Source organism: Tenrec ecaudatus, chromosome 4, assembly GCF_050624435.1.
Source record: "Tenrec ecaudatus isolate mTenEca1 chromosome 4, mTenEca1.hap1, whole genome shotgun sequence".
Lineage (NCBI taxonomy): Eukaryota > Metazoa > Chordata > Mammalia > Afrosoricida > Tenrecidae > Tenrec > Tenrec ecaudatus.
In genome coordinates, this window is record NC_134533.1 from 13,558,716 (window position 1) to 13,630,804 (window position 72,089).

At 41.8% G+C, this 72,089-nt stretch overlaps 2 protein-coding genes across 2 annotated transcripts in view; one reads left to right on the forward strand and one right to left on the reverse strand.

Moving 5' to 3' along the window:
* Window positions 1–5,401: 5,401 nt before the first annotated feature.
* On the reverse strand, window positions 5,402–14,165 carry MS4A7 (membrane spanning 4-domains A7). Its single transcript, XM_075548042.1, is given in 7 exon segments — window positions 5,402–5,476; window positions 6,266–6,367; window positions 7,452–7,658; window positions 9,204–9,260; window positions 10,755–10,889; window positions 14,023–14,045; window positions 14,048–14,165. Coding segments are annotated over 7 exon segments (717 nt in total).
* Window positions 14,166–61,093: 46,928 nt separating this feature from the next.
* The window catches only part of LOC142445612 (membrane-spanning 4-domains subfamily A member 4A-like), a 20,240-nt gene continuing 9,244 nt past the window's right edge, over window positions 61,094–72,089 (forward strand). The window contains exons 1-4 of the mRNA XM_075547567.1: window positions 61,094–61,167; window positions 61,740–61,914; window positions 67,880–68,008; window positions 71,030–71,086. Coding sequence (XP_075403682.1) covers window positions 61,094–61,167; window positions 61,740–61,914; window positions 67,880–68,008; window positions 71,030–71,086 — 435 coding nt within the window. The remainder of the gene's footprint in view (window positions 61,168–61,739; window positions 61,915–67,879; window positions 68,009–71,029; window positions 71,087–72,089) is intronic.

Consider the following 72,089-nt stretch of genomic DNA (forward strand, 5'->3'; position numbering starts at 1 on the left):
CCAGATGTCTAAACCACGAAGCAACGTATTTGTATTGCTAACAGAACTTTTATTGCTTTTGTTCATAAACATCTAGAGAAATGCTATTAATGGTGATATGTTTCTGATCCCTAAGGTTTTCATACACACAAATGAGTCAGATACACGTATGCAGGGTCCCCTGGGTACTGAGATTAGTGTGCGCTCTACTGCCAACCTAAGGGTTGGTCATTTGAATCCACCCAGTCGCATTGCAGAAGAAAACGCCTAGCAATCTTCTTTCATTAACGTTACAGCCAAGATTATCCTATGGAGCAGTTCTACATTGGGTTGGTGTGAGTCCAAATACACTGCACGGAGAAGATGAAGGGAAAGCAAAAAGCGAAAAAAAACCAAAGAAAAAACCCCACCAATAACGCCCTCTCTGAAAAGCATCGTGGACGTGCCCCGCCCCCCTCCCACAAGGCACTAGGCATCGGAAGAGACTTACTCCCAGGACTTGCGGCTCTCCCCTCAAGAACTCCAGCAGCGACCTATGAGGTCTGTAAGGAAATCCAGTTAGTACCGTTTCCTTTGGTTGTGTTGTAACGGCATCAGACCCTCTTTCGACCTGAGTTGATGTTGCCATGGTTCAATGGCAAAACCCTCTTAAGAGAATGTGTAGGTGATCATTTCAGCCCCCGTCATGGTGTGCTGCTCCATCTCTGCCACATGGAGTCCTTAATAATGCAATCCAGTGATGGCTCTGCCCAGGGCTAAGGGCACAGAACCATAGGCATTAAGTCATAAAGTCTTAGAATTCTTGGGCATACTCCGACTCCATCCTCCTGGTGAAGGGTCCCAGTGATCCAGCAGGGCTATCCTTTCCTTGTGTTGCTTTTAAGTGGTAGACACATAAAGAAATCTCAGTCCTCATATTCACTGGATAAAGATGAAGTCAAATGTATAGAATATTCACTATGTTCCAGGCTCCGTGGGAGGTGTGCTTATTTGTTTGTTTGTTGGTTGGTTTGTTTAAACAGGTACTCACTGGTACCTCTGCAGCACTTTCATGGTGCTGAAAGGTTTAGATGCTTAAGATCACATAAGAAAGGACAGAGCTGGGAGTCTTTCCCCTAAATCTGAGTTGTTTCTATACAACCATGCTTCCAGCATCCTTCAAAATTTTCCCACTTTCAGGTGCTGGATTGTCACCCATATTGCTTAACCATATTCCTTAGCAACACAAAGTTATTAAGAAGGTATACATCAGATCTACTTGGTCAGTTTAATAGAGGTCATTTTAACTTTCAGGACCACCAAACTAATTTTATTAAAGATTGTCATAATTTAAACTATACAAATAGACATTTAAATAACAGTACAGACCACACAGAATGCATTTTTGCTATTCTACTTGCCACATTTATTCCTTTACGTCCCTATATTTGTTAAGGATCCCTGGGTGGTACAGTCAGTTAAGCACGAACTGTGACGTCAGCAGCTTGAATCCGTTGGCCAGCCGAGGGAGAAAGATGAAAGGTGAGATTATTTGATCCATAGAGACCTACAGTCTCTGCACAGAAAAGGGAGAGAGAGCGCAGACCTCTCTGGCGCACCGATCCTCCAGGGCGACGTACCTGCGTGGGGCAGCCCATCGACAGAGGGGACTGCAACCCCGGCCCGGCTGGAGTCATGACGTCACCCTCCGCAGATAACAGTGATACAGAGGACAGTTCTGAAGACACCGTTGGGGAAAGCGCCAGGCCTGTCCAGTTCACGTGGGAACAAATTAAGAAGGAGATAGAATGAGAGTAGACTTCATGCAGACGCACTACAGTAGCCTGAGCAGCTAGTTCGCAGAGAAGACTGCAGAGCTGGCCCCACCTCGAGACGTGACCTCGAGATGACAGTGCTATAGAGGTGAGCACTGGAGATACAGCGTGGAATTACGGCCGGTCTGGGCGCCCCACATGGGGCACACGAAGAGGGCAGCGCAACAGATCAGCACTGGGAACAAAGTCTCAGAGGAATGAACTCAGGGGCATGAACTGTTGGCAGCAGCAGGTATCAGAAGTTCAAACAAGCAATCAAACTGACTTGAAGGAACACAGGCCAGGTGGAGACTGAAAGCCCACTTGTAAAATAACGGGACAGTCCCTCGCAGAAGGGCCATGAGGAAGGGATGGTGGAATGAGGGTGTAGCAGAGCATTGATGACACACACAACTCTCCTCTCTAGTTCTTTAAAATGCCCTCCTCCCACTTTGATGGCCTCAGTTTTACCTCACTGATTTGGCTAAGCCTGTGTATGTACATTGGTTCAATCAAGATCTTTCAATGCATGAAAGTCAAGATAAATAAACCCCTCAGCAACAGTAAGCGGAGTTATGACTCAGAATATGGGAAGAGAGGGGAGCAATGGGGGGAGGGGGCTGATAGCAAGGATGACTATATAACCTCACTTGAAGGGAACAAACATCAGAATTCGAGGTGATTGGATACATGGGATGGTGGAAGTTATGACAAAAAACAATAATAATTAGTAATATATTGAGGATGCAGGGGGGTGGTAGGGTGGGGGAGAGAGGGGACAAAGAGGAGCTGATATCAAGGAGTTCAAGAAGAAAAGAAAATGTATTGAAATGATGGAAGCAATTATACAATTACCGTACTATATACTCAAGTATAAGCTGACCCGAATATCATTTGAGCCACCTAATTTTACCACAAAAACTGCATTAAAATGTGTTGAAAAACTCAGTTTATACACTAGTACATACAGTATGCTGATCTAATGGAACTATGGATTATAATAATATCTGGAAGAGCTCCTAATAAAACCATATATATATAGACCTACAGTCTATGGAGGAGTTTTTGCCTGTCTCCTAGGGTTGCCTCAGTCAGAATTAACTGAAGGTAATTAGTTTGCTTGCCTTAAAAAAAAAAAATCAAACAATCAATTAATTAATTTTAAATCCCTATATGTGTTATGATTTGGACTACCAAAACTCAAATGTTAGCTCACAAATTCGGAAAGAAATGCAAATATTAGCTTGTTTCCCAATGTATGCCACCACCAATAGCAATAACTCTCAAGTTCAACATTAGTGGTTTATATTGGGTCCTATAATTTTCTGTTGTGGAAAATTGTGGTGTGCATTGTGAGATATTTAGCAGTGTTCCTGGCTTCTTCCAGCAGCCTTCTCCCAGTTGGTACAACTAACTACAAACTGTTTACAACACAAAAAATTGAAAACTCACTGCCGTCTAGTCAATTCTGACTCTAATCCTACAGGACCGAGTAGAACTGTTCTTGTGGGTTTCAGAGGCTATACATTTTTATGCGAGAAGAAGGCCTCATCTTTCTCCCATAGACATGCTGGTGGATTTGAACTGCTTTCAGCAGTACAGCTTGTAACCCACTAAATCAATGGGGCTAATTGCCAATTACTCTTGGGTGTGTGGGCAGGTAGGTGGTAAAATCACTGCAGATTGAGCATAGAAAGAACCTATTGCCTTTTCCCAGATAAAAACCTTTTTCATGGATTGAATTGTGCCCTTTTTAAACCACATATCAAAATGTTGGTCCCAGTACCTGAAGATGTAATCCTGTTGGGAAATGGAACATTCTTTGGTTCTGAAAATGAGGTTATAACAGATTAGGGGGTTTCTAAATCGAATAATTTTCGGATTTATTTAAAGAGCACACACAGGGGAGCGCACTATATGAAGACAGAAACACCCGGCAGATCTATAAGCCCAGGAAGGTCGAGGGTGGCTGGAAATTCCCAGAAGGTGAATTAGACAAAGAAGGACCTTCCCCCAGAGCCACACCCACACAGTTGTAGCCCCTGGAACGGAGAGGAAATACATTTCTTTAAACCCTTGCGGCTTTATTATGGCAGCGCTCGGTATTTAAGACAGCCTCTTTGTTTTTTCACATCCAGGCTTCAAAGAGCGTGTGCATTTCTCGTACAACAGGTTTCTGACACTGTTCCCTTGTGCACTCACTGCCGTGGAGTGGATTCTGATCCGTGGTGAAGGCGTACAGCTCTGCCATAGGGTTTCTGAGGCTGTAAGTCTGATGGAAACCAACTGTCTCATGTTTCTCCTGAGAAGCGGCAGCTGGGCTCAAACCACTAACCTTCCAGTTAGCAGCCTAACACTTTGAGCCACTAGGGATTATTTACCATCTTTCAACCATCCTGCTAATGCATATTCTCTTGCAACCCCAAAGAAAAAAAAACCTTTAAAGAGCATGAGAGTGAAAATAAGAGTCTGCCTAACCCCTATGACTTAGTCCTTTGACACTAGCAACAAAGAGTAGCCCAAGAGTGCTTACTTTCTCTGTCACTTTCTACTTTCAGCACAGTGTAGCCCAGAACAGTTTCTGGCTGCAGGACCAGAGAATGGTTGAATGTGGCTGTCCTAGTCAAAGTCTCTAAATCCCACCAAGTGTTCTTTCCCAGTATGGGTCTGGTAAAAGAGATGCGGGGAAGATACTGATAGGATTCACCTGTGAGTAATTGTGAATAGGAGTCCCTGGCATGCTCTCCTACAGCATATAAAATGAGTCCTCTGAGAAGCAAGAGGGGGGATCTCATTACCAGCAAGGGCCAGGAATGGAGCTCGTTCTCTGAACCCAAGATCCCTATGTGGTGAACCTCTTGGATCCTGGTGAACCTCTTGGATCCAGATGACAGCTATACCATCAGAGGAGCAGCAGTAGAACCAGGAGCCAGAGCACGGAACAGAATGATGGATTTCCCAACCCACAGAGCAAGTGAATATGAGTAGTTTTGTGCAGCAGACTGGCTTTCGGAGTGGGGTGCCTCTGGGCACTTAATTGGGGAAGTTGGACTTGCTGTCCCACAGAAGTGGAGCAGAGCCTTTGAGCCGAGGCTTACTGGAATGGGATGCCTCTGGACACTTAGTCAAGGGAGGTGAGTTTGCTGACTCTTGGAGCTTGAGCTAAATGCCTTCTGGGTGGGGCTTACAGCTTAGTAGTATGCTCCTTTAATTATTTCTTAGCAGACTTGAACTTTTGTACCATGTCCTGGTAAACTACTCTCAGCATCTCTCACTGGCATTCCAGCTTGTTAACTTCCTTACTGAACCCTTTAATCAATTTTGTCTGTGAGCGTCTGTGTAGCCATCACAATGTATTTTAGAACCCAGGGAGCATGTAGGGAAATGAACGAGAGAACAGCAGTGAAGCCAAGTCAACGGCCATTTCACAAGACTGACTAATAAATGTTTATTGTCTTGGGCTTTTGGGAAATTGCAAGAGAAATACGATGATTTACTGTGAACAAATCAAGATACGATTTGTTTGTCTTCGTCTCTAACATGGCTGAGATTTTGCACAAGTCTTGTCTCACTTTGCTGGAGTACTGGTGTTATCTTTTTATTTTTTTCTCTTCTGGGTCAAGAGTTACTCATGTCCATGACCTTGAGGCACACTTTTTGATATATCATATATGTTCCTGTGACCGAGGCAGGAAAAAAATACTCTGAAAAAGAGAAAATGTGTTAGTGGTTCTTTAATTCTGAAACTGGGGTACTTTTTGTTGTTGCTCTATATTTATACCTTTTCCTTAGATTTTGCAAAATAATAGGTGTTTCCCCCAACTGTGCCATCACATATAATTACACCACTATTCATTCAAACAGCTGCCATGCCCCAGCCTGCTCATATTGTTCCTTTTCCTAATGAAATCAGAGTTGAGCTACAATTTGTCAGCTCCCTTTAATGTTCGGAATGATCTGATTTGGCAGTGTTTGTGGCGGCGCTTAGAAAGAGAAGGGCTTTAAGGTGATCCATCAAGAGCTTGGAGGAGAGCACAGGAAACCAGAAACAAAACAGAGAGGTCCTTGTGAAATCTCATCAAATCAGCCAGGGCACTTGGCTATAGGGACAGTCTAGGGAGGAAGGTGTGGTGTTCATGACAAGAGGGAGGGAATGCAGGTTCTCCAAGTCAGCCCATTGGTGTGGATCAGGAACTTTCCATGTGGCTTTTGGCAAGCTCTGGCTTTCTCAGAAGGGCTTGTCCCAGGAGATTTCTAAAGCCAACTGGCTTCACAGTCAGTACTTCTCTAACTGGTCTGCTTCCCTCTAGATACTAGAGGTTCATCAAGAACCAGCCAATTTATTCAACTCATTTTCCACTATGAAGACCACTTCTGCATGGTCAGGACCCATTATGGACTCCTTTTCCTGCCATCTCATGGGTCTACTAAGTTCATCCTAGCGCAGACCTTGGGAACGCAGCAGGTACCACCTGACGTGTCCACATACTCACCCCCGGGTGGCTGGTGTGGATCTGTTTCCACCAAAGGGCAGATGCATACCCAGCAATTAGGAGCTCCAGCACAGTGAAGATCAGCATGACCACCAGCGCGCCCTGCAAACGGCACTGTGAGTGGTTGGGGTCTGCTACAAGCAGCCCCTGTGCCTGACCGAGAGGGGCCGAGGACAGAAGCCCTACCAACGCAGAGAATAAGCCTCTGAGAAGAAGCCTTCTATTCTCTGTTCTCTGTAGTGACTCTGAGTAGCAGAGCTTCAAAGGAAGGAGAGATGCCGCCTTTGTCTCTGTGTCTCTCTTTGGAGGAGTCACAGAGGGGGAAAAGTCTTTCTCCTAAAAGTCGTAGGTTTGTGACTTTAACACCACGAGTCAGTTTAACACGAGAAGATCAACTAAGCCAGGATTTTCACCCTTGATGAATCGTGATCATCAGAGTTGGGTAAAACTTGGCAAGACAAATGTTGCTCAGAGATGTTGGCCTGTCCGCTAGGACTTGACTCTATTGGTGAGCCCACACCTGCCTCTTCCTCCTCTCATTCCCTGCAGTCCTACTGGGCCAAAGATCCATAATTATGCATTTGGGCTTAAGGTGCAAGTTCTAGGCCGTGTTTACTACGGCGTACATAGGCATGCCTGTAGTGGAATTAAGCATTAAATAGCTTATCCTAGCCCCCACTTCAGACCCCTGCTCTATTATCAACAGTGAGAAGATGGACATCTCTAAGGGGTTGCTGTTGTTGTTGTTAGGTGTCATCAAGTCGGTCTGACCGACAGTGACCCGGGGCACAGCAGAATGAAACTGCCCTGTTCTGTGCCCTTCTGACCATTGCCCCCATGCAAACAAAGAGGGACATGTCTGATTAGGTTGAGGAGAAAGTGCCTGCTCAATAAGGGGGACTGTAGGGACTAAACCCGCTGAGGTTGGAATATCTGCTGTTCTAAAATGACTCCAGAAGAGGTAGCTCGCCTACGGCTTCCCCTCTTTCTCTTTGCCCTCTACACAATACATTCCACGGGCCATGCAACCGGATGAGAGATCTCTCTGCATCGTATGTCTTTGCAATGTGTGTCTGTCTCCAGCACTCTGGCCAACAGAACTAGAAACAGCTGAAAAAGCAAAGGTTATGCAAAAGAGGCATGCTGGGATGTCACCTGACAGCATATTGATCCCAAAAGTACTTGCAATTACACTGGCACTCGCCAGGAGACAGTCCTTGGTTTCGTATATTGAGTAGTAGTAGGCTGAGTAAGGCAGTGACAATAGATAGGTCTTTTCTGAGTCACACGGCTGAGACACAGCCCCCAGGGCCACCAGGCTGTTGGCGAGGAGGATGAGGCCTGCTCCGGCAGCCACAGAGCTCAGTGCACTTGCGGTCAGACTGCTCATGGCCTGGGAGAGAAATTCTGCATCGGTTACTCAGCCCCAAAGCAGCCCTGCCGCCATCACCTCTCTTCCCATTGAGCTCAATGGTGCTTCCTGAGTCTGTTTCCCCATCTAACTCCTTGAGGTCGCAGATTGTATTTCAATCCTACTCACATTTTATTATGTCACCTGATGCAATTAGTAAATGCTGGTAGTGGGTTACACATGGGGCTGTTAACCACAAGGTCAGATGTTCAAAACCACCAGCTGCTTGCTCTCAGGGAGGAAGATGAGGCTTTTTAAGAGAGCGGCAGTCTCAGAAAGCCCACAGGGGCAGTTCTGTCCTTTGCTACAGAGTCACTATGAGGCAGAATGAACTAGACGGCAGTGAGTGTGGTTGATGCTGCTGCTGCTGTTGGCTGGCTGGTTGAATGAGAGAATGCACGAATCACTTCTTCTTTGGAGAGAGGAATTATCTCTCCTCTCTTCCTGGGCTGGGAACCCCAGGTAAGTATAAACCTTTCATTTCCTTAGATGGTGGCGTCAGAGGTTTAGACTCTCCAGCTCTCTCACCTTCTCTCTCAGAAATAAGGATTTATCGGACATAGCTGCCTCCCCCACAAAAAGCAGAGGTGGGGAAGAGAGGAAGCAAGTAAGGCCTTTGTACCTTTGATTTTGCCTGTACCACATGGCCACACAGGTGATTCAAGCAAAAGCCACATCCTGACCCAGGAGGATCCCAGGGTCACGGATGAAGACACCAAGAGGTGAATGAGGTTGGTGTGTCATCCTAACGGATGAAGACACCAAGAGGTGAATGAGGTTGGTGTGTCATCCGAATGCTTGAAGAAGTAGCCAGAACCTAGGAGCTGGGGTACTCAGTGAACAGTCTCTGCTGTATCGTGAGACAGGGTCAGAGCTCTGGACTTGGAAGAATAAAGTCTGGACTTCCAAACCGAGCACTGACCCTGGAATTATTCATACATTCTCCTATTCAACCACCAGCACACTGTGTTGGAATATGTTCCTTCCTGCTCTGAGCTTCGATTTTCCCATTTATAAAACATGTAAGATAAACATTCTCCCCATTTTCAAAGTGGCTTTCCAAGTCCCTGGAATACACAGAAAGGGAAAGCTATGCTGAAATGACTTAACAACTACATGGACTCCGCATGTAGCACACATGTCAACATGTGATCACCACTGCCCATGAGACCACTCTGAGCAAAGAAAGGCCTCTCCTTATCTCAGTGGGGCTGCGCTTCTTTTGGGAACTCAGCTTCTGGCATGGAATATCTGAAAATTCCTAATGCTTTAACAACTGAAGCAACCCCCTTCCCAAATTGGAATATCATACAGGAGTATGACTTTTGGGGGAAAGGGGGTTGGTCTAGAAGACAAGGAATCGGTACTCCATGACGATTCTGCTTGGGCCACTCAGATCTCAGTGTCCCTCGCCTGCTCTGAGCTTCACTTCTCAAAACTGGAAAACAGAGATCTTTTAACTATAAAATTTAACTCTTAATTTCCTTCAGTTCCAACCAGCCGAGATGGGATGGTTTCGATACTTACAAGGGGCTTAGTTGATTTCTTCCCAGAAATAATTGAGAGGGCTCCAGTGATGGCAAACTGTTCAGACAAGAAAAAAAACCAGTCAGTTCCATTTGCTTGTTGAAATGTGGCTACCACAGTACTGCGAGTTAGTCAGTCAGTAAAAGCCTCCAGGGAAATGACACTTCAAGAATGGTGTGTGGTCTGTACTAACAGGTGGGTGCAATTTCTGCCCTCAGGGTGCTTACATGGAATTTGAAGAACAGGCAGATGCAGAGGATTGATGTTAGTGGACATCTAAGGGCTGAGGAGACGTAGAGAGGTGTTATGTTGGAGGGAAGACAGTTGCTAAATTAAGGATTGACCGAGAGGAGGATAGGGTCCCAAACTTACTTGACCTACTACCTTCTTTCAGAAAAAAAAAGAAAGAAATTCACTCTTCACCTCCTTGGGGATTACAAACTTTTGTGATAATAAAGTGTAAGCATTTACTTTTGCAGCCCCACCTTGATTATTCCAGTAGCCCCCAGCCAGGAATCTCACTCACATTGGGAAACATTGAACAGACTAATGACTTGAGGGGGTAGAAAGGTGAGAGTGGCCGCCAGAAGTGCTTGGGGACAGGGTTTTGATATGGCAGAGGCTCAGACCACATGGCTTCAAGCCATTGATGTAGGTGGGGTGAGCCATTCTAGAAGATAAGAAGCTAAGGGGTCTTTTATCAAGGAGTCCAAGAAGTCAGTATTTTATTCCAGCGCTTGTTAAGCTTCTGAAACACCAGTTAGCCTTGCTCCTTGAGGCTGGATAGTCCCACGGAGAATGCTGTGTTATCAGCAGGTCAACATGATTCTAGTTTTCACAGGAGAGTATGGGTTATCCAGTCACTGGCCGGAGAAGAAAAGGGTTCATTCTATTTGGAGGCAGGAGCAGATCCTCTGTGTGTGACCTAACAGAGGTAGTGCCTTCATATCGTTTATATGCTCCAAATAGGTTCCCTTTCCCCCTTTGTGAAAGTTACTACCTGGGAAAGAAGCATCCCTTTGTGGGAAAGGTGAGATGGTGAGCCATTGGGGGGTGGGGGTGGGGGATGTCCAAGGGCTCTGTGAGCCATTGGGTGGAAGACAATTAAAAGAGTTTTCTAAGTGGTCAGGAATTTCTATGAACACAGCCAGCATGCCTCTGCTTTCTTGTGACCCCCATCACCGCCAATCTTTTTCTCTGTAAATCAGTGCCACTTCACAGCGGCCCTCCTTCCACTGTTTAAAAAAGGAGCTTCTCACGTGCTACCTACTAGTCGGCCTATTTTTGATTAAGACAGACACCAGTGGCATCATCCAAGCCCCCAACGCCTGGCAAAACATCAAGGCGTCAGTCCTGCAATGCCATTCCCTGAAAAGTTGTTTCCAAGGCACTTTTCTAGAGACATGATAGTGAGAACAAGAGTAGAGGGAACCCCTAAGGCTTCGGGTGTGTCTGTGTCCCAAACCTCTTGGGGACTAAGTTACTCAATGACAAAGTACCAAGTTAGCAGTTATAAAGTGCACCCACTCCTAGAAATCCCCCTCTACTCACACACAGAGATCCAACAAATGCATATCCAGATAAAAACCTGGCAGAAACTTCTAGGTTCAAGTGGGAAGAGTAGGGAGCAGAAACCAAGATTGCTCCTAAACTGGAGATCATCAGGCAAGACAGAATCTGGATGGTCTGCAAGACATGAGTAGGTGGGGAAAGAGATTGTAAGAATTGGCCCAGTTCACCTTCCCCGCCCCCCCCCTTCAAGAGGACTTAACTTCTCCACTCAGGTTTATTTCAGTATGACATGGACAGGACATGCTGTATGCATGTAATGGTAGGAAAGCACCAGGAGCTTCTCCTTTTCAGGTCCCCTCCTCTGGAGATGGCTGTTGCTTTCTACACTCATCAACAATTAACAGACTCAGAAACTCACACGGGCAGTTCTACCCTATCCTATAGGTCAGTGTGAGCCGGCATTAATCCAATGGCAGTGAGTTGCATTTTGGGAGTTGGGTTCGCAATACATGGAGCCCCGGTGGCTTTGTCAAGTAAAGTGTTGGATTGTTAGCCACATGATTGGAAGTTCAAGCCTACCAGCTGCTCCTGGAAGAAAGATGAGGCTTCCTGCTCATATGGATTTACAGACTCAGAAACCCTATCTGTGGACACCAAGAGGCAGCATTGACTCAATGGTAACAGGTTTGGGTTGGGTTTTCATAGTGAACTACTTGAATCATTGTGTAATAGCATTCATTCTTGCTCATAGGGCGCTCCAACACTACCTCCCACAGCTTCCGACATCTGTTACAACAGCTTGAACCTCCCACCTCCATCCTTGGGCTCCTGGGAGCATTTGAACTGTTATTCTACATCCCAATGCCAATATTTTCCCTACTGTTCAATGAACCATTTAGACACCTGGACATAGAACCTATTCTGCTCAGCCCAAATGCCAGGCCCTGACAAATCGATGGTCAATCTTAAAATAAAACCTTCAAATAAACCTTAAATTAAAAGCACTCAACGATGAAGCATCCAGTTAACACATATAAAGCCCTTCCCCAGGTATTATGCATGTGTTTATTATCATAAACCATGAAGCAAGCAAATAAACTATTTCTATCTCAAATTATAGCTGATGAAACAGAATCAGGAGAGAGGTCGATTAAAAGTAGAACTCTAGTTCTTGAACGCTTCCTCCCCTCCAATTATCATGATCCCAATCTACCTTGAAGACCTGGTTAGACCAGAGGATGCACAGAGATGCAGTAGGGATCTGGAAACACAGGGAATCTAGAATGGATGAACCCCTCAGGACCAGCGATGAGAGTGGCGACACCGGGAGGGAAGGGGGTGTAGAAAGGGGGAACCAATCTCGGGGATCTACATATAACCTCATTTCTGGGGGATGGGCAACAGGAAAGTGGGTGAGGGGAGATGCCGGGCAGTGTAAGATAGGATAGAATAATAATTTATAAGTTATTAAGGGTTTGTGAGAGAGGGGGGAGCAGGGAGGAAAGGGGAGGGAAAAAAGGAAAATGAGCTGATTCCAGGAACCCAAGTGGAAGGCGAATTTTGAGAATGATGAGGGCAACAAATGTATAAGGGTGCTTTACTCAATTGATGTATATATGGATTGTGATAAGAGTTGTATGAGGCCCAATAACATGCTTTATTAAAAAAAGTAGAACTCTTGCTTCCTAATCCCACGTTTTTCCATTTATTTTTCAGTCGTCAAGTCCATTTTATGAAAAGGAGACAGTTGCTGCTGTTTGTGCTATTTTACTGACAGGACCCAGGCCATGGTACTGAAAAGATCATCAAAGTAAATATTGAAAAGGCTCAGCCTTTGGCAGGACCTTTAGTGGATGGAGTGGCAGTGAGTGAACATCTTCAAGGAGAACAGGGAAAGGGTCTGGAGAAGAGAAAAGAGGGAGCGAATGCCCTAGGAGCCCATGGGATTCTATGCAGGTGGTTTTAGGGGTAAGGAAGAAAGAGCGATCTGGAAGTATCTATGAGAAACAGAGAGGCTACCCCACTTCACCTCCATGACCAAGGTTGAGGGTTGCCGTGGAAACAGTACTTCTGATGCCGCAACAGAGGAAGGGGACTTTGAGGAGGAAAAATAAATAAATATATAAATATATAAATACAAGATTCAAGACAGATATCATGCTGTTATCTGGACCTGAATTCCACATGACATATATGGCAAATTCCAAAATTGGAATGGGTAGAATTTGATTCTTAAAAGAGGGTGTTCAGAAGTGTGTGGGGGTGAAAGTCTTGGGGGTGAAAGTCTTGGGGGTGAAAGGAGGGTTTGATAATCAAGCCACTTGCAGTGACTCGTGTAAACAGGAAGTGAAGATATGATGAGTCTCATTTTCTCATCGCAAAAGGTTAAAAATAAAGGTTTGAGATTCAGTTTAATCCGAATGGGTAAAATCCTATGATTCGTCTCAACAACTACACTACGAAAGACAAGTTAGGAGAGATTTACTTGAATAGCATTCAAGTGAAAATGGCATGATGATTTCCCCCCCTTACTTTTATTGGGGGACTCTTAAATCTCTTGTCACAATCCATACATTCATCCATCCATCAAGCACATTTGCACATATGCTGCCATCATCATTTTCAAAGCATTATCTTCCCACTGGAGCCCCTGATATCAGCTCCCCATTTCTTCCCCCTCCCTCCCCTCCCTGCCCTTCCTCATGAACCCTTGATAAGTTATGGATTACTATTTTCATATCTTACATCATCCTCCATTGTCCCTCACCCTCTTTTCAGTTATTCATCCCCTTGGGAGGGGGTTATAAATTGGTCCATGTGATCTGTTCCTCATTTCTCCCCCTACACTCCCCTAATCCTCCTGGAATCTCTATTCTCCTTGTTGGTCCTGAGGGGTTTATCTATCCTGGATTCCCTGTGTTGTGGGCTCTTATCTGTACCAGTGTGCATGCTCTGGTCTAATCCGATTTGTAAGGCAGAATTGAGGTCATGATAGTGGAGTAAGGAAGCCCCCAATAACTAGAGGAAAGTTGTGTGTTTCATCGGTGCTATACTGCACCCTGATTGGCTCATCTCTTCCCTGTGACCCCTCTGTGAGGGGATCCCCAATTGTCTAATTAGTTTAGCAAAAGGCTTGAGGATGAGATTGTCTCTTTATAAAGCCCCGTTTTATGTTTATGTTCCAAAGAGCCTTGAGTCATCCAAGGTTAAACCAAAAGAAACCATCCTTCCAGAGCCATTGTAAATCTGCAGATACACATTTTCAGTGGGATCCCTCAGTGTTATCCTTAGGGTTACATTAATTTACCCCCAGAACTGTGGCTTCCTTTGAAGGTCATCCTTTGGGTCATCCTGGTGCTAGGCATGTCCAGAGTTTTCCCTTGGTGGAGCAATGAGGTCCTTTGCAACGAAGGTTTTCAAGGTCTTTTTGGTTTGGGGCGGTGAAAACATGATGCTGGAAAAGACAATGAACTCAGTTAATGCTCAGGGTTTGACGGAAAGGCATCAGCCTCCTAGGGATTTTGCAGTGACTTAAGGAGGTGTTTCTCACGTGGGTGAAGGGATAGTGTAAGATTTAAAAATAACAACAACATATAATTTATCAAAGGTTCATGAGGGTGGGAAGGAGGGGAGGGAGGGGGAAAAGAGAAGCTGTTAACAAGGGCTCAAGTAGAACGATAATGTTTAGAAAATGACAATAGCAACATATGTACACATTTGCTTGATTTAATTGATTTATGGATTATTATAATATTTATAAGAGCCCCAATAAAATGACTTTTTTTTTAAAAAAAGAGAAGTTGCTTTTCCATTATGCAAGGGATGACTTCTCTTTTTGGAATAAAAGAGAACATAGGAAACAGTAGGAATCTTGGAATGCTGGCATGCTTGCAAAGTCTGCCAATTGGAGATAATTTGTCACTGGAGGAAAAGTGGAATAATTTAGAGGACTCCTGCAATTGAGAAGCAAATATTTCACACAGAACTTGGTTTGTAGCCCCAACTGTAAATCTATCTATTGGTCTATCTGTGTATCTATCTATGTGTCTACCTATCTATGCATATAACTATGTGTGTATGTATGTATGTATGTATGTATCTATCTATCTATCTATCTGGAGCAGCCCCTACTTTCAGCTTCCCTTCCTGACCCCCAGCATCTCCTCTTCAACTGTGGCTTGCACACACCATCACCCTGGATTGTACATATATTCTCTACCTGTACTGCCAAGTCTTCTACCCTAATATTAATTTTCTTTCCATTAACTTGTTAGGGGATTCTACTCCAGCTCCCTTTCCCAAATAGGACCTTTCTTACCCAGAATGACTCATTTATTATTATTATTATTAGATGATATGGAGTTGGTTTTGGCCCATAGCATCCCTATATACAACAGGAGGAAACACTGGCTGGTATTAGCTTAATGATTATCAATATGAACATTTTTATGGAACTCCTGCTGAATTCCAGGCCCTCAACCATAGCAGTTTTGATTCCTATAACAACTCTGCAAGTGAACACTTATTAAGCCTATTTTACACATCAGAAACTCTGGACTAATAAGTTCAAGTGACTTTCGTTTTTAAATAGTTAGACACAGTGCTCTGCTTGGGACATAGGAAGTGTTTAATAAATAGTAGTGAATTAATTATTATTAGCTTGTGTTTGCATACTGGGAAGTACCTGAACTGGGTCAACTTGGCTCAGAAGCTTGTATTTATTCTTTTTCTATAACACATGCTTCTTCTCAACTTCCCCCTTTTCTGTCCTGACATTGGAAAGTCCGATGGTGATGCAGAGTCAGCAGTCTGCTGTCAAGCTGCTCAGCAGGGGATCTGGGCCTCTCGGGGGTCAGCAGCAGGGCTCAGTCCCTTGGATGCTCCCCAGATCTGTTCTTCCCCCTGAGGGTCCCAGTTTGGATAATGGTTTGAGATCATCCAATGGTGCTAGGGTTCTGCTCCCTGAAGCTTCATCTCAACTTTTGGGTTGGTTCCAGGCTCTCTAAGGAGTCCTGGTGACACAGTTGTTCAATACTTGACTGGAAACCAAAAGGCTGGCAGGTTGAACCCAGCAGTGTTTACCGGAGAAAGATGAGGCAGTCGGTGTTGTGAAGAGGACCCTCCCTGCTTTCCTACTCCACTGAGGCCTTTATCTATTTCACTTTGTTCTTCTTGTTAGTTTTTGTTTGTTTGTTTGTTAATGTTTTCTTTGTGTCTATGAAATCCAGGCTAGGTATATCTATAGCAGTGGTTCTCAACCTTCATAATGCCACGACCCCCCAACCATAAAATTATTTTTGTTGCTACTTCATCACTGTAATTTTATTACTGTTATGCATTGAGTGACCCCTGGGAAAGGGTCGTTCAACCACCAAAGGGGTTACGACCCACAGGTTGAGAGCCATTGTTCTAGATATATATATGTATATATATACATATATTAGATATATTACTAGATACTTTTTCTGAGTAGACTCAAATTTCCAACTTGATAAGCTCTCAAAGCATATCAGTGATATCTGAATGTCATTGCTGATATTTACTAGCTAACCACGGTACATTGTTTCTCCTGGTTCCCCCTCAGTTTCATAACCTATAAAGAAGGGTAAGTGTATGATCCTGACGGACTCCTGAGGATTTGAATGCTTTATGGTGTGCCTTTCTGGATTTTTCCGGGAACTTTCCAATACTCGTGGACTATTTGTCATGTCTGCCTACATCTTTAAAGGGTCCTGGTAATGCAGTTGGGTAAGCTTTGGACTTTGAGCCACGGGGTTAGTGGCCCACAAACCCAAATGTTCCTTGGGAGAAAGATGAGGCTGTCTGCTCCCGTACAGGTTTACGGTCGCAGGAACCCTGTACCGTGTCACCATGTGTCAGTCAACTCGATGGCAGTGGGGTTGGCCTTGGTCTTACCTTGATTGATTCTTTAGTCAAATTTACGCTGTGCTCTCAGCCTCAAGTACCTTCTCTGAAGCATTTTTAAAAGGAAAGTTCCCTTTTCAAAAGAGCTAATTTTCATTTCTTGGAATGTTGAGTTCTGGGTGTGAGTCGGGGTGAGGTGTCATGAGCCAGGAAGGAATAGTGCTGGCACTGGCTTTCTGCAGTGGAGCTGAGTTGAGATTGCCTTGGATGGCTCCAGTTCCCTTCTGCTGAGTATCTCAGCACAGCCTCAAAGTCAGGGAGATGGGTCAAGTATGAGGCTTGAAGAGATTCTAGGTTTCAAACCCAAACAGTTCCAGATAACCGTTAAGATGTACTGAGCACTTGGAATTAATGAACTCTATTATTAAAAACTTTGCCTGGGTTCCCATTTAATCTACAGGATGATGGTGAGAGATCGATGCTGTTGTTCTTTGAATTAGGAAGTGAGAAAATGGAGGCTTTGAGAGGTTAATAGATTGTTATCTAGCAAGGAGTAGAGGTAATATTTCAACACAGTCTAATACCATAACTTGTCTATACCTCCTACAAAACTTTGGGTGTTCATCTGGCTACGATTGATCCTGAGCGCCTGCATGGCTCCTCTCCTCTAGTGAAGCACAAGGGCTACCACTGACGGCTTGGACACATCCCTAGGAGCATGTGCATGGAAGGTCTTTAGCCTCATCTTTTGATAATTTCAGGAGCCCTGGTGGCAGAGCGAAGCTCTCTGGGGTAGTGGGTTATGAGTTAGGCTGGTGACCAGAAAGCCAGCTGTTTGAAACCACTAGCTGCTCTGAGAGAGAAAGACGAGGCTTTCCACTTCGTGACGATTCAGTCTCATCAAGCCACAGAAACACTTCTGCTCTGTGCTATTGGGTTGCTTTGAGTCAGTCTTGACAGGGTAGTAGCCAGGCGGTGGCACAGTGGGTAAGCATTGGGCAGCGGACTGCAACGCCATCAAATCCAAACTCACCAGCCACTCCGTGGGGGAAGATGATTCTCCTGCTTGCCTAAGGATGCATGGGCGTAGAAACCCCATGGAGCAGTTTTACTCTGCCCTATGGCGGCGCTATGAGTCAGGCTCGACTTGGTGGTAGTAGGTTTGGTTTGGGGGTTTTGTGGTAACTTAGCTTCTGCCTTGTTCTATATGCTGTTTTGTGGCTAATGAATTTTGTATTGTGAATTAGGTCTTTGTGGTAGTGGCTCTTGACCCTTTAATAGCCCAACCCATCCGATTGAGCCTCTTCCTCTTCCCAGTCTTACTAACCAGGGTCTTTAGCTCAGGATACCTTCCTGCATTTTTCAGTTCTCATAACCAAGGACTGCAGCCCGTGCTTGTCCCAGACCTGAGGGCAGGAACCACAAGCCTGACGACAACTCACTCGAATGCCACCTGCATGTGTTTTCTTTGTTATTTTAATTCTTTGTTTTTAAAAAGTGTATCAAGTAGCAAATTCAATATAGAAAAGTGGATACAGTTTGAGAAGAAATTGAGAAGGAAAAAATGACCTTAAATCTCACATATCGTGCAATAACTACAGTTTCATACCCCCCCAAACCCCAAATTCCACTGCCCTCCAGTTATATCTGACTCAATATGACTCTACAAGACAAGGTAGAATGGCCCTTGTGGGTTTCTTAGACTGTGAATTTTCATAGGAATAGAAAGCCTTACTTTTCTTCGATGGTTTCATACATATCCTTTAAATTCTTCTCTTTCTTTCTTCCGACCCTTTCTTTGAATATAGTCATTCCCACTGTCACCTCATCGATTCCAACACATAGCAATGCTCAAAGGCAGCATCGAAGGGCAGGCAGTAGAAGCAGATCTGCGGTTCCCCGGCTGCCTAGTCAAAAGCAGACAATGTCCCCAAAAGACATGAACCAAAGCAAGGTACCTACCTGGTCGTGTAGCCCAGTCCTGTGTGTTACGGCTGATGGCCCAGCTCCCTCTGAGAAGCTCTCAGCCGGAACCTCCTACTGGCTGTTCTTGCCAGCACATGCTCACTGCTTTGTTCCACAACCTCTCAGACTTCCCGTCCCTTCTCAGTGAAGTATTTCTGATTACACAGGATATGCATTTTGCTCTACTTATGACAGTTGAAATAGCAAATGTACCACAGCTTCCCCTTTCTAAATTTTGAGCTCTGGAAAAATGACATGAGATTGAAGGAACGTAAGAGAAAGAATTAGAGGCAGATGAGCAAGTTACACAATCTTCAGGGAGAATCATGTCCCACCAATTCCTATGTGATCTAGGTAAGTTCTCTAGTCTCAGTTCTCCATATTAAATGTGGGGCAGGGAATAATTCTATGAAAAGTGTTAGAACAGGCAAAAAAGTGTTGGAGGGATTTAAGAGAAGTGATATAATGATGCTGTACAAAGTACACAGTCAAGAAACAGTAATAATATTGTGGTAATAACATTAATTATATAATAATATATAACATGCCATCTTTTTTAATTTGGAAGAATTGATTTCCTCATTTCCCAACTCTTGGCAAATTGCAAACCACATGTGAATATTCACTTGTTGCTTCTTTAGGGGTCTCGTCAGTTTGTCTCTAAGCAAGCCTGGTGGCATAGTGGGTCACCTGTTGAGCTGTTAACTACAAGGTCAGCAGTTCCAACCCACCAGACACTCTTCAGGAGAAAGGCCAGGCATGCATAAAGATGTGCAGCCTTAGAAATCCTAGGGAGCAGTTCTACTGTGTCCTATTGAGTCCCTTTGAGTTGGACGCTCTTGATAGCAGAGTTTTCATTCTGTCTCTGAGTTTCTTTCTTGTTAATGGGAGAAGACACCAGTGGACTGGAATCAGAAAAACAGCCTCTTACCCTGGACAGGATGGATTACTGGAGGGATGTTATTACTATGTTTACATTATTCACTGACTTCTTTGGAGATCAGCCTTTTTTTAAAATGGCGGGGACCAGCAAAATGCTGGGGATTATAGCCTGGAACAGCAGCTGGGTGACATCATGTCCTTCAAATGACTTAGGTTTCCTGAAGGAGAAGTGAACCCAAATTGTGGGGTTTTAGCAATTCAGAAGCACATAGTTCAACCTGTTTATCCTCCAATGAGGTTGATATTATTGGAGAAACCTGCCCAAGATCACAGTGAGTAGAAGTAGAGACAGACTCCCCAGTCTCCCCCACTGCCCACCCTGCCCCATCAAGTCTTGAGGCTACACGGTGGTAGCCATCTGCCATTCTGTTAGCATCTTAATCTCCACTGCATCATGTTGTTGTTGTTAGGCGCTATTGAGTTGGTTCCATCCCATAGTGACCCTATGTCCAACAGAATGAAGCACTGCCCAGTCCTGTGTCATACTGACAGGTGTTTTTATGTTTGAGCCCATTGATGCATCCACTATGTCAATCCATCATGTCAAAGTTCTTCCTCTTTTCTGTTGCGCCAATAATTTACCGAGCATGATGACCTTCTCCTGGGACTGATATCTCCTTATAAGATGTCCAACATTTGTGAGATGAAGTCTTCTTTCCTTCCCTCTGAGGAGCATTCTTGGCTGTACTTCTTCCAAGACAGATTTGTCTGTTCTTTTGGCAGTCCATGGTACTTTCAGTATTCTTCACCAGCACCGTAATTCAAATGCATTGATTCTTCTTTGGTCTTCCTTATTCAGTATCCAACTTTCACGTGCACACGAGTCAATTGAAAATACCTTAATACTTAACATATAAATATATGTGCATAAATCAATTTTCCTATCATTATATAAAAATATATTTACATATGTAAATGCCTGTATTTAGACCTCTATAATTGTCCTTTGCCTCCTAGTTCTTTCTTGTCCAACTATCATGTTCAGCCTTCATTCGGGTTTTGGTAATTCTTCTCAGCTACATTGCCCTTGATCAAAGCCCACCAGGCATCCTATGCCCTCTTCACCATTGATTTTAGATCACTTGCTGGTCCCTTGTCCCTGGGTTTGTCGGAACTCCTCTTCGTTTCCCCCACCTCCCCCTCTCCTGTGTCCCCCCAGAACCATCCGTCCCGTTGTTCATTTCTCCAGATTGTTTTTCTGACTATTGTATCTAGATAGACATGCAAAACCATTAATGAACACACAAACAAAACATATTTATATGTTAAGTATTAAATTACCAGATAGACATTGGGCCTCTATTCAAGTATGCCCTCAGTGCAAGAACACTTTGTTCTAATAACCCAGCATTCTGTGATGCTCACCTTGCCTGACACGATTGCTGAAGACAAAATGGGTGCCTAAGCAAATGTGATGAACAAAGCTGATAGGGCCCAACCATCAAAATATGTAGTGTCTGGAGTCTTCAAGGTTTAAGATAAATAAGTGGCCCTCTAGCAGAGAAGCAACAAAGCCCACATGGAAGAAGCACACCAGCCTGTATGATCATGAGGTGTCGACAGGATCAAGTATCAGACATCAAAGACCCAGAACAAAAAATAATATCAATGTGAATGATGGGGAAGATGGAGGGGAGACCCAATGCCCATCTATAGACAGTTGGACATCCTCTTACAGAAGGGTCACAAGGAAAGATGAGCCAGTTAGGGTGCAGTCTAGCACTAATGAAGCATACAATTTTCCTCCAGTTCTTTAATGCTCCCTCCCCCCACCACCCCACTATCATGACCCCAATTCTACCTTACAAATCCAGCTACACCAGAGCATATACACTGGTACAGATAAAAAACTGGAAACACAGGAATCCAGGACAGATAAATCCTGCAGAACCAATAATGAGAACAGCAATACCAGGAGGGGAAGGGGAAGGTGGGAGGAGAAAGAGAATTGATCACAACGATCGACATATAATCCCCTCCCAGGGAATATATAACAGAAAAGTGGTGAAGGGAGACCGCAGTCAGTGTAAAACATGAAAAAAAAATTACCAAGGGTTCATGAGAGAGGGAGGGGACAACATGGGGAGCTGATACCAAGGGCTCGAGTAGAAAGAAAATGTTTTGAAAAGGATGATGGCTACATGTACAAACGTGCTTGACATAATGGATGTATGTGTGGATTGTGATAAGGGCTGTAAGAGCCCCAAATAAAATGTTTTTTTTAATTCCATGGCTTTGGTTAGGCTCACCCTTAGTCCTCAAAATAACACTGTTGCTTTACAACACTTTAAAGCAGCCTTGTGCAGCAGACTTACCCAATGCAATAAGTCGTTGATCTCTTGATTGCTACTTTCATGTGTATTTATTGTGGATCCAAGTAAGACCAAATTCTTGATCACTTCAGCTTTTTATTCATTTACCTTGGTGTCACCCCTTGGTTCAGTTGTGAGGATTTGAATCTTCTTTACATTGAGTTGTCATCCATATCGTAGGCTGCAATCCTTGATATGCATCAGCAAGTGCTTCAAGTTCAGCAAGGAAAGTTGTGTCATTTGCATATGCAGGCTGTTAATAAGCTTATTTCTAATCCTGATGCTGCATTCTTCTTCATATAATCCAGTTTCTCTGATAATGTGCTCAGCATACAGATTGAACAAGTATGGTGAGAGGATACAACCTGACACACGCCTTTCCTGATTTTAAAGCATGCAGTATTTCCTTGTTCTGTTCATACAACTTCCTCCTGACCCATGTACAGGTTCTGAATAAGCACAATTAGGTGTACTGGAATGCTTATTCATCTGAAGACGGTCCATAGTTTGTTATGGTCAACATAGTCCAATGCCTTATCACAATCACTAAGACACAACTAAATATCTTTCTGGTACTCTCTGCTTTCAGCCACAATCCATCTGCCATCAGCAATGGCATATCCCTGCTCCACATTCTCTTCTGAACCCAGCCCAAACCTCTGGCAGCCCCCTGTCGATGTACAACTGCTATTGGATGATCTTCAGCAAAATTTTATTTACACTTGTATTAGTTAAATAATTAAACATTTTAAAATTAAATATTTTAAAATTAAATAATAAAATGTGAATAATAAAATTAACTAGAGAGCTCTGGTGGCATGAGTGCTTACTCACGGGGCTGCCAACTGCAAGATCAGTAGTTCAAAACCACCAGCTGCCCTGCGGAAGGAAGACGGGGCTTTCCACTCCCGTAAACTCACAGGGGGGATAATACCTTGTTCTAATAGGGTCGATATGAGTCAGTATTGACTCCATGGCAGCGAGGTGCAGTCATGTTAATGCGTCATGGCTATGTTAGAAACCCCAGTGCTCCAGACCTTTCTCTGGTCTCTCACCTGTCTGGGCCAATGGTCAAAGTAGATTCTTGGTCATGGGCTCCTCCCAAACTTCCTCTGAGTCTGCACAGGATTGTGGTAAACGAGTTAAGTATCCATCCAATCTTGTCATGTATATGGAATAGTAACAAATGATTTCCCAAGTTGCTTTGAGGAGTAAGCCAGATGTCCTCTACATCTGTGTTCAACACAGAACATGACACATATTAATGTTCAGAAAATCTGTGTTCCATACCCAGCATCTTCTTCTCCCTTTGTTTGAAAAGTGTATTTTATCTCTAGACGGATCCTGGGTCTCCAGACGTAATCTCTCTACATTTCCTGTACAGTGGCATAATGGCTTGTGCATTGGCCTGCTAACTGAAAGGCAGCAGTCTGAAACCCCCTGCCACTGTAGCGGAGAAAGATGAAACTTGCTACTCCTGTGAAGATTTACAGTCTTGGAAAACCATAGGCCCACTTCCACTCTGCCCCACCTGGATTTTGAGTCAGAATCAACTTGATGGTAGTGGGGTCAGTGCATTGCATAATGTCTGTAACAAGAGGTTGGTTGTCTGCACCCATCCAATAGTGTGGAAGAAAGGCTTGGTAAATTGCTTTCCTATCTATTTCAAGCAAGAAAAACCCTATGGATCAGTTGTACTCTGTCACATCTGGGCCAGCTCCACCATGCCCCAAAGGTCACTATGAGTTAGGTTCAACTCTGTGGCAATGGGTTTGTTTATTTATTGAACTAGTTTTGATTTATTATGTCGACTAGAGTTTTCTCAATCCTTTACACAGTGTCCCAGTACTCCAGACTTCCAAGTGACTGGTGGTGGTGCAGTCTAGGGATCTCTCACAGAAACAGATGGATCCTCCTGTTGATGACTCACAGGGAAAGATCAGCTAAGCCTGCGGTCTCTGTAAAGCTTTGTAACTCGTTAAAACAGCCGACTTTATTCTAGACACTTTGCTGCCATCTGCTGGATCATGAAAAAAATACCCAAACTCATGATGGTTACACAATTGGTCTTTTCACGAAGGACAAAGGCAGTGCAATGGAGAGAGAACAGTCTTTTCAGTAAATGAGGCTGGACAACAACGGGACATGCATATTCCAAATCATGAATATAGACATGGAGCTTACATGTTTCCCCCAAATTAACTCAGAATGGATCAGCGTCCTAACTATAAGAAGAGAATGCATGCAACTTCTAGAATAATTTAACAGCAAATTCAAACCCTCTGCCATTGAATCGATCTGGACTCATGGTGACACTGGGGGGCAGAGTAGAACTGCTCCTTAGGATTTCCAAGGCTGAAAATATTTCCAAGAACATACAGCCTCATCTTTCTCCAGCTGGTGGGTTTGAACTGGCAACTACATGGTTAGTAGACCAATACCTAGTCCATGGGATCGCCAGGGCTCCTTTCTGGGAGATAAGATTGGGGACAATCAAGGCTGACTTTCATTCAGTGATGACATTTTAGATATAGCACCAAAAGCACAGTTCATAAAAGGTAAAATTGAAACGTTGGACTTCCTATATATATTTTTAAACTTCTGCTGTGTGAGAATGAAAAGAAAAGCCACAAACTCGAATAGACTATTTGCAAAACACATAACGGACATACAAGTGTGGTGCAGCTGAATCACTCCCTGCGGCTCTTTCTGCTCATAGGACTTTGTAACTCCCATGAGAATGACTCGGTAGGAGTATGCAAATAAGGTCTAGGGGTCTCTAACCTGGGGAATTGGTCAGTTTTCCCATTCTTCTGGGCATAACGCAAGCCACCCCAGAAGCCCAAATGGGACATCTTAGGATGCTGAAGAAAGACCAGCCATGGGCAGGGCATATCCATTTGCATCTTGAGATCCCTGTGTGCAGAGATGGTGGCAGCAGAGCCGACAGCAGAGACCTCAGAGCCAAGAGTTGTGGGCAGGAGGATGGCATTCAGAATGGGATGCCCTTTGAGCATTTGTGAATGCTAAGGAACTTGGTGACACTGGCCCCCAGCAGGGCAGAGGCCTAAAGGTTGAGTAGCTGAGGGACTGAGGTGTACTCCATTCATACGGCCCGTCCAGTCATAACCCCTTATGTGATTCTTGTAATTCTGGATTCCCTACACCTGTGGCGATAGTCCCATTTGGGGGATGTTATCTGCTAACCAACAGGAATAGGATGAGACGAGGTTCTGACCTTTGTGGGACCACACTCTTTGTTTAATGGTCATCTTGGCTACTGTTACTTATAATGAATGTGAGGAATTATATGCTACAGCTGAGAGCAGAAAGAACACTCTCTGGAGTGGCCTGCGAAAAAGCCTGGCTGAGAAAGATCATTAAGAGGCCAGTGCAGGTCTGCATAAATTTGGTACCCTTCAGGGGTGGAAAGTAGTTATTGTATTCGGGTGGAATTTGATGGGACCTTGTAATTACCCCCAAATGGCATTTCCCTGCATGAGCTGGGTATGATGGTAGGGGAAGATTCACCTGTGCTGTGAGTGCCTACGAACAGAATTCCCTGCTTTGCCATCCTATTGCTTACATAATGATCCCACTGAAAAGCAGGGGGTGTGATCTCACCACCGGGAAGCATCAAGAGTGGGATGTGTGCTCTGGCCCAGCACCTGGCCGACCCTGCTTGACCGTTAGACTTTTGAACTGAAAAGCACCCACCATCATGTGAGACATTTCCTGAAACGCCTTGTGAGCTCTGTGGGACACTGAAGCATGTAGCAGAATCCAGAGGATGTGGGAATATACTCGAGAGAGAAGGGGGAGGGGTTGAAATGGAACAGACTATAATCTTGCAAGTGTTAGACTTTTGCAGCCTCCAGTTTAGTGGGACTAGTATGGGATTAACTCTTACAACAGAAATTATTATCACGCTGAGGATCTGAGTGAGGCATGCCTAACAGAACTCCACTTTCTGATCTTGAAATGTAATCTGTCAACTTCCCTAATAAACTTTCATAATTGTAAAATATGGTCTAGGACTTCTGTGTGGCCATTGCAATGTATTGCTAAACCAGTAGAAAGCAAAGTGCGTGGGAAGGATGGTTGGTATAATAATTGAGAGATTGGACTTGCATGGTGCAATCAAATTTCACCCAAATATAATAATCTATTTCCCACACTTGGACTCTACTTTATTCATGCATGAATGGCTTGAGCTGTCTGGCAAGATGTTTCCAGTAGGCATTGGCCTCCCACTAATCTTAATCAGCCAGGCTTTTCTCCAGGCTATTCCAGAAACAGTGGTCTTTCTCATCTCAGGTGTAGCTTATAATTCCTTACATTCGTTAGCAGAATAGGGTAAACAAAGTTGGAGGACAGAGGCCTGTGTCATCAGTGCTTCATAAGAATCACCCTTGGGATCAGCTATCAGGCATTAAAGAACAAAGTCATATCATTGTGTGCTCATCTCCCCGATACAATCAGTAAAGACAAGTGAGTGCATAAACAAATTTGGTGAAGAAAGCTGTTGAGGCCCGGCTATCAGAAGAGTCCAGGGTCTTAAAGGCTTGAAGATAAACAAGCAGCCATCTAGCTCAGAAGCAACAAAGCCCACATGGAAGAAGCATACCAGCCTGTGTGATTACAAGGTGTCGACGGGATCAGGTATCAGGCATCATCAGAATAAAAATATCATATCATAGTGAATGAGGGGGGGTGGGGTGCGGAGTGGAGACCCAAAGCCCATCTGTAGGCACTGGACATCCCCTTACAGAAGGATCTAGGGGAGGAGACGAGCCAGTCAGGGTGCTATGTAGCAATGATGAAACATACAACTTTTCTCTAGTTCCTAAAGGCTTCTTCCCCACTCCCCACTATCATGATCCCAATTCTACCTTACAAATCTGGCTAGACCAGAGGATGTACACTGGTACATATAGGAACTGGAAACACAGGGAATTCCAGACCACTGATCCATTCAGTACCAGTGGTGAGAGTGGTGATACCCGGAGGGTGGAGGGAGTGGGGTGGAAAGGGGGAACCAATTACATATAACCTCCTCCCTAGGGGATGGACAACAGAAAAGTGGGTGAAGGAAGACATCGGACAGTGTAAGATATGACAAAATAATAATTTATAAATTATCAAGTGTTCTTGAGGGAGGGAGGAGCGGGGAGGGAGCCGGAAAAATGAGGAGCTGATGCCCAGGGCTTAAGTGGAGAGCAAATGTTTTGAGAATGGTGAAGGCAATGAATGTACAAATGTGCTTTACACAATTGATGTATGTATGGGTTGTGATAAGAGTTGTATGAGTCCCCAGTAAAGTTATATATATATATATATATAAAAGAATCACCCTTGGCAATGGATATTTGTATGGATTGGGATAAGTGATGTAAGAGCCCCCAATAAAATGATTTAAAAAAAAGAACCAACATTGGGCTAGTGATTAGCCTCCTTTCTTTTGCGTACTCAGAGGCCAGACATAGCCCTCATGCCATTCTTGCACCAAGATATATAAAGAACACTTAAAACCAAGAGTAAGACATATATGTATATACACATGTCACATATATTACAAATAAACATTTGAAAAATTACATCATATATCATCATGAAATTATAAGTCAAAACAACAATGAAATAGCAATACATATATTAACCTCAGACCAAACTCATTTCTGTCAGTTCTCATTTTGTCGTTCTGTAGATCCCTTGTCGGACAGAGTCGACCCGCTCCGTAGCATCCCAAGGTCATCATCCTTAGGAAAGAAAACTGCCGCCCCTTTCTCCCACGGAGTGGCTGGTGGCTTTGCACCACTGACCTTTCGGTTAGCGGTCAGATGCTTAACCATGGCACCGCCAAGGATGCTTTCTACTTATATTAAGACGGCTGACACCCAGAACCAACAACACTAATGCTGAGAAGGATGCGGAGCAACAAGTACAAGTAAGTGCCGAGGTCAACCACTTTGGAAAGCAGTGGGCAGTTTCTTACCCAGTTTCACATGCAAGACATTAAGAGCAGAAACAATGGACAGGAGTTCGGTTACCGACCTGAAGGATGACCAAGGACCATAGTTTTTATCTGACCAGCAAACTGACTCACCTTCATTTCTTTCTGCTACTCTATCCAGGTCCATAAGAGCAGTTGTTGAGTGGAGGCTGGGCACTACCTAGTTCTTCTGATCTCAGGGTCACGGATACTGATGTTTACATGCTGCATTTCTCCATTGGACTAATTGTTCCCATGTGTCTTCAATTTTCATCACTCCTCTTTCCTCTGGACAGGGAGAGACCGACAGGTACACCTTTATGGGTGGTCATGAGCTTTTAAGACCCTATTTGTTACTCACCAAAGGAGGATGTAATACATTGTCTCTGTGGCCTATGTTATGCTAATTTATTTTGGTGTCCCCGGAGATTATGGTTTTGTGTTCCCAGATCACATAACTAATTCCTTTAAGGTTTGTTCTTTTTTTTCCCCCCCTGATTACAATTAGCATGGATCATGCTCACTTGTTTCACTTTCCATTTGTTCATTTCTACTCCTTTATCCTTTCAATGTGTTATTTATTTCTGAAATCTTAGCATTAATGATCCGTATTTCTATTTGCTATTTCTAAAGGTTTTTAATTTAGTTTTTTTCCTTTAAGTTTTTATTTAGTCAGTTTGTTCTTACAGTGTTTTCCTAAATTCTTCAGAATATTTCCGGTGTTCTTCTTGCTTTCTAAGCAACTTTCAATGATCTTTCTCTCAATCCAATGAAAGTACCTAAATATGATTCTTTTGAATTCATTTTCAGGTAGTTCCACGACAAGGTCTCCCTGAAGCAGTTCTTATGGCTTTGTGTTTTGGCCATTTGTTCAAGCTACTGAATCTCGTTTCTTCATGTGAACTGTAATCACCTGTTGTCTCTGAGACATCATGATGTTGTATATCTATTTGATTGATGATTGTTTATTGATGTGTTCTAGGGCGATGGCCACTTGCGTCTGTTTACTGTGTAGTATGGTTGAAGGCAGGTTCGACTGGTGCTGGCAGGTGCCCATTGATGACAGGTGACAAAGGAGCAGGTGGTTGCTATTACCCAGGAGATGGGACTGGAGGAGGTACAGGCATGCCAGGGCGATGTGGGGATGGTTATTCTCTCTAATTGTGTAGAAAAAGGGGGGAGGGGAGTGGATAAAGATAAAAACAAACCACCTGAAAAAGAATAAATAGAAAAATAAGCGTGGGTCCGGCATATCTCAGTCCTCAGAGTGACAGCTTTGCTCTTTTACACTTTAAATTACAATTTGAGCCTTTTCTCTATTTTTTCGTGATGTTATCTATTGGTCCAGTTGTGAGGATTTTGGTTTTCTTTACACTGAAATGTAGTCCATATTGAAACTTGTAGCCTTTGACCTTCACCAGTTAGTATTTCTGGTCCTTCTGACTTCAAGAGTACTTTTGATCAAGATTCCATCATTTGCAATGGGAAAAGATGATTGTATTAGACCACAAACCAAAACTGACTACCAGTTTACACATGATACATTTAAGCTAAAATCATTCAGAAAGGCTAAACGTAAACTCATCTAAAGCAAGATGATGGTAGCACAGAGGTCATAACCTTCACAACGGTCTTTATTCATTGAAAGCCACACCTACTATTTTTCGCTAACGCTGATCAACGACGAGGTAGATTTTCCTCCTTCAAAGACTTCTCCTTGTACTTAAGATTCAAGGTTGGTTCCAAACACACAAGCTTATTTCCACCCTTTCCCCACCTTGTAGGTCCTTCCATTTCTCATACCCTGTACTTGCCAACTATGAGAATTCTTTCAGTTCCTTAAATGACCACAATCTTTCTTTTTGAGGTAAAGTAAATACAACTGTTTCCTTAACACTAAAAAAAGGGCATTTTTCTTCCTTTCAAATGCCTGACTCTGACCTTTTTTCAGTGTATTCAGGAAAGCCTGCCCTTTCCCCAAGAAGATGTGTATGTTTGTATGTTTTATATAGCTATATGTTATTGTTTGTTGTTGTTAGGGGCTGTCAAAGTTGTTCCCACGCATAGTGATCCTAAGCACAACAGAATGAACCATCATCTGGCCTGTGCCTTCCTCATAATTGTTGTTACGCTTGCGCCCCTTCATGAGGTCACTGGATCCATCCATCTCATTGAGAGTTTTTCTCGTATTTGCTGACGGTCTACTTTACCAGGCAGGACATTCTTTTCTAGGACTGGGCCCTCCTGATAGATAATGTGTCCAAAGTATTAGAGGCAAAATCTCCCTTTCCATACTTAAAAGGAACATTCTGACCAATTATCATGTAAGACGCGCGTGTGTGTGTGTGTGTGTGTGTACCAGTTAACTTCTATTGAGTTGGTTCTGACTTATAGAATTATACGGTTCCATAAATCTTTATGGGAGTAGAAGTTCTCATCTTTATCCTTGCAGTTGGCAGTTCAACGTTTACCTGACAATGCCACAAGTGCTCATGTATGTATAAGATCCATGACAATCTGCATCCATGAAGATCACAGACTTAGAAACCCCATGGGGTGGTCCTACTCTGTTCAATTAGATTGAGAGGAGTCAGGATAGACGGGATGACATTGTTACCGTTTTTAGTTTATATTTTCTACCCCAGCCGGCAGAATGGTTTGTAATCAGCTGGTAGCCTAAATATTGGTGCTTCAAACCCAACCAGTAGCACCATGTTAGAAAAAAAAATGTTTCTTTAAAGATTACAGCCACTGAAGTATATAATAGAACCAGAAGAATGAAGAAATGTCTTGAAAGAAGTACAGCCAGCATACTCCTTAAAAGTGAGTATTGTGTACCTTCCCGACATGAAGACAATATGGGTGTATAAACTGATATGAAGAAAGCTGATGATGCCCGGCTATTCCAAGATATAGTGTCTGGGGGTCTTAAAGGCTTGAAGTTAAACAAGCAGCCATATAGCTGGGAAGCAACAAAGTCCACATGGAAGAAGCACACCAACCCATGTGTTCACAGAGTGTCGAAGGGATCAGGTATCAGAAATCAAAAAAACTCAAAACAAACAATCATTTTAATGCAAACAAAGGGAGTCATAATGGAGACAAAAGTCCATCTGTAAATGATTGGACATCACTCACAGAATGGTCACAAGGAAGGGATGAGCCAGCCAGGGTACAGTATAGCGCCAACATAATATACAACATTCTTTCAGTTCTTCAATGCTTCCTTTGCCCCACTATCATGACCCCAGTTCTATTTTACAAATATGACTAGACTGGAGCATCTATACTACTACAGATAAGAGCTCTCAACACACAGAATCCAGGACAAATAAACCCCTCAGCACCAATATTGAGCATAGTGATACCATGAGCCTAGGGGGAACATGGGGGTAGAAGTAGGAGAAAGGGGGAAACCAATTGCAATGATCAATGTACAACTCCCTCTGACTTCCAGGGGAACAAAATAACAGAAACATAGGTGAAGAGAGACAGCAGACTGTGCAAAGCATGACAATAAATATAAAAATAAAAATGAAAATTAAAATAATTTATAAATTACCAAGGATTCACGAGGCAAAAGAGGGGAAAAAGGAGGAACTGATACCAAGGGCTCAAGTACAAAGAAAATGTTTTGGAAATGATGATGGAAACATATGTACAAATGTGCTTGGTACAATTGATGTATTGATTGTTATAAGAGCTGTAAGAGCCCCCAATAAAATTATTTATTTTAAATAAAATGATGTGAGCATGGTGAGACCTCATCTCATATAATTTGCACATGTTGCAAGAAGGGACCAGTCTCTGAAAAAGACCTTCATGCTTGGTAAGTGTGTTAGGGTTGACTAGAGAAACAAATCCAGGGAGACACTCATATGTGTTTAAGAGAGAACTTTATATCAAAGAGCAATTGTAAATTAAGAAAACATCCCGGTGCAGTCCAGATCAAGTCCATAAGTCCAATAGTATTCCTTTTGTCGATAAGATACTAGTCCATAAATTCCAGATCAAGTCTATAAGTTTGACATTACTACATATAATACTAGTCCATAAATTCCTCTTTAGACTCAAGCAGCCATGAAATGATGCCAAATGTAGGAAGATTGGAGGCCAGTGGATGGAAAGTCCTGTGGATACAGTGGTGGTGGTAGCAGCTCAGCACTGGTGTGGATCTCTATGTGGCTCCTCTAGCTCTAGAGCTCTGGTTCTATCAGCATAACTCCATGTGGCTTGTCAACAGGAATGTCTTGCAGGGAGTGAGTGTATGTCTTGCCTCCAGTGAGTTATTTATCTCCTTAGCACTTCTAAATGTGGTCATCAAGCTGCCACCTGATTGACAGGCTAAATTCCACCCCTTCACTCTTAATAGTCTCAAGTTGATAACAGTTTATGTAACTACCACCGACCACCCATTGTCAACTTGACACTTTCACACAACTCTTTAGCCATATATAATTTTCAAACAAACAATATAAAAGCATATCTGTACCTAATAGGATAAAATTAAAATGCATACAATTAAAAAATGTGCTGCTGTCATTTAAATATAACATTCTATAAGTGAACAGAACAAAAATATTATATACTTATGTGAACACCTACACCTTAATCCTATAATCCTATGAATATATTCCAGCACATATGAAAATCTGTAAGCCAACCACTTCATGCTTTTATCCTCCCCATTTTTGGTATCCAATTTCTATACTGTCCACTTACATCAACCAGTGCTCTGAGGAGACAATCATATTCTTTGACATGAAGAATCTTCATTCCAGTTGGAACCTTGTGAAGTCCACATCCATAAGCAAAGTCAAACAAAGACAGGCCATCCATAAAGTCAGCAGAAATATGCACCAGCTCACATGCTCAAAAGTCTTCTCTTCATCTGGTTGGATCCTGGTCAGCTCAATGTGGGCTGCCTACTTAGCCTTAACAGGTTGCCCATTGGCTGCCACTCCTTTTGACCATGGGCCCTGTCACAAATTCTCACCAACCCTAGTCCCCTTGTTAGGTCATGAACTTCAGGCCAGTCAATCCACTCTTGTTTTCTCCTCTAGACCCTGTGAACCAGGTCCACGGGTGTCAGTGGCCAGACTCAACCCATCTCTTTATTACTGCTTTTCTCTAAATTCCACTCAACAAGTGAGTCCAGGTGGTCATCCCTAGCAAGCATTTCAGCTTGCCCACAGGCTCTCTTTAACCCAGTAATGCCGGAATTTTTAATATCAGGAAAAAATTTTGGTTTTTATTCTTTACTTTCATAGTCATATATATATATATATATACATACATACATACACATTTAATTAAATGTTACAAAAATGTCGTGCTTTGCCTTATAGGGTTAACTTTCAGTCCAAGAAAGGAGAGTTCCTTTTTTTCTTCTTGCACCTCTCAATAGCTCCCTAGGAAATTCTCCTCAAATGCAAATGTCCTGAGTACTCCAAAGAACTAGGTGGGGCTTATCTTTTCAGAGCTTTATTTACAGGCACATCCTACCCCAATTTAAAGATCCATTCAATGTCTGAATGCAAACCGGCTTACAAAGTCTATTTTTATTTTCGAATAATCCTTTTATCACCTATTATATCAATAGCAATAGGCAGAAGATATCAGTATAAACCTAGTAGAGCCAGATTCTAAACCCAATTCTTGAAACCATCAAATTCTATCCTTATTTAAACTTATCCTACCTAAACTTATTTAAATTATTCATATGCAATATGGCCTTAAGCCTCTGACTGCATCAAGCCAGGGTGGGGCCTTCTATCAGCTATTTTGACTTTCTGTCAGCTATTTTGAATAAAAGCATTGTGGTTTATTGAGAAATTCAAGGGGGGTATTTTGCCCCCTGAGCTCAAGATTCACATTTATCACATTCATTTGCACCATTTTAGACATGAATAACCAAAGACAACTTACAAAGGAAAGAATAAAATCTTTAACTTACCAAGTCCTTTCCAGAAAAACAACCCAGTAAATTGCATGGCAAAATCTGACCTCTTGCTAGCCAAAAAAAACAAAAACAAAAACCAAACAACACTACAATAAGGCAAATGTCAAACAAGCATCCAGTCTCCATCTTCATGATTTGTTTCTCTAGTATTCCCAAGGTATCAAAATATGTTAGTCTGGGTTGACTAGAAAAACAAATTCAGTGATACTCATATATGTATAGGAAAAAGCTTTTTATCAGAGAATAATTGTATATTAAGAAAACATCCCAGCCCAGTCCACAAATCCGATATTAGCCCATAAATTCCTCTTCAGACTCACGTAGCCACCTGCAATGATGCCAAATGAAGGAAAACCACAGGCCAGTGGGTGAAAAGTCTTGTGGATCTAGTGACAGTGGGCACATCTCTAGAGATCTGGCTGCCATCAGTGTGACTCCATGTGACTTGTCAGCAGGAAGGTTAAACAGAGAGAGGGAGGAAGAGAGGTTGTGACCTGACTGGCAGGCTAGACTCTAGCCTTTCCTTCTATTTATTAAGTTGACATGAAATTGTGTAATTTACACAGAGGTCTTCTGTATCAGATTTTCTCAATACACTGCATCATTTGATTTCTTGACTGCTGCTTCCATGTGTGTTGATTGTGGCTGAAAGCACAACTTTAATCCTTTCTCCATTTATCATGATGTTGCCCTTTGATTCAATTGTGAGGATTGTTGTTTTCTCGAGATTGAGTTGCAGCACATACTGAAAGTTCACTAAAGCCAATGACATTGACCTTATGCTATCATCTCCTCTTTGTTGGCTTCTAGTTTTCCTAGATTTATACTTCTTATCTTCCACATTCTGATTTTTTAATCTTTCTTTCTTATCTTTTTTTTGTTTAGTCATTTTATTGGAGGTGCTCACAGCGCTTATAAAAATACATACATCCATTGTATCAAGCACATTTGTACATATGTTACCATCATCCTTTTTTTTTTTTTTGGTCAAGCACATTTGTACATTTATTGCCCTTATCATTCTCAAAACATTTGCTTTCTACTGAGCCCTTAGTATTGGCTCTTCATTTTTCCCCTCCCTCCACACCCCGCCTCTCTCATGAACCCTTGGTAATTTATAAATTACTATCATTCTGTCATGTATTACACTGTCTAACGTCTCCCTTTACCCACTTTTCTGTTGTCTGTCCCCCAGGGAGGGGGCTATATGTAAATCCTTATAATCGGTTCCCCCTTTCTACCCAACCTTCCCTCCACCCTCCTGGTATCACCACTCTCACCACTGGTCCTCAAGGGTTCATCTGTCCTGGATTCCCTGTGTTTCCAGTTCCTATCAGTACCAGTGTATATCCTCTGGTCTAGGAAGATTTTTAAGGTAGAATTGGGATCATGATATGGGTGGGGTGGAAGCATTAAAGAATTAGAGGAAAATTGTGTGTCATCATTGCAATGCTGCACCCTGACTGGCTTGACTTGTCCCTGAGACTCTTCTGTAAGGGGATGTCTAGTTGCCTACAGATGGGCTTTGGGTCTCCACACCGCACTCCCTTTCATTTACAATGATATGATTTTTTGTTCTTTGATGGCTGATACCTGATCCCTTCGCCACCTCATGATCATACAGGCTGGTGTACTTCTTCTATGTGGGTTTTGTTACTTCTGAGCTAGATGGCTGCTTGTTTACCTTCAAGCCTTTAAGATCCCAGATGCCGTATGTTTTGACAGCCAGGCACCATCAGCTTTCTTCACCACATTTGCTTATGCACCTGCTTTGTCTTCAGTGATTGTGTCAGGAAGGTGAGCATCATGGAACCACATTCCAATTTTTATAACAATTGTATTGTAAATTAGCTGGCAGTTTACATTTTAGATCATGTATTCAACTACTTGGTATTCAACTACTAATCAAACCCTAGTGGTTTACTTTTAACCTGCTTCTTGATGTTTACAGCCATCTCTTTTCATTTCTAGTCTTTCCATATCAGCAAATGAACATCCCAAAGGCTTAACTCCATCGATGCCATTAAATTAGACTCTGTTTTGAGGAGGCAGCTCTTCCCTAGTAGTATTTTGAGCATCTCCAAACTTAAGAGCCTTGTTCTCATTGGACACACTGAGGGCCCAGCTTTCAGCATCACAGGAACAAGGAAACCAGCACAATACAGAAAACCGACAAGACACGTGGTGTTCTGCTATGCAGTTACTGTTAAAACTATTGTGTGTATAAGATGAAGCAGTGATATGATTCATAGCTATGAACTTATTTTGAAAGAAAATGACTATGTGGGTAATGCGAGTATATTAATAAGCAGATGAAATATAGAAACCAGTTTCACTGATTTTCCTGGACCCCCACATCATTTGTACTTATTTCCCAAGTATTGAAGTTATGTCTTTCATTGAGCCACTACTAGAGAGAATCTGGTGGTAAGAAAAAGCCACAGGACTAGAGAGTATTCTAATTCAAGAATCCTATATAGGGTTTCCAAGACTATACATTGTTATGGGAACAGGTACTCTTGTTATTTTAAATGATTGGCTTTGTTGTTAGCAGCTCTATGCTTAATTCACACCACTACCAGAATTTCTTGGTGGTGATGAAATGGATGCGATGCTGAATTGCCATCTACCTCAATGTCTCCAGTGAGTTCTTCCCATAAGCTAGAGTAAAGCTATGACTTGTGTACTATAGTGGGGAAAGATTCCATTTCTAGTGGTGTAGTGGTTATGTGTTGGGCTGCTAACCATGAGGTCAGCAGTTTGAGACCACCAGCTGCTCCCAGAGATAGAGGTATGGTTTTTTTTATTCCTATAAAGAGTTACAGTCTCAGAAATGCCCAGAAGCAGTTCTAGCCTGTCCTATGGGGTTACTTTGAGTCAGATTTGGCTTGATAGCAGTGAGTATAATTGGGGTTATTGTTATAAGTTCATTCATTCCCCTGGGCCTCAGTTTTCTCATTTGCTAAATAGAGATATTCCTTACAAGGAAAGATGTTTGTAAGGGCAGTAAAGATTAAATATGAAAAACTCAGCACAAAGCTATTTCTTAAGATGATAGGTGTTAGGAGGAAAGCAGGATTCTGTTCTCGGGTCATGGAACCTTCTAATTTTTGTCTCCTAAGCAATTATATAGAGATCCTGCCTAAGCCCATAGACATCGCCCCCTTTAGATGTACGTTTAGATCACACAAGATGCAACATCGCCATACAGCATTGTGCTAATGTCACCTCAAATCAGCAGATACTTTTATCAGAGTGATAAACAAACCTTACTGGACATTCAAGTCAAGATGGGGTGAGAGGGATAGGTATGTCTTGGAGAAGACAAGTCAACCTCTGTTTGTGGGCAAACTGGGTGGAGCAACCTCCTATGAGTGTGAGTGACGCTCAACTTAACCTGTAGGGGTTTTATAGAACTAACATGCTCCCTTGAAATTAAGGCTGCAAATGCCTTCACATGAGAAGCAGCTAACTGCTCTCCCAAGGTTATGGAATAACCTTGCTCTCCCAAGGTTATGGAATCATTCGACTTTGGTTTGGATCTCTTGTTTTGAAGGTGCTCAAGGAGTGCTGGCTAGGGGTACCCTTTCTTTACTATTTTAATGCCCTCCTTGCTTTCTATGGCATGTATGAGTCTCATAGTCATGGTCTTGCCTTTGTGAATGAGTGTTATTGGAAGTTTTTGCCGCCCCATAGCCAAACCCCATTGCTCATATAAATAGGGTTCAGTTTACCCAAGTTTAATCTGCACAAGTCAACAGTTCATGTATTGTGGTTTGTAAAAAACAGCCTATACTTATATAATGTCTTGTTCTCAACAGTGTTTTAAATTCTATACCAGTGGCTAATTATACTATGAATAGAAATAACTTATGCCCCAGGGAGATGAATGATAAATGTTCTTAATCATAAAATTATAATACTGTCTCTAAAGCAGACCAGGGACATTTATACAAACCATAGATACATGCATGGGTTTGGAGCTCACACTTAATCATATCCCTAATCTAAGACAATTGCTTCCTTTTTTTTTACTTTGAAATTTTGTTTTAATGCTTTTTTTTCTCCCCCCTAACAGTTTTATAATTTACATATCATACATTTCCATAGTTCAGCCGTTCAGTCATATCAAGAATTATATAATCACCACCACATCACTTTCAGAGCACTCCCTGCCCCCACCATGGTAAATCACCTTCACAATGAGTTATGCAATCAATCCATTCTAGTGCTCCCTCTCTGCTTCTTCCTACATTATTTACTCCAGAAATCCCCTTGCGCTCTCTCTCTCACCCACCCTCCACCCCTGAGTTCCCTATAGCCACATGTATCAGCTACTACCATTATGCTTCCACTCCTCCTGTGCTTCACAGCTGGGAAACCAAACAGAAAACAAAACTGCACTAAGGTGGTAAGGATAAAACCCTAATAGGATACAGACAAAAGTACAAAGTATACATAAGAAGGAAAAGACCTCCATCAACATTCAAAGAGCCAGGGGAAATTATTCTGTCTTGGAACAGGTAAGAGATATTCAGGTTGTTGACAGGGAGGCCAGTTGGTCAAGCATTGAGTTCAATCCAGCATAGTCAGGATTACAATGACCTCTGCCTGGTATATGGCTGTTCGAGATTCTTGCCCACAGCTAGAGTGGATCTGCCAGTGGCTCCATCTGACTAGTTACCCTGCAAATGGCTTTTGGGCTTTCACCACCCCCCATATCACTCTACGAATTTGGTGTGCATAATTTTAGCTCCGATGCTTTTCTCTTCACCATATTTGAATTTTGTAATTGTCATCTTTTTATCACACGAGCTGGAGTGCTTCCTCTGCATGGACTTTGTATTAGTCTGGGTACTTCAGAGAAACAAGTCCAGAGCAACTCATGTATAAAAGAGAGTTTTATGTAAAGGTTAAGTGCGTATCAAAGAAAGCATCCCAACCCAGTGCTGCCCAAGCCCACAAGTCCAACATGAACCCATTAACCCATCTGTCCAACACCAGTCCACAAAGTCCTCCTCCACCTCACAAAACAGACACACGATGCCGACTGCAGGAGGAAAGCCGAGTCAGTGAATGTGTAAACATCTCAGCGCAGTCAGGGGTCTCCACAAAAGGTGCTCCAGCACTCAGGGCTGCATCGGGGTAGGTCCATGTGGCTTCTCCTTGGGGATGTCTTGCAGGAAGTCAGCCTTGCAAGCTGAAGCAATGAACTTCTAAGGCAGCTGCACCCTGGTCCGACCATCACAAAACAAGAGACTCAAGAACTCAAAACATGAGGCTCACTGAGCCATTTATCCCTCTGGCCTTCAATTAATCCCACATGTGTTTATCGGCAGGTTGGCACAATAAACTAACCTACTCAGACTTAGTTGACTCCTTGCTTAGATGGTTGTTTGTTTGAATACAAGTCTTCAAGGTCCCAAAAACTATTTTGGTTTATACCCAGGCACCATCTAATTTCTTCACCACCCTTTGCTGTAGCACCCTTATCTTCAGTGAACATTTCATGAAGGTGAGTATCAAGCAGGGCCATGACATAAGAAATGATCATTCTTAAGTTGGAAGAACAATTAAGTCTTAAGATGTGGCCCTCCTCAATACTCGCTTTCATGGAGAGATCACTGAAGATCTGAGTGCGGTGGCAAAGTGTGGTGAGGAAACCAGATGGTGGCCAGCTACTAGAAAGGATAGCATCTGGGGTCTTAATGGCTTATCGTCCATCAAGAAGCCTTTTAAGTGAGGCATCAATTAAGTCCACATGGAAGAAGCACACTAGCCTATGTCATCTAAGGATTATAAATAATAAAAACCAAATCCAAAGGCGAGAATGGTATCAGACTTCAAATTGTGACAATATAAATTTCAGGAGATTATAGTCAGTGGAGGTCCAAAATTTATTTGCAGCATCCCAACATGGAGTACGCCTATGGTGAATCCCCTCTGACCATAGACCAGGGATGTGATAACCTTATCAGACAGACCATTGTAAAGTCAATACTATGAGATATGCTTAGGTAAAAGTGTCAAACTTTATCACTTGGCCTCCCCTTTTACCTATTTTTAAGTGGTTTCGGTGTTTAATATTTTCTGCTTTCTTTTATTATTGAGGTTGAGTTGCTTGCTTCTTGTTTGTTTTTAATAGGATTGTCTATATACGGAATCCAGGAGAGGTAAGTCTATAGAGACAGTAACTGGATTAAAAATTATCTAGGTGCATGGCAGGGAAAAATAGAAGGAAATAGGGAGCTTACAATGAATAGAAGAAAATGCTCTGAAATTGATTGTGGTGATGATCACACTACTTTAAAAATATGGTTGAACACTCAAATTGTATGATATTGGAGCTATATGCCAATAAAACTATTTTTAAAAATATAATAAGTGTGTAAGAAAGTAATACGAGACTGTAGCCCCCATTAAAAAAAAACAGCAACAGAAAAAAAAACTTCATTAGGTGGAGCTTTCATAGTAAGCATTTTTCCTGCTAGTTGAGCATTGAGCAGCTTTCTGTGAGTTAGTGCCCCCAGTGGCATCACTTGGGAAGGTTCTCTCTGGTCACAATGAATTTTTTTATAAAAGCAGTTTTGCGCGACCTTATTTTTTTCTGGTGGCCAATTTAAGAGAGTAGTGTGTGGCTGTGAAACATTGTTTCCTGCTCAGGAAAAATGCCACAGACACTGTTGTGATGTTGAACACACCTTCCAAGGACATCATATGGGGAAAACACAAGTGTCCAAGTGGTTTCTTGTGTCAAAAGGCAAAATATCGACTGATGGCAAACCTTGTTCTGAACATCCGTTAACTTCCTGAATGGACAAAAATATCACCTCAGAGTGCATTTGGAGTTCATTCCACCAGGAAGCTGTGAATCAAGCTTTATAGTTAGAGGTTCTGGAAAGATAGCATAACAGTATGCAATAAAAAAGGCCTGATTTGTGGCAGATGGGGGACTGGTTTTGCCACCACGACAATGCACCTGCTCACGCAGCCATCTCAGTGCGCCAGTTTTTGCAAAAACAGCATGCTTCGGTTGCCATGCACTCATCTCACCAAACCTTGCTCTGTGCAACTTCTTTTTGCGTCCAAGAATGAAGAGGGACATAAAAGGATAATGATTGATGACATAGAAGAGATGAAGAAAAAAAATGAGGGAGGTACTGTCAACCATCCAGATGAGTTTGAAAAATGTCTCCAAGAATAAAATTCTAGATTTGACAAATGTAGTAAGTGTAATGAAGAATACTTTGAAGTTGATAAGGTTGTTTTGTAAAATAGTAATAATAATACATAGCTTTGAAAAATAACATTTGGGGGGCGGTACCCCCTCATATATGTGATAATGCTTTCATTTAAAAGAGGGTTTTACATCCTCCTCCATCCCCTTTTCTCTCCACACAAGCCACACCTACTACCATGGAGGTGATTCAGACTAACAGCAATCCTATTGGGCAGAATAGAATTGGGCCATTCTGTTCCTGAGGCTTAAAACTTTCACAAGAGAGAAAACTTCTTTCTCCAGTTACCATTTTCTACTTCTTAGATAAATTGCAAGTGATTTCAGGACTCCAAATGTTATCAGCTCTGTAACCACTTTCTTGCTCATCTTGGTTCATATTCTAGACTACTTGAGAACAAGCAGACTGAAGGAGGGCATGGGGAAGCTGGAGGGAGAGTCCAAGATTGCAGATCTCATCCATTCCTATTTGGGGGTTTTAGGTTGTAAAAGAGACATGGGAGATATTGCTTGGACATTTTGGCTTTTAGAAATGGACCTTCCTGTAAAGGATTTAAGAGTTTGGAAAGTCTCCAAGATAAAGTGGTCAGATGGCATCACCTGCTTCCTCCCATCTCTAGGGAGCAGCCAAGCACCTTTGCTGCAAGAAACAGTGTGAACCAGACCCAGTGAACCTCCTGCATGCCAGATACTGAGTAACAAAATGGCATATGATGAAATTCTGTTCATGAGAGATATCAGAATAACTCCTGATATCTAAAGCTGGAAGGGCACGTTGAGGTGAGAAGCCCAACCTGCTCATTCCTAATGACACTGAGGGATGAGTAGGGACTCACCCGTTGCCACAGAAGGCCATGGAGTAGGTCAGTGGGAAATAAAAGTGTGACAAAAGAAGGGCTTCTGGGTATTTCCATACTTCTCAAGCCCATCCTGACTGGGCTGTGACTGCTCTGCAATGTTTATTTTGTTTTATTTCTCTCTCTCTTCTTTTTACATGGTCCAGAGCCTCACTAATTTATTCTTTTTCACATTCCCCAGAGACCTGCTTAGCAGATCACGCAAAGCCACTTAACTGCTTGGATCCTAACGGAGTATGAATGACCATGTGAAGATTGGACATTTCAGAACACGGCACTGGGTTCCTGCAGAACCTGTACGCAAACAGAACAAGGGGATATTGCAAGGTTTAGATTCAGGAAAGGCGTGGGGCAGAGCTGCATCCTTTTTCTCATATTTAGTCCATCTGCTTTATGAGCACCGTACATGAGCCTGGGCTATATGAAGAATGAAGCATCAGGAACAGAGGATGGTCCATTATCAAAATGTGATGTGCAGATGACACACCTTGCTTCCTGAAAGCCAGAACAACTTGACACAACTCTTGGTGAAGATCGGAGCCTATTATCTTTCGTATAGATTATAAATCAATCAAATGAAAACAGAAATCCACGCAACTGAACCAATCAGTAACCTCATGATAAATGGAGAAAGTATTTCATTTTATTTCATGCACAATCAACACTCATGTAAGTATCAGGCAAGAAATTATACAAACTGTATCGCACTGGGCAAACCTGCTGCACAAGACCTCTTTAAAGTGTTAGAGTCAAGGTGTCACTTTGAGGACCCGACTCCAGTCCAGGTGTTTTCAATTGCTTCATATGCTTGTGAAGACTGCACAAGCAATGAGACAGAGCACAGATGAACTTCCTCCTTTGAATTATGATGCCAGTGAAGAGTATTGAAAGTGTTACAGAGATGTTCTGCTGTGCATATTTTCACCAGCAAAAAATAAGCTATGTATTTGAACATTAGGCCATCTAGCAGAGAAACAACAAACCCACATGGGAGAAGCACACCAACCTGTGTGATCATGAGGTGTCCACGGGATGGGGTAATAAGCATCAGAAGACCCAAAACAAACAAACAAACAAACAAACAAACATTGTTGAGAACTAGGGGAGTCAGAGCAGAGACCCCAAACCCATCTGTAGACAATGGGACATCCCTCTCAGAAGGGTCACAAGGAAGGGATGAGTCAGCCAGGGCACAGTATAGCACTGATGAAACACACAATATTCCTCTGGTTCCATGAGGCTTCCTCAAACTTCCCCAGCACACCCACACCCAACTATTATGACCCCAGACCTGCCTTTCCTTTGGGTTAGAGTGGAGCATGTACAGGGGTACAGATAAGAGATATGAGCTCAAGACTTGTGAAATACAGGAACAGAAATGAGAGTAGTGATACCAGGAGGGGAGGGGGAAGGTGGGGAGAAGAAAGGAAGAAGGAGTAACTAATTGCAATAATTGACACATAACCACCACCACCACCCCACCACCCCCAAGGGGACCAACACAGAAACCATGGGGGAAGGGAGAAAGCCGTCAGTGTAAACATGAAAAGAATAATATTGTTTATTTATCAAGGGGTCACAAAATTGGGGGTGGGGGAAGGAAGGAAAAAAGCAGAACTGATACCAAGGGCTCAAACAGAAAGTAAATGCTTACAAAATAATGATGGAAACATATGTACAAATAAGCTTGATAAAATTGACATATGAATTTTATGATGTATGAATTTTATAAGAGCCAAAAGAACCCCCAATAAAATGATTTTTTAAAAAACCCCAAACGTTTACATATCTAGTTTTTTCAAGATGTTCTTCAGGAAAAGGATGTATAGATTCCTTTACTCAGGTGGACTCAAGACTTTTTTATTTATTGACTAAGTGATGGTGACATGACAGCAGCATCTCTAATTGAATTTCCCTTTCGCCCCGTTCCACATCTGTGTTTGCTAGACTCCTTATAACTATCTATTTTATACCACATGAAACATCAGCTAAGCATTGGATAACATGTATTCCTGTAGTGGACTGATCATTCCAACAGAAATTATCTCCATTTCACAGATGAGAAATTGAGGCTCGCTGGAATGGTTAAGGAAGAAACGCTTAAAATCTTCCAACTGGACACGAATAGAGTCAGGAGTAGAATCCAGATGGCCCTTCCCAGAGCCGTTAAGCAGTTTCCCTTTCTGTGCAAAATGCTACTTCAATAGCACACATGGTCTTCATCTTGATACACCACCAGGAATAGCTAAATGAATGCCCATGGGGATGCTGGGATGGCTAATTTTCCTGTGCTCAGAATTCAGAGGAAATGACTTATTGAGAAATGCTGTGCCAAACCTGTGGAATTGGATTTGAAGAATTGCTGGTACATTCATTTATTCTTCTAGGAAATGTTTTCTTCCCCCTGCCCTCAAGTCACAAGATAAAACCCAGTTTATCAAAAACATGCCTCTGACTCTTGATAAATGAAAGTGTTACGGTAACTACTCTCCAGAAACCGTGGACCCTTATTATCTGCAGAACCTGATCCTCAGAAGAGAGACTAGACTTTGCTGAAGCTGTAGGTCTTTTAGAGTGAAAGAAAGAAAGAAAGAAAGAAAAAGTAAGATTTTATTTTTCCTTTCTTTTAAAGAAGTCTATATGTGTTTGATTGGAGGTACCTACTTATCCTGAAATATATTTACTAACACATTGAAGTGAAACCCAATTTGCATATTTGACAAAAAACCAGTTGTAGAGCAGTAAACTGGGCAGGGCTGAAAATGAACTGACGATGACAAGGAGAATGTAAAGTGTCTACACCACTTTGCTGCTAGAACGGACATCACTAAGCAGATGCCATCCTCCCAGGATTGTAACATATGTTTTTGCATTTGAGTATGTGTGGACACAAGTGTCTGAAGTTGTTGTTAGTGTCTGTTGTATTGACTCCGATGCCTGGCAACTTCATGTCCAACAGAAAGCAATTGCCTGGTTGCCGGTGTGTTTCTGTCCACTGTGGCAGTCACTGTATTTTAGGGCTTTCCAACTCGGGGATTTTTCTGCCAGCACTAAATCAGACTACACTCTGTTGTGATCCATGGGGTTTTCAATGGCTAATTTTTAGAGGTTTAGCAGAAGGCCCTAATCCCTAGCCTGTCATAACCTGAGATCTCCACTGTAACCTGTCCAGCACGGTGACCCTTCTGGGATTTGAAAGACAGGTGGCATAGTTTCCAGCTTCATAGCAACATATGAGCCACTAGCATATGACAAACTCATTCAATCTGGAATTCAGTGATAGATGTAGGAGTTAAGTGATAAGAATTTCAGAGCCATTTATTGAGAATATTACCTTTCTTTGCTGCATAGCTGTACTTGTAGAATTAATCTTGTTTTTTTTAATCACTTTATTGGGGGCTCATACAATTCTTATCACAATCCATACATGCATCCATTGTGTCAAGCACATTTGTACATTCATTGCCATCCCCATTCTCAAAACATTTGCCTTCTACTTGAGCCTTTAATATTGGTTCTTCATTTCCCGTCCTCCCTCCCCTCTCTTCCCTCTCATACGAACCCCTCATAATTCATAAATTGTTATTATTTTGTCATATGTTACACTGTCCGACGTCTCCCCTCACCCACTTCTTTATTATCCATCCCCCAGGGAGAAAGTTATATGTAGATTCTTGTAATCGGTTCCCCCTTTCCACCCCACATTCCCTCCACCCTCCCCACTCTTACCACTGGTCCTGAAGGGGTCATCTGTCCTGGATTCCCTGTGTTTCGTTGCTATCTTTACCAATGTACATCCTTTGGTCTAGCGAGATGTGTGCGGTAGAATTGGGATCACAATAGTGGGGGGCAGGGAGGAAGCCTACAAGAGGAAAGTAAAAGGAAATAGAGGAAAGAACTAGGTGACAAAGGGTATTTATAGAGGTCTAAATTCAGGTATGTAATATTTAAATGTATTCATGTAGGATAGTGGGGAAATAGATCTATGTGCATATATTTATAGGTTTAGTATTACGGCAGCAGATGGACACCGGGTCTCTACTCAAGTACTTACTCAATGCAAGAACACGTTATTGTATTAAATTGGCATTCCATTATGCACACCTTCCTGACATGATCGCTGAAGACAAATGTGTGTGTAAGAAACTGTGGTGAAGAAAGCTGATGGTGCCCAGCTATCAAAAGATATAGCATCTGGAGTCTTAAAGGCTTGCAGATAAACAAGCAGGCATCTAGCTGAGAAGCATCAAAGCCCACATGGAAGAAGCACACCAGCCTGTGTGACCACGAGGTGTAGAAGGGACCAAGTATCAGATATCAAAGACCAAAAAATCATATCATTGTAAATGAGGGTGAGTGCAAAATGGAGACTCAAAGCCCATCTGAAGGCAACTGGACACCCCCTTACTGAAGGGTTGTGGGGAGGAAATGAGCCAGTCAGGGTGCAGGGTAGCAACAATGAAACACTTGTTTGTAAGAACACAGGAAGTCCACATAGAAAACCACAAAACTATTGGTGATTTTAATTTTGAATTATAGAGACACTGCAAAGAATATCTTTTAGAATTCCCAGTTTCAAAATAAAGACATGCAATTGTTAGATATGTCACCTTAACTTTCATATTATTCTTATCACACCAGTTCCTATTATTTTGTCTTCACATTTGTCCTCTGTTCAATCACTGATCCCAGATGTCACCAATGATATTCCCTTGCCTTTGGATGACACTGGAATAAATCTTTTTATGATCCTGATATCCTTTCTTACTATTGAGTCCATCCTACCCACCCAATTGCACTCAACAGGAATTTTCCTGGGGTCAAACATTACGCAAGTTGGAATCCCCAAAAGAAACATGTCCTGTTTTCAGAGGTATGACGACCTAGAAACAACATAGGTGTAGAGAGCTTTCTGGCATGTTCCCTATCCCCTTCCCTCAGTCTTAAATCAATGGCTGTCAAGAGTTTCCTGGTTTGTAATCTTTATGGAGAGAGACTTTCACATCTTTCTTCCAGGAGTTATCTGATGGGTCCGAACCAGCAATCTGTAGCACAATAGAAGGCAATAGCCTCCGATCCTGTGCCATCCTCACAATTGTTCATATGCTTGAGCCCAATGCTGCGCCCACTGTGTCACTTCATCTCCTTGAAGGGCTTCACTTTTTTTTTTTTATGCCCCTCTACTTCACCAAGCATGATTTCTTTCTCCAGGGACTGATCTCTCCTGACATGTCCAAAGTACATAAGATGAAGTTCCTCTAAGGAACACTCTGGATATATTTTTTCCAAGACCAATTTATTTGTCCTTTTGGCAGTCCATGGTACTGTCAGTATTCTTCGCCAGCACAATTCTAACGCATCATTTTTTCTTCAGTCTTCCTTATGCAATGTCCAACTTTCACATGCATATGAAGCAATTAAAAATAGCATCGCATAATTTGCCTGGCCTGAGTCAGGTCCACCTAGACTTCAAAGCAACCTCCTTGTTTTTCATGATTTTAGAGAGGTGTTGTGCAGCAGATTTACCCAGTGCAATGTGTCATTTGATCTCATGACTAATATTTACATGAATATAGATTATGGACCCATCTAGGACAAAATCTTTGACAACTTCAATATTTTCTCCATTTATTATTATGTTGCCTATTAGTCTAGTTGTGAGGATTTGGGTCTTCTTTATATTGAGTTGCAATCCATACTAAAGGCTTCCATTCTTGATTTGTATCAGCAAGTGCCTTCATTTCCTCCTTAGTTTCAGCAAATAAGGTTATGCTGTCTTCTTATCGAAGGTTGTTAATATGGGGTTGGCATCCTCCAATCCACATGCCATATTTTTCTTGATATTAGCTGGCTTCTTTGATAATTTGCTCAGCACACCGATTGAATAAGTGTGGTGAGAGGCTACAACCTTGTTTCACACCTTTCCTGATTTTGTACCATAAAGTATCCCCCTTTTCTATTCATTCAACAGCTTCTTGGTCCATTTACAAGTAGAGCACCATGAAGTGTTCTGGAATGCCCATTTATTCTCAAGGCTGTTCATAGTTCGTTATGGTCCATATAGTCGAATGTCCTGCGATAGTCAATAACACACAAGTAAACATCATTCCGATAATCTCTACTCTCAGCCAAGGTCCATCTAATATCAGCAATGATATTCTCTGTTCCATATCCTCTTCTGAATCCAGCCTGAAAGTCTGGAAGCTTCTTGTCAATGTACTGTTGTTTGATGATCTTCAGCAAAATTTTACTTTCGTGTTATATTAATTTTATTGTTATATAATTTAGGCATTCTGTTGGGTCATTTTTTTGGAATGGGTACAAATATGGACCTATTCCAATCGGTCGGCCAAGTAGGTGACAAAGTAGAACTGCTCCCTCTCAGCTTTCTGAGATCGTACATCTTTATTGGAGGAGACTCGGTAAACCCAAAGTCACTGCCATTGAGACGATGCTGACTCTTAGCAACCCTATAGGACAGGGTAGATATGCCCCTGTGAGTTTCTGAGACTGAAACTCTATGGGAGTAGAAAGCCCCATCTTTCTCCCATGGAGCCACTGGTAGTTTATTTTTTAATCATTTTATTGGGGGCTCTTACAGCTCTTATCACAATTCATGCACCAGTTGTATCAAACTTATTTGTACATATGTTGCCATCATCGTTTTCAAAACATTTTCTTTCTATTGAGCCTTAGTATCAGAAATTCTTTTTTCCCTCTCTCCCCCACTTTTTCACCCTTGCGGACCACTGATAAATTATAAATTATTATTATTTTGATTTCTTACACCAGTAGTTCTCAACCTTCCTAATGCTGTGACCCTTTAATACAGTTCCTCATGTTGTGATGATTCCCAACCAAAAAATTATTTTCGTTGTTACTTCATAACTGTAATTTTGCTACTGTTATGAATCATAATGTAAATATCTGATATGTAGATGTATTTTCATTGTTTTAAATTAAACATAATTAACTCATAGTGAATAATCACAAAAACAATATATAATTATATTGTTAAAATATTTATTTCTAATTACAAATAAATGAAATGTTGTCTTGAAGCATGGTGTATCATGGGTAAGAGTCTTAATATAACAACAGTAAACTACATCGCTACATTTTGCAATAGTATGCATAAAGAGTCAGCATCAGTGCGAAAGTTGAGATAGCTTCTTTCTCACCAGATCTGAAATGTTCGGGGCAGTCTTTGCAAGAGCACAACGAAGATCATTTTCCACCACAAGTCTACTTCTGTATTTAGACTTGATAACCAACAAGCTGGAAAACCCTGTTTCACAAAGATATGTTGTTGGAAATGGAAGAAGGAGGGACAACACAGTCTCAGACAGAACAGGATATGACTGCAAACACTTGATCCTGAATTTTGTAAATTGCATTGTAGAGAAATCAGTTCTCACTGCATCACTGTTAATAGTTCAATGAACTCCTCTTGTGCCGTCACAGGAACATTTGTAACTTTGACAGTAAATGTGCATCTGGAAAGTGCAAATGGGGTATCAGGTAGATTTGGGAAGTATGATGAAATTTCGTCTGCAAGCATGTGCAAGTGTTCTTTCACAGAAATTATCATCATAATCCTTTGTCTGGTTCAATGTCATGCTTCTCAAAGAAAGCAGATAAGATAGGCAACATGTAAATTTTATTTTCATCTTTAAAATTTTTTTTGTGTGTGCCAAAGCTGAAGTTTCATTAGGAATGATCGGATCTTTTCAAACAAATTGAGACATGTTGCATTTGGTCCTTGCAGTGATAAATTTAACTCATTCAAGATAGCAAAGATGTCAACCAAGTAAGTTATTCTGCAGTTCACTTTTATTGCTGAAAAGTACTTCAAACTGCAGCCTTGTGTTATGATTAAAAATTTTTACAGTTCATCACAAAGCTCAAACACATGTTTTAAAATTTTTCCTCTTGACAACCATCTCACTTCAGTGTGAAATAGCAGAGCATTATTCTGCGCATCCAATTCATTGCACAGTTGTGAAAATAGTTGACCGTTTAAAGTGCTCACCTTTACAAAATTGACAGAATGTATGACGCCTTTCATTACTTCTTGTAACTCTTGTGGCAGAGTCTTCATTGCTAATATTTGCCAATGAATCATACATTGAGTTTTGATGACTTTTGGGGACTCATTCAGTACCAAATGTTGAAATCAAGATCGACATCCTAGCATAGCTGGAGCACCATCTGTGCCAACAACGAAACCTTTTCTCAAGAGATCTTTTGCTCTTTCAGAAATGAACCAACTGTGTCAAATACAACATGTGCAGTAGTTGTTGTTTCAAGAGGTTTTCAAAAAAGAACCTCATCTTTAAAGTCACCATCATTAATATACCTCACGTAAACCTGTAACTGTGAACAATTTGAATGTCTGTAGACTCAGCAAGCTGGATGCTAAATATTGGAAGTGGAGCCAATTTAATTTCCTGGATTAGCTGATCAAGAATATCAGCAGACATGTCATCTATTCTTCTGCGGACAATGTAGTTAGATAAGGAAATTGAACTCGATTTCATAACAAATTCGCCTCAGATCATAACTCAAGCAATGTCTTTGGCTGCTGGCAGCAGTAAATCCTTAGCAATGGTGAGGTTTCATAGCTCTGGCAATTCTGAGTGCCACCAAATATGAAGCTTCAACAGCTGCTAGTTTTTACTTGTAGTACTTGGAACCAAGGTCAAGTCCGGCTTTCTTAAGTGCATCAGCTTTGCTTCTAAAATAGTTGGTATCCTTGCTGGCAAAGCTTGGATGCTTGCTATCAAAATGGCATTTTAGTTTGTTCGGTTTCATAGATTCAGCTGACAGAACTTCACAACAAAGAGCACATTGCAGTTTCTCAATTCCTGCTGTACTTATTGAGGTAAAATCATACTGTAAAACAGCCTCACTATATTTTCTTTTCTCAACATTCTTCTCTACACAATCCATTGTCATGGGATGATCTGTTAATGAAAATAATATATAAAATAGCTTTAATAATACAAAATATGATACATGGCATAGTTCAGTCAATACAGTTCATTAAAGTTTCCTATGATTTACCATTTTTTTACATCCCTGTTACTATCACAAGGGGGCAGTATTCACATCAACCACAGCCGAATATGAAAAGGCCAATCAGCATCCAGATTTAAGTTTCCACAGTCCAGATATATATATATATATATATTTGCAGTACTTGATGATTTTACAGTACATGATTTTACATTTACCCAGTACCCGGCATAAAGACATAATCATGCCAACCCCATCACATACACCTCGTACAAATACAGGTGTATGTGACAGGATTGGCACCACAACGTACTTATGTAGACCAATCGCATGTGTGTAGAGAGCAGCTACTGTGTAGAAAACAGTTGCTGCATGGAAAGCAGCACTCTGTTAAAAGCAGCTACTGTGTTGAAAGCAGCAGTATTGGAGGTAAAATGACACTTCATGAATTACAATTACTGGGTAAATGTTAGCGGACCTGCCTGGAGATGGATAGAGGAGCGGTGTCTCTGTTCCTAAGACCATCGGAAATTTGTCATTTCCGATGGTCTTAGGTGACTCCTGTGAAAGGGTCCTTTGACCCCCAAAGGGGTCAGACCCACAGGTTGAGAACCGCTGTCTTACACCATCCGCTGTCTCCCTTCCCCCATCCTTTCTGTTGTTCATCCCTCTGGTGGGGTGGGGTGGGGGTGGAGCAGAGGGGTTATACATTAATCATTGCACTCGGTTCCCCATTTCTGCTGGTAGTTTCAAACCTCAGACCTTGCGAATTGCAGCGCAGTGCAGTCTAGAGTCAGTAAAAGAGAGAAAGGCCCTCAAGGAGAGGGGTTGACACTGTGGCTGCAACAGTGGCCTCAAGCATAGGAAGAGCTGTGAGGACGGAGCAGGAGTTGGCAGTGTTTCCTTCTGCTGTGCATTGGGTCGCTAAGGGTCAGATCAGCCCAGTGGCACCCACCAACACTTTCTCTAAAATAGGTATAAATATGGACCTCTTCCCTTTGCTTTGCCAGGTAGCTCTCTTCTGCATTTCTTGGTATAGATGAGGTAGCATTTCTGTGTTGCATCAGTTTGCCGAAACATCTCACTCAGTTTCCCACGCATTCCTGAAGCCACATTCACCCCACGATGCTTTCAATGCCGCATAGACTTCGGTTGTTAGGCTCCACTGAGTTAGTTCTGACTCATAGGAACATTACATGGAGAACATGAAGCTGTTACTTAGGGGTCAATTCCATGATTCCCTTCTTCCTTTTTCCCCCCCTTTTACTTTATCCCCTATTATTTAGAAGGTGTGAAATAAATCCTTCCTCTGTCCTTCATGTATTCACCTGGAGCAGAAATGTCATTTTGTTTGGAAAATCTTTCTCAGTCTTTTTGACTTATTGCGAGACACCTAGTTGAGGAAGCTGTTTTCAACATTCTTTCACTAATCAATTACTTCAGCAGCTTCCCCAGGATATGTGTTACACACACACATGCACATACACACACACACATACATACACACACCTAGAACACCACAGTATTTGTATTTTAGGCCACTGAACTTAGACTCTGTACTTGCTCTTATTTCTGTGTCAGTGTTCTAACATGCTCACTTTGGACATGAATGAATCTATGCTTACTTCTCTGTCAGGTCTCATTTTCACTGTATCTATTCTTCATAATTCCTCAAAAGCACTTCTTGGTAATAGCATCTGTAATCATTTGGTCACATCATGAAATGTAGTATGCACTGGGAGATTGGCACTCCTCAGTCTAATGTCTTGAATCTGCCTTGCCCTCTAAAACAGCAGTTCTCCACTCGTGGGACATGACCCCTTTGGGAGTCGAACCACCCTTTCACATGATTGCCTGATTTATAACTGTAGTAAAATTACAGTTATGAAGTAGCAACAAAAATAATTTTATGGTTGTGGGGGGCGGTCATCATAACATGAGGAACTGTATTAAAGGGTCATGGCATTAGGAAGGTTGAAAACCACTGCTCTAGAATTATGAAATTCTCTGTAGACTTGGTTTTACCACGCTAGTTTTTCTGAGTTTGCCATTATCTTTCAGATTCCTCCTATGATCTCTCCTTCTTCAAATACTAGTTTAATTCTAAATTATTTCAAAGACTTTGATCTTTTCTGTCCTCAGCAAATTTATTGGGTGACTTCATCCTTCTGCGTTGAGTATGAATCTATATCCAAGGAGTCCTGGTGCGATATACTGGGTTATGAATGGAACTACTAACTGTAAGGTCGGCGGTTCTAAACCACCAGCTGCTCTGTGGGAGCATGGTGAGGCTGTCTGCTATTGTCAATACTTAAAAGTCTCAGAAATCCAAAGGAGCAGTTCTGCACTGTCCTAAAGTGCCTCTGGAACTCAGAATTGACTTTATGGCAGTGGGTACAACTACAGCCATATTGACACTCTAGCTTATGCCAGTTATTACGTATGCCATCCTCTCTACACTGCCCTATCCCAGCAAAAATAAACATGCTCACAATTTTACTATTTATCCTGCAAATCTGTACCTGTCCAATCTTATTCCATTATATCGTTTATCTAGTCATCTAAAGCAGAATCTGTTCCTTCTTATCCTACATCTATTCTACCACAAAATACTGTCATTTCTATCTTAAACATCTTTCAAACTTGTTTAACTTTATTTATTTTCATTAGTGCCAGTAATGATTCATGTAACCATCATATGTTCCCTAGAGAACTTCGTTTTCATGAGCCCAACACCGTAATTTGATCATTGTTTCTTCTGATTATTGTACCACATGATAGTCAGGCAATATTTTGGAAATATATTTTGTTGTTTGTTGTCATGTTGAGAATGAGAATCCCAGAGGATGTCAAACAATGTAGTCTGCCAAATTGTAGAAAACTAGATTTTAATCTCACCTACACCAACTGTGTGAACATCTCTGAGCTTCAGTTTCATCTTCTGGAAACTGGGCATACACTTGAATTTTATGTCGATGCTTGGTAATGAAAACCCAAATGGTCATACAACGGACATACAGTAAAAATCCAAACAATCTAACTCGTTCATTTGCAGACTTTTTGTTCATTTCCATTACTCATAAAATTAACTTAAATACCAAAAGCAGACCCGAATGCTATCTTCTTGCTCTTTGTTTCTGTTCTTGTCTTTGGTAATTACGAAGCCCTTTCTGTTTCTTGGATGCACCATGATTTTCTTTTTAGAACTTCGTATTTTCTTCATTGTACTGATTCCACCTGGAACACGACTCATCCCTTAGGTTGTTCCTTCTTCAAGTCTGAAATCAGATGTTTCCCTCTCTAGGAAGTCTCCTCTGTTTCCACAGAGTTGATTTTATTGATCATACTAAGAGGTTGCTTAGGATACTCTACCTTACCTTATAAGCTACTGATTGTTCAGTGTTATAATGTTCTGTGTACTCATTTGTATTGTTCAGGGGTCTATAAATTCTTTGGGAGACCCAGAGTGTGTCTATCTTTTTTTACCATCTTCTCTGAATCATGTTCCATATATACTACGTCAGCCCCAGTGATTGCTCACTAGGTCAGTGTTGAATGAGTGAGAACTGACACTTTTGTTCTCTTTCTTTATATCAGGTAGGCGTTGTTTTTATCTTACACGTGAGGAATATTCAGCTCAGAAAAATCACAAGTTCGTGTAAGAAACTTTTGGAATGATGTTGGCTTAGTCAAAGGCTAGTCTCTTTATAGGATAACAGGTATTAACCTTAATTTAGAAAACTGTTGTATTAATTATTCACAGACAGACAACTGGCTGCTCTATGAGCATTCATAATTAAATGGAGGCTCTTGAGGCATCACTTTAAAATGGATTTCCATTGGTGGGATTTCATGTAAGTAAACCTTTTGAATTGTTTTTAAAATGGAAATGATCAAGGGTAAGGTTGCTTAGAGAAGAGGTATACTCTAGCCCAGGTGGCGATGAAGCATGGTAGTAGGGCAGGAGGAAGGTCAAGGGAGATGGAGGAAAGAGCTAGGAGTCAAAGGGCATTCATGGAGGTCTAGACAAAGACATGTACATGCAAATATATATAGGAGGATGGGGAAATAGATCTATGTGTCTATATTTATAGGTCAAGTATTAAGGTGGCGGAAGGACCTTGGGTCTCTACTCAAACACTCCCTCAATGCATGAATACCTTCTTTTATTAAATTGGAACTCTATGATGCTCACTCTCCCGACACAACGGCTGGAGCCAAAGTGGGTGAACAAGTAAATGTGGTGAAGAAAGCTGATGGTGCCCGGCTATCAAAAGAGATAGTGACTGGGGTCTTAAAGGCTTGAAGATAAACAAGCAGCCATCTAGCTCAGAAGCAACAAAGTCCACATGGAAGAACACACCAGCCTGTGTGATCAAGTGGTCCCAAAGGGATCAGTTACCAGGCATCAAAGAACAAAAAATCATATCATTGACTGCACACCTCCATGATAGGATCGCTGAAGACAAATGGGTGCATAAGCAAATGTGGTGAAGAAAGATGATGGTGCCCGGCTATCAAAAGAGATAGTGTCTGGGGTCTTAAAGGCTTGAAGGTGAACAAGCGGCCATCTAGCTCAGAAGCAAATAAGCCCACATGGAAGAAGCACACCGGCCAGTGCGATCACGAGGTGCCCAAGGGACCAGGTATAAGGCATCATGCAAAAAAAAAAGATATAAGTGTGTGTATGTATGTGTGTATATGTATATATGTATGTTTATATGTGTATATATATATATATCATATTAAATGAAGGGGGAAGTGCAGAGTGGAGACCCAAGGCCCAAGTGTCGGCCAATGGAGATCCCCTCATAGAGGGGTTTAGGAGAGGAGATGGGTTAATTAGGGTGTGAGGTAGTATCGATGAAGAACACAGCTTTCCCCCAGATCCTGGATGCTTCCTCCCCCCAACTACCATGATCCGAATTCTACCTTGCAGGGCTGGATGGGACAGAGGCTGTACACTGGTACATATGAGGGCTGGAGGTACAGGGAATCCGGGGTGGATGATACCTTCAGGACCAAGGGTGTGAGGGACGATGCTGGGAGAGTGGAGGGTGAGTGGGTTGGAAAGGGGGAACTGATTACAGGGATCCACATGTGACCTCTTCCCTGGGAGAGGGACAGCAGAGAAGGGGGGAAGGGAGACTCCGGATAGGGCAAGATATGACAAAATAACGATGTATAAATTACCAAGGGCATATGAGGGAGGGGGGAATGGGGAGGGAGGGGGGGGGGAAAGAGGACCTGATGCAAGGGGCTTAAGTGGAGGGCGAATGCTTTGAGAGTGATTGGGGCGGGGAATGTGTGGATGTGCTTTATACAATTGATGTATGTATATGTATGGATTGTGGTAAGAGTTGTTTGAGTCCCTAATAAAATGTAAAAGAAGAAAAGAGAAAAAAATGATTAGGGCAAAGACTGTACAGATGTGCTTTATACAATTGATGTATGTATATGTATGAACTGTGAAAAGAATTGTATCAGCCCCAATAAATTGTTAAAATAAAAAAAAAATCTCCCTAAACAAAAAAAAAAAAGAACTAAAAAAAAATGGGGAAACATAATTCTCCAAATATACAAGAGGGGGGCATATGAAAATATGTGAAACTGTGAAAAAGGGACTTTTCAAATGAATTCTACACATCATGAACTTACTCTCTGTGGATAGACAGCGTTGAGCAGAGTCAGACACAATACGAAAGCTCAACCACTGATATCCACGGTAGTTACCACTGTCCTTCTGTGCAAACACTGGGCGCACAGGCAGCTGCTGCTTGCTCAGTACATTTCACAATAGGCATCCGCACCCATATCAGGAACACAAAATTAGTTATCTCTTGTGACATGAAAAGGGAAGTAGTTGTGCTTCTCTGAAAACCTCAGCCTTGAATTTAGAACAAACAAACAAACTATCGGCTAGAAGGTGACTGACTGCCCATCTACAGGTCGGTGATTCAGAGAAGAGAGCTGTGTCTGTGGTGAGGAACCAGGAAGCACTTGGTTGGAGCCTTCTCCAGCACTCATCAGACACACAGAGATACTGCAGGCTTTTACAAAGGTACGTCCCTCTAAGCTTTTGTGCTGATGTTTTTTCCTCACCGGCTGGTCCTAGAGATGCTTGGCTAGATAGCTTTTCTTGGCAGTGGAATGAGAGAGGCCACTTCCCTTGATTCTAAATTGGGTGGCTCACCAAAATCTCACTGCCAGCGAGTCCATGCCAGCCCATAGTCACCCTATAGGACCAGGTAGAACTGCCCCTGTGAGTTCTGAGACTGTAACTGTTTATGAGAGTAGAAAGCCCATCTTTTACCTGCGGAGCAGCTGGGGGTTTTGGACTGCGTAGCTTGCAGTTATCAGCCCAATGAGCAAACAATAAGCCACCAGAGTTCCTCTGGTTGGTTCGAGGACCCCCTTAAAGGTATGTTTAAACTGTTCTGGGAGGAGTTTTTGCTACAAAGGATGAAATCTCTGGAAGGTTAATAAAGGCTGAAGTTGGATAAAGTTATTTAAATTTTTGTTTTCTCTGAAACTCTAACCCATCAGATAGATGAGAGCAATCCTTTAAACTTTGAACTGTTTGATGCCCATTCTTGATGTGTATTCTCTGCCTCCAATATATTATTTTGTAATAAAACATTTAAGAAAAAAATCTTCCCCATGCAGAATTGGAGGATGTGGTATGGGGCAAATTCAAAGTTCCCAGCCTTACGCATTTAAATTGCTTCATAAGGTAGATCTGTGGTCAATTTCTCCAACTGTCTCTGGTACCATGCACTGGAAACTAGACCCTACACTGAAGCGAGGGGAATGTACCTGCTGATGTAATGAACGCTTGGATTTCTGTGGCGTGAAGGTTCGCTGTGGTGATTACCTGTTGTCAACTCTCCCTGATTCATTGAGACCACACATGTGCTGCGGTGTGAAGGTTATTGCTTTCGTGTGTTCTTGCACTGGTCCTTATGCACGGTGATCTTAAGTCATAGAGGGTTTCCTGTGCTGTTATATGAACTCAAGGTCAGAGATCCTTTGGTAAACAGAGCACTAGCCCTGGGTGACAAGAATCTGATATTTTACCACAGAAATTGAGCCAGAACATAAGAAATGTTTGGAAATATTATTTTGATGTAATATCTCTGTCCTGGCAGAAGTGTAAAGTCTGACTGAAGAGACAGTAAATATAGAAACAAGCTATGTGGTAATTATTTCTTTAGGAAGAATAAATACCAGACTAGTCCCAAGGAGTTGGAATAAAAAGTGTTCCAAATATCCAAATCTTCCAAGTTGCTATTCTGCACTATTTTCACCTCCACCCCCACCCCATTTCTCCTTTGAATATAGTTCATCATGTTCCTGGGTTCTGAGATTTGCGGCCATGTCTCACAGAAACTCATAAACTGTGAGGAAATATCTCACATAGTTGTGTGTCGAAGGAAACCAGCCTCTAACAACTGAAGGTGCATTTGTATGGTTATAATATATGAAGATTATGGTAAAGTCACAGAGAATAGGAGAGTTGGGAGAAAGAATAAAATCAAGCAGTCAAACACATTTATGGTAGAATGCTCACCTCAGCCACTCTTGATGGTCCATGTGGAGGTGGGAGAAGAGAGGAAGGATCTTTACTGTTTGGGATATTTATAGGTAGACATAGGACATGCATATTCAGTAGTTACATACATCACAAGGTGGGTGAAATATACAGTAAGGTCCCTGAGCTCACCGCTGAGGAGACCTAATACCTGCACTGGGGGAAGGTATGAGGGGGGCTGGGTGACACAGTTTAAGAGATAGCCACAGGATGTCTGCTTCTCTAGGGAGATAACATCAGCCATGTGCTCACTTTAAGGCAGCATAGCTATTCGGGGAGAATCTGTGGGAACGGATATTTAAAGCAGGATTGCTTCTTCTAGAGCTGTAGCGTCAGTGCTGTCCTCTGAAGTGAATTCTTCTGGGGGAGGGTGGTGCTGTCCACTTAGTTGGTAATGGGGCCGGCCCCTCAGGCCTCTCTATCGGTTCCCTGCTTCGTGTCAGTGTGCTGCGTTCTTGTCTTGGAGCTCAGGGTTGAAGTCTGGTCTCTCTTTCCCTGTGGAGACACAATCAACACCCTCTCCCTGTGGGAGTGAGTGCCCTGTTCCCCCAGCTACCCATACCTTTTTCCATCCTCCCTTCTAATGGGCTACCATGTGTATCCCATATGTATCCCTGAGTTTAGTCTGGCCCCTGCCATATTACCTGGACCTCACCCCAGGGACGGATGTAGACAGTATCTTCTTCCTTATGCCCCTTTTGAATTTTCTGAGCTTACCTCAATGGACTCATGTAGTACTTGTCCTTTTGTGCTTGACTTACTTCACTTAGCATAATTTCCTCCAGTTCTTCCCACAAGGCAATGTACTTCCTGCATTCATTTTTGCTTTTTAGGCATGCATAATATTCCATTGTATTTATGTACCACAGTTTTATAATCCATACATCTGTTAATGGACATTTGGGTTGTTTCCAACTCCTTGAAATTGTGAACTGTACCACAATGAACATTGGGGCACAGATGTCTGGCCGTGGTTTGTTTCTTGTCTCTTCAGGGTATATGCCCAGTAGAGGGATTGCTGGATCATATGGTAGCTCAATTTCCAACCATTTTAGATATCACCAAATCGATGTCCATAATAGCTGTGTATACCTACAGGTCCTCCAGTAGTGGACAAGAGTTCTTATCTCTCCTCATCCCCCTCCAACACCTGTTACTTTCTGATTTCTTAAATGGGGCTATCTTTGAGGGTGTTATGTGGTATCTCATAGTTGTTTTAATTTGCATTTCTCATATGGCTAGAGATCTGGAACATTTTCTCATATATTTATTGGCAATTTGGATTTCTGCCCTTGAGAAATTCCTGCTCAGGTCCTTTGCCCCACCCCACCCCCACCCCACTATCATGATCCCAATTCTACCTTGCAAATCTGGCTGGACCGGAGTTTGTACACATAGGAACTGGAAACACAGAGAATCCAGGACAGATGAACCCCTCAGGACCAGTGGTGAGAGTGGCGATACCAGGAGGGTGGAGGGAAGGTGAGGGATAAAGGGGGAACCAATTACAAGGATCTGCATATAACCTTCTCCCTGGGGGACATACAATGGAAAAATGGGTGAAGGGCAATGTCAGATGGTGTAAGATATGACAAAATAACAATAATTTATAAATTATCAAGGATTAATGGGGATGAGAGAAGAGGGAGGGGAAAATAAGGAGCTAATACCAAGGGCTCAAGTAGAAAGCAAATGTTTTGAGAATGATGAGGGAAACAAATGTACAAAAGTACTTGACACAGGATGTATGTGTGGATTGTGATAAGAGTTGTACAAGCCCCCAATAAAATGATTTACTTATTAAATAAATAAATAAAGCAAGTAGGGTAATGTACTTGGGCTTTATCTCTAACTTACCAACGTAGTTCCTACTGTGGAACACTAGCTTTCCAGGTTCCCTCTGCTATAAGTTAGGGAATAGAGTCCTCATCATATTTCCCTCAGTGTGAGTTTCCCAAAGTTGTGGGTCCTGTTAAATCTTAAATATGAAGGTCAAGCAGAGGCAAAGCAAATGCAGGGTCTAGAACCCCAAGTCCAAAATGTCCAAAAGTCAAACCAGGTCTTTTGCTTCTATCAAATCTCAGTCAGGAAGCCGAGGTCATCAAAATGGTACCTTTGATGGAGCTATGTTTTTTCTTCCTAATCCTCTCGCCAACAATACTTCCTCCCCCTTGAAAACAAAGGATGAAGACTTAAGTCACACTCTTCTCATAAAGTCAGATCTAAGATGCGTCTCACTTTAATCCTGCAACAGAGAGCCCCCTCCACAATGAGATCCTAATCACAAGCCCAGGAGACTAGAAGATGGAACACATCACAAAATGGATTGGGGCAGATGAGAATGTGGCTAGAAGGGCTGTGTTAAATCATCCACTTTTAGACAACCAGGGATATTTGATAAGACAGGATCTACAATTCCTAAATCCTTGCTCTGAAGTCACGTGTGAGAGATGAACACCGAAGTAGCTTTGCATTAGAGAGAAGTAAGGTAACCTACAATACCTTTTCCTTTTGGGAGGAAGTGATGCATGAAGATCGAACCAGAAGCTTTATAATAATGACTCAAAATTAAGGCCAGGGAGTCCATTCTCCCAGGTAAGACTGGCTTAGCGCTTGTGGATTTGATTTAAGGCCAAAATGGAGGTCCTTATTTATTCTATCACTCCACTCCAGAATCTGGATCTTGAATTCTGCCAAGAGGATGCTCAAGTGTACAGTTCAGTCCGAATACATCCTACTCAATAGCATTTAATAGGCAACCTAGCTTTCCAACTTGGTTATCTTCATAGTAGAAACTGCATTTAAAACATCTGCCTTTTCCTAGTCCCATATCTACTTTATGACAATTCTCACTCTTCTGAGCAAGCTTTGGAACAAACTGCAGAGGATAGTAAGACTCAAGCACTGAGCACACGGCAAAAGACGATCATGCTATCCCGGCAATCCTGCCATTCCCCTTTTCCCCTCTCCCCAAGAACAGAGAAAATCAGGGATGCTACAAATAAATACCCTCTTTAACTATTGAAGGAGACCTCATAGCGTAGTAATTACACATTGAACCGCAATATGCAAGGTTGAGAGTTTGAAACCACCAGTCATTCCTTGATAGCAGTGAGTTGAGCTTGGGGCTTTGTTTAGCATATTGTTAGATGTCTAACAGCTGTTATAATTTAGTGAAGGATTGCAGACAGGGATTGGCTATGTCGGAGAATGCCGCAAAGTGCTCCTATCCTGTCATATCTAGATATAACTCATTTTTAATTGTGTTTATTTTTTATTGTAGTACCTCTTCTGCTGCCCTGACAACTTTGCGGAAAATGCAACAGACCACAACAGAAGTTGGCCCTGGTGAGAGAGCCCCAGTGGAGTTGCAAATGGAACAGATAGCAGCTCTAAAGTCACGTGTATGGAAAGGGCTGGCAGAGAAATTCTTGAAGGGTGAGCCCAAGGTCCTCGGGGTAAGTCTGGCACCAATCTGATTTAGAAGATCAATGATGTAAACCCAAAACTGATCACACCCAATGACAACTACTCTCTCTCCCTAGCCTCAAAGCACCACTTGTCTCTCTGTTTGTCACACTGCTGTGAATTACTTCTTGGAACTATGTCACCAGTCTTTCAAATGTCAGCAGGGTCACCGTGTCAGACTACAGAAGCAAAACCAGTGATGCTTGTACCTGTGTATAGAAAGGGATTTATAGCAAGAACTGGCTCACACAGCCAAAGAAGTGGTTATGTTCACTCTAGGTCAACAGTGTGGGTCAGATGTAAGCTGAAGGCTTCTCCTGACACCTGGAGCTGTAGAGACTGGCGAACAGGAAACAGGAAGATCACAGGCGGGTGGATGCCCAGCCTAATGAATCTGAGATTGGCCAAGTGAACCCAAGATTGGCAGTCCACTGACGGCTCATGGGAGCATCAGGCAATAAAACTGGAGACTGATGAACCACATGCAGGATCCAAATCCAGCCATAGAAGTCAGGTAGCTTCCACACACTGTCAACTTGTAGTTAGAGTAGACCACACACTCCACTAAATCGTCCTCAATCATCTCAATGCTGTGGCCAGATTAAGGAGGTCCATTATCCTCACAAAGGTTTGACATCATGAAGTTGAACATACTATGATAGATCAAGTCATCGGAGAATCTTGGCTCACAGTGACATAAACCTAACTATCCCAGTCACCCAAGCTGGGCAGGTTTCAGAAGAACTTCCAGATTAATAACAGACTTGGGAGAAAGAATAGTCGGTCCATTTTATGAACAGCTGTGGAACATTGTCCAATATAGTGCCTGCGTAGGAGTCCACCAGGTTGGGAGACATTCAAACACGACTAAGGAAGTGCTACCTCCCAAAAGGAGCATTGACTCTCTTGATGTGACTGGTGTTCAGACCTCATTTGTTCATGGGGAAGGATTCAAAATGAAAAGAAACAACTGTAAACATCCGTTAGTAATTATAATGTGGGATACACGAGGTATGAATCTAAGAAAATTGGAAATCATCAGAACTGAAATGGAGTGCATACAGATACGTATCCTAGGCATCGGCAAGCTGATACTCAGTGCCTACTGTGATTCAGATAATCATATGGTTCACTGCACTCGGAATGACAAATTCAAGAAGGAAGACATCAAATTCACTGTCAAAAAGATCAGTCTTGCAGTACTATTTATTATCTTTATGCTTGCAAGAAGGTCCCATTCATACAAAAATTATTCAAATTTATGCACCATGCATGAAAGCTAGTGATGAAATTAAAGGATTCTACCAATAGCTTCAGTCTGAAGTTAATCAAACAAGTAACTAAAATTCACTGGTAAGTGCTGGTAATTGGAATGCAAAAGCTGAAGAAACCATAGTTAGAAAATATGAAATTTGTGATAGAAATGAAGATGGAGATTGGATAATAGTATTTTCCAAGACTAATTACATCTTCATTGTAAATATGTTTTAACATTATAAATGATAACTTTACACATTGACCACACCAGATGTAATACATAGACATCAAATTGATTACAACTGTACAATGAGAAGATGAAGAAACTCAATACCAGCAGGCAAAATGAGATCCGGACTGACTATGACAGACCACCACTTGATTACTTGTAATTTCAAGTTGATGTTGAAGAATCTTAAAACAAATCCATGAGAGCCAAAATATATTTCGCATATGAATTTCAAGAACATCTTGAGGGATATCATTGCTGATTTCAAATGCATCTTGGGTGACAACAAAAAGGATGTTTACTTGTGATTTATTGACTATTGAAAGGCATTTGACTGTATCATAAAAAACTGTGGATCACATTGAGAAGAATGGGAATTCCAGAACACCTCATCGCACTCACATGGAACCCACACAGCTCTTTGAGCAAAACATGGGAATATCTTATGATTTAAACTCAGGAAGAGTGTCTGTCAGTGTTGTATCCTTTCTCCATATTTTTACAATCTGACAAGCTGAACTATATGAAGAACATGATCAAAATTGGAAGAAGGCTTATGAATAATCCATAATGTATTGATGATACAACCTTACTGAGCCTGAGGGATACTTAAAGCATTTGCTGATGAAGATTAAGGACTGCAGCCGTCACTATGAATTATATCTCAATGTAAACAACAACAATAGCAACAAAAAATATCCCTTCACAACTGGACCAGCAGACAACATAATGGTAAATGGTGAAAATATTGCAATTTTCAAAAATTTCATCATGCTTACATCCACAATCAATGTTCATAGAAGCAGTAGTCAAGAAATCAAAGAATGTATTGCATTGGGCTACTGCACAAGATCTCTTTAAAATGCTGAAGAGCAAGGGTATCACTTTGAGGACTAAAGTGTATCTGATCAAGTCCTGGTATTTTCAATAACCGCATATGCATGTGAAAGTTGGACAATGAATAGGAAGACCAAAGAAGAATAAACACATTGGAATTGTGGTGTTGGAGAGGAATATTGAAAAGTACCATAGACTGCCAAGAAGCCAAACAAATACCTTGGTGTGGTAGTCACCAATTTGGTGTCAATTTAAGGATTAAGAGTGTGGGAGTGGAGTCAGGGCTGTCAATCTGGGGATAGCTAATGAGATTTTTGTGGGCATGTTCTTCTCCTGAGAATTCTGGGAAATCTGGCACTTCTTCCTTGGAGGCGGAAGACCTCTCTCTCTCTCTCTCTCTCTCTCTACTACTCCCTGGGAGACATTGCTGAAACAAGCCACATGGACGCAACCAGACCTCAGAAGCCGGAGAAGCCACAGAGAGACCCCTGCCAGCACTGAGATGCTTACAACGCCCCTGGACCCAAAGATTTTCTACCCACTGGCTTGTGATTGTCCTGCATTTGACTTCATTGCATTTGTTTCGTGAGTCTGAAGAGGACTTTATAGATTGCTATTGGACATATGAGCTAATATCAGACTTATGAACCTGATCTGGACTGGGCTGGGATGTTTTCTCAATGTCCAATTGCTCTTGTATATACATCTCTTTCTTATACACATAGGTGTGTCAATGGATTTGTTTCTCTAGTCTACCCAGACTAGCACACTTGGAATAGGGTAGTCAGAATCCTTAGAAGTGGGGACTGTGAGACTGTCTCCTGTACTTTGGACAGGCTCCTAAGAGAGACTAGTCTGGAGCAGGACATCATGCTTGAGACAATGGGGAAGTATCTGGATGAGATGGATTGATACAGGGGCTGTAACAATGGACTCAAATATGACAACTGTTGTGAGACTGGTACAGGATGGGACAGTGTTTCCTTCTTTCATATATCAGATTGTTAGGGGTTGAAAGGGACTTGAGGGAACCCAACTTTAACAACAACAGCTCGCCTCAAAGCATATCAACTGATCTTCAGCCATCAGTGTTTGATGTTCAGGCCCTATCACTTTAAAAAAATGACACGATATTCTACCATATTGTGCTTCTAACCATGTGCTTCACCCATAATAAACAGATGGAACTTCTCTATGGAAGAGAAGCAGAAGATAAGGCCCTGTGTGAACTAGCTGTCATTTCCTCTACAGCAGCGGTCCTCAACCTCTTGGTTGCAACCCCAATGGGGGGTGTGTGTTGTCACACTACCCTTTCACAGGGGTCACCCGATTCATAACGGTATCAAAATTACAGTTATGAAGTAGCAACAAAAATAATTTTATGGTTGGGCGGTCACCACAACATGAGAAATTGAATCAAAGGGTTGCGGCCTTAGGAAGATTGAGATCCACTGCTCTACAGGCTTCCTGATACCTGATAGCCTAACATTGTTCATATCTCTGTCTGGCTTCTGTTCATTATCCAGTCCTTCTCCACAGATGGTGAAAATTCTCCTATCCTCTTGGAATTTCCCCTTCCGAGTGTTAGATTGATTTTCCTTAAAGGAATGAAGGGTGTAAAGAGAGACATGTTCATGTTGATGGACCCAGTGAATCTACTAGCACGAACCTGTCTTTCTACAGCTCAGGGTTCAAAGCCTCAGGATAAAGTTATTGTGGACACTTTTAATCTTTTTTTAATGCCATGGGTCAATTGAACTCAAACCCCTGGTTTTTCTTTAAATCATTTTATTGGGGGCTCATACAGCTCTTATCACAATCCATACATAGATCCATTGTGTCAAGCACATTTGTACATTTACTGCCCTCATCATTCTCAAAACATTTGCTCTCCACTTGAGTCCTTTGTATCAGCTCCTCATTTCCCCCTCCCTCCCTGCCACTTCTCCTTCATGAACCCTTGATAATTTATAAATTATTATAATTTTTCATGTCTTACACTGTTTGACATCTCCCTTTTCTGTTGTCTGTACCCCCAGGGAGGGGGTTATATGTAGATCCTTGTGATCGGTTCCCCCTTCCTACTCCACCTTCCCTCCACTCTCCCAGTATCGCCACTTTCACCACTGTCCTGAAAGGTTCATCTGTCCTAGATTCCCTGTGTTTCCAGTTCCTATCTGTACCAGTGTACATCCTCTGGTCTAGCCGAATTTGTAAGGTAGAATTGGGATCATGATAGTGGGTGGGGGGTAGTAGGGGGAAAGCATGTAAGAACTAGAGGAAAATTGTGTGTTTCATCGTTGCTACACTGCCCATACTGGCTCGTCTCCTCTCTGTGACCCTTCTGTAAGGGGATGTCCAGTACCTACAGATGTATAGGCCAAGATTTCGTTGAGAATTTTTGCACTATGTTCATAAGGGATATTGATCTCTAGTTTTCTGTACTTGTGGTGTCTGTGCCTGTTTTTGGTAACAGGATTATTCTTGTTTTAAAAATGAGTTCAGAAGCTTGCTGTCTTTTCTATACTCAGGGATAATCTGTATAGACTTGGTGAAAGTTCTTCTTTGGATACTTGGTAGACTTCTTTTAAAAATCATTTTATTAGGAGCTCATACAACCCTTATCACAATCCATACATACATCAATTGTGTCAAGCACATTTGTACATATGTTGCCATCATCATTCTCAAAATACCTGCTTTCTACTTGAGCCCTTAGTATCAGCTCCTCATTTTTTGCCTCCGTCCCCACTTCCCCTCTCCCCCCAAACCTTGATAATTTATAAATTATTATTATTTTGTCATATCTTAGACCATCCGACGTCTCACTCACCCACTCCTCCGCTGTCCATCCCCCAGGGAGGAGGTTATATGTAGACCTTGTAATCTGTTCCCCCTTTCTCCCTCATCTTCCCTCCACCCTCCCAATATCGCCACTCTCACCACTGGTCCCGAGGGGTTTATCTGTCCTGGAGTCCCTGTATTTCCAGTTCCTATCTGTGCCAGTGTACATCCTCCGGTCCAGCTGGATATGTAAGGTAGAATTGGGATCATGATAGTGGGGGTGAGAAAGCATTCAAGAACTAGAAGGAAATTGTATATTCCATCATTGCTACACTGCACCCTGACTGGCTCGTCTCCTCCCCGCAGCCTCAAACCCCTGTTTTGTTTTGTTTGTTTGTTTGTTGCTTTTTACCTCTGGGCTCAAAATCATGGCTTCATGTCCAGGCCCCAAGAAATGGTCGTTTCTGCATTTTATCGTCTTTCGCTGTATGGAGTGGACTTTCCTTTCTTCAGGGCCACCTCTTGCTGGAAGGTATTTTTTCTAGCTCCTTTCTGGCCCCAGAGAGGGCAGCCTGTCCGGGCATGTGACACAGGAGAGTCACCGTTATCAGAGCGTCACGACGCACAGTCTTTCTTTACTTTGAAATCTCGGGAGCGAGAAATAGATATTCCAAGAGGTAATTCCTGTAAGTTACCATATTCACAGTTCTTTATATGAAAAATAATGATGTAGGAATATTTAAAGCTCGCCTGACTCTTTTGAAAGATTGAGGAGAGTAACTCAATGCTTGGGCCAGGGAGTGACTTGGGCACCATTCATAAATTTTACTTTTTGTCATCATTTCTAGGTTGTCCAGATCCTGATTGCTTTGATGAACCTGAGCTTGGGAATAATAATGATGTGTGCCACACTGCCATTTTATGGCCGAAGTCCCATTTCTGTCTTCATAGGGTACACACTTTGGGGGTCAGTGATGGTAAGTACAGTGCCTTCTGAAACAACTATTTCTAACTTGTAATCCTATAACCCTGAAGAATAGATCTAAACTCCTTCTCATGATAATATAAAGAATATAGAATGATGGGCAAATAAAGTATCTAATATCTATTAGTTATAATATCTCACAGCTGTATGTAACCAAAGACCCAACCCAATATTGTTTAAATATTGAAACAAACAAACAAATTCACTGTCATCGAATCAATGCTGACTCAGAGGAACCCACTGTGGGTTTCCAAGGCTGTAACTGTTTATAGGAGTAGAAAGCCCAGTCTTTCTCCTGAGGAGCTTCTAGTGGTTTCAAACTGCCTACCATGGGGATCACAGTCCAATGTGTTATCACTACACCACTCAGGCTCCCCATTGAATATTGAAAGGATTGATGATTTCAAATGAGGTCAATGGAAGTCATTTCCAGATTGGTCCTTGGTTGGTAATACGGCAACTCCAGAAGTCTCCTGGCAGACGATATCGGCGAGTTTAAGGTCATACAGCTGTTAGTATAGAAATCAGGGCTCACCTAAAATTGTCAAATTCCAGAATTGCATACAAGTGATCATCCTGGTTTTCTGCTTTCATTTGCATGTTCTTACCAAGCCCACTTTGGACCTGTGTTTATGTTTATGGAATCCTGTGTAGTTTATGCCTTCTTCCTACATTAAATAGACTTCCAAGCCCACAAGAGCAGGGCTTGTAAATTGAGGGGTCACTCAGACCATGACAGGGCCACCTCATTTCCTACTTGTGTCCCTCATTTTCTTACTTAGTGGGTAAATTGTGCTGCTCAAAAAATCCAAACTCACTGCCATCAAATCCATTCAGATCCATGGCGGCCCTACCAGAGAGGGTAGAATTGCCCCCGTCGATTTCCAAGTCTGTAACTCGTTCCCAGAGAGAAAGTCTCATCTTTCCTTCACTTTAAGCAGCCTACCTAAGGGTACGCCATTAGGCCACCCACCAGGGCTTTGTGCTGCTGGTTTCAATAATTCCTCCTTCAACCTATTTCCGAAACTTACCTATGAAGGGCCTTCTTTATTTCTCTTAATGTACATAGAGCAATGGCAGGAACCAATACACATTTGCTCTTATTTTTTGTTCCCTCTTTCCCTCTGGTGACAATCTCAGGTGAGCCTTGCTAATCGCAGGGTCGGTCATTCAAACCCACCAGCTCCTCCTTGGGAGAAAGAGCTACTGGTTCAGAAAAGATTTATAACTTATGAAATCATGTACAGTGTTGATGTGAATCAGAATCAACTCAATGGCAGTGGGTTGGGTCTGGGGTTCTATTTAGACCCCATTGTCGCTGTATCTCTGACAAAAATCAAATAAAAGTATCCTTATCTAAGTCTATTTGTTCAAGTTTTCTTAAAGCCTTTTATACATAACACTTTGTATTCCCTCTTTTTTTTCCAATCTAAAGTACGGTATAATTTCCTTGCTATGGTAAATGAGATCCTTTCTTTCAAATCTGTCTTCAAACAGATACACACATACTTATGATATGAATAATGGTTTCTCTCTTTAATGTGGGTCCATCTGTTTGATTGGATCTTCCTATGAATCTCGCTGGTAGAATTTGTGTTTCTTCAAACATAACTGGTATATTTCACATTTCTACCTAATGAAAGAATATATTTTGGTAAATTAAAACTTCAGATATCTTCTTAAAAATTTTATGTTCATTCTTTTATAGTAATGTCTAGTTGATATTTTAGGGTTTAATTCATGTGTATATTTATATAACATTAATTTTAACCATTTTAATCTAAAATTATAATTTTATTGACAAATATAAAACAGTCAGATTAATTTATATAATACCAGCCACCCTTTCTTGATTTTAATAGGATGATTCTAGGGCTTTCCTAAGGAGCATAATGAAGACTTTTGGATTGAGATATTAATTTATGTTATGGATGGTACAACTTTATAATTTATCAAGAGGTTATGTTGAGTTGCATAAATGCCTTACCAACAGGAGATACTTGTCCCTCAAATCTATTAATTCTATAAATTATAATGTTATTTCAGTATTGACAAAACAAAATATTTACAGGAAATACCTGATATATTACATTTAATGTGATGAAGTCTTTTCTGAAATCTTGTTTGTATTAATCATCTTTATGTCTGGATAGAGGCATAATGGTATAGAGAGGGTTGCTATGAGTAAGAGAAAGCACTTAACAGTACCTAACAAGCGGTTTCATTAGATCGGTCTCTTTTATGGTATTAAAATACATTTGGGGTTGGGAGGAGGGGGCTTTCAAAATCAAAATATCAAAGCAAACTTTGAAACGCAAACTGTGAAATAGTCCAAGGCTTATTGGTTTGACTCTGACAATAATATCTCAAAGGAAATATTTGTTCAATTGTTGGAGTCAAATGAACTCATATAGTCTAACCATCTAATAAGCAATGTGACGTTTTTTCTTTGCTACTCTTTTATTAGTGTTGGGGAAAGGGGAGGGTCAGTGAAATGAGGTGGATTGACACTGTGGCTGCAACATGGGCTCCTAACAATGATTATGAGAGCTGAGTGGAAGGATTGTTTTGTTTGGTTGTAATGCGTTAGAATTGACTCTATGACACCAGAAACAATAGAAATAGTCTCGTTTGTGCAAATATTAATATTTTAAATGAAGCTTTAAAATGTCTTCCTGGTTTGGTGTTAGTAATATCTTGTTCACATTTGGTACCAATATCAGGGCTCATTCATATAAAGAATTTGGAAATTTTATATTTCATTGCTCTGGGATTGTTTTAATCCTATTGCAATTAGTTATTTTTTTTAAGGCCTAATAAATTTTCCTATGAATCCCTCTGTTAGAATTTCTTCACTCTCTCTTGAGAAGTGGGGGAACTATTTATATTTTGTGTTTCTTCTAACACAATTGCTCTGTTTAACATTTTAATCTAATGTAAGGATACATTTGAGTAAGTTATAGCTTAACTTATCTGCTGAAATTTTTACCTTAATTTTTCATTTTGTTGCTAGTTTATTATTTCAGGGTCCTTGTCAATTGCAGCAGGAATCAGAACTACAAAAGGTGTGGTGAGTAATTATTTTTATTATTTATTTTTTTAATGAAAGAAGAAGGACTAATAATGCCTGATGGCCCTACATTTTGTCTGTTTGTAAACAAGCAGGAGAGTGTGAGTTTTAACTGCCATTAAGTTACTTCTGACTCATAGTCATTCTACAGACAACATAATGAAACTACCTAGCCCTGCATCATGTTCACATAACATGTTCAAAGTTTACAAGACAAAGTCTCTCCTTCCTTGCTTCTAAATAGCATTCTGGCTGTACTTCTTCCCAGACAGACTTGTTCATTCTGGCAGTCCTTGGTTTTCAAATCTTCTTTGGTTTCAACAAACAAGGTGTTCTATTTGCATTTTGTTGGTGAACCTTCCTCTAATCCAGATGCCTCATTCTTCTTTGAATAGTGCAGCTTCTCAGGACACAGATTTAGGAAATATGGTGAAAGGATACAATCCCGGACCGGTCCTTCAATATTGCTAATCAACCAATTGTCCCATGGCACAATTATTGACGTGAAGATGAATATGTTGACAGAGTGGTGACTGGGAAAATCTTTATGAAAATACAAATAATTCTTCAGGGAAATATGAACCAGGGGCCGTCAAAATATCCTTACAACCCATACTTCATATCACATGCCCAAGTCAACACAAAATGGATCAAAGGCCTACTTATAAAATCTAAAACAATCAAGATCATGGAAGAAAAAATAAGGACCATGTTAGAGCCCCTCATATATATATGACACAAATAGAATACCAGGAATCACCCAAAATACACAAACCACAGAAGATATGCTAGGTAAATGGGAAGTCCTAAAAATTAAACACTAATTCTCAACAGTAGAGTAAAAGGAGGATCTACAGATTGGAATTTTTCTTTTACCTTTATGCAACAATATATCTGACAAGAGACTAAAATTGGAAAATCTCTAAAAGTTTATAAAAGTTCAACACCTCAACAACAGAATCCCAAAAGTATAATTTAAAAATGTGCAAAGGACATAAGCAGA